The sequence below is a fragment of the Chrysoperla carnea genome, chromosome 1, assembly GCF_905475395.1.
Source record: "Chrysoperla carnea chromosome 1, inChrCarn1.1, whole genome shotgun sequence".
Lineage (NCBI taxonomy): Eukaryota > Metazoa > Arthropoda > Insecta > Neuroptera > Chrysopidae > Chrysoperla > Chrysoperla carnea.
Window position 1 is genome coordinate 51,596,829 of NC_058337.1, and position 72,089 is coordinate 51,668,917.

General features: G+C 28.6%; 7 protein-coding genes across 11 annotated transcripts in view; 4 read left to right on the top strand and 3 right to left on the bottom strand.

Annotated features, from left to right (window-relative positions):
* The first annotated feature begins 704 nt into the window (after positions 1 to 704).
* On the top strand, positions 705 to 4,902 carry LOC123305752 (carbonic anhydrase 1-like). Its single transcript, XM_044887567.1, has 6 exons — positions 705 to 975; positions 1,037 to 1,184; positions 1,255 to 1,363; positions 3,121 to 3,285; positions 3,376 to 3,504; positions 4,849 to 4,902. The coding sequence occupies exons 1-6, from the start codon at positions 705 to 707 to the stop codon at positions 4,900 to 4,902; spliced, it is 876 nt and encodes a 291-aa protein (XP_044743502.1).
* A 100-nt stretch (positions 4,903 to 5,002) lies between these two features.
* On the top strand, positions 5,003 to 10,343 carry LOC123305776 (methionine-R-sulfoxide reductase B1). Of its 2 annotated transcripts, none has more exons than XM_044887598.1 (4): positions 5,003 to 5,268; positions 5,417 to 5,527; positions 6,727 to 6,888; positions 10,115 to 10,343. In XM_044887598.1, exons 1-4 carry the CDS (start codon positions 5,112 to 5,114, stop codon positions 10,306 to 10,308), a joined length of 624 nt encoding a protein of 207 aa, XP_044743533.1. In that variant the 5' UTR covers positions 5,003 to 5,111; the 3' UTR covers positions 10,309 to 10,343. The 2 variants fall into 2 exon arrangements, with proteins under 2 accessions (XP_044743533.1, XP_044743534.1); XM_044887599.1 differs by having other exon boundaries at positions 5,009 to 5,268; positions 10,151 to 10,343.
* Positions 10,344 to 14,796: 4,453 nt separating this feature from the next.
* On the bottom strand, positions 14,797 to 23,222 carry LOC123305756 (serine/threonine-protein kinase Pak). The gene is made up of 6 exons (XM_044887571.1): positions 23,038 to 23,222; positions 22,595 to 22,951; positions 20,723 to 21,190; positions 18,523 to 19,288; positions 16,735 to 17,069; positions 14,797 to 14,926 (listed from the first exon to the last, which is right to left on the bottom strand). Exons 2-6 carry the CDS (start codon positions 22,895 to 22,897, stop codon positions 14,843 to 14,845), a joined length of 1,956 nt encoding a protein of 651 aa, XP_044743506.1. The 5' UTR covers positions 22,898 to 22,951; positions 23,038 to 23,222; the 3' UTR covers positions 14,797 to 14,842.
* A 6,184-nt stretch (positions 23,223 to 29,406) lies between these two features.
* On the top strand, positions 29,407 to 33,837 carry LOC123305770 (ras-related GTP-binding protein A). The gene is made up of 3 exons (XM_044887587.1): positions 29,407 to 29,623; positions 29,688 to 29,787; positions 31,118 to 33,837. The coding sequence occupies exons 1-3, from the start codon at positions 29,612 to 29,614 to the stop codon at positions 31,981 to 31,983; spliced, it is 978 nt and encodes a 325-aa protein (XP_044743522.1). The 5' UTR covers positions 29,407 to 29,611; the 3' UTR covers positions 31,984 to 33,837.
* Positions 33,838 to 34,246: 409 nt separating this feature from the next.
* On the top strand, positions 34,247 to 39,736 carry LOC123305773 (beta carbonic anhydrase 1). Of its 4 annotated transcripts, XM_044887595.1 has the most exons (6): positions 34,327 to 34,336; positions 34,418 to 34,491; positions 37,918 to 38,024; positions 38,100 to 38,184; positions 38,247 to 38,434; positions 39,335 to 39,736. In XM_044887595.1, exons 4-6 carry the CDS (start codon positions 38,124 to 38,126, stop codon positions 39,734 to 39,736), a joined length of 651 nt encoding a protein of 216 aa, XP_044743530.1. In that variant the 5' UTR covers positions 34,327 to 34,336; positions 34,418 to 34,491; positions 37,918 to 38,024; positions 38,100 to 38,123. The 4 variants fall into 4 exon arrangements, with proteins under 4 accessions (XP_044743526.1, XP_044743527.1, XP_044743530.1 ...); XM_044887592.1 differs by lacking the exon at positions 37,918 to 38,024 and having other exon boundaries at positions 34,307 to 34,336; XM_044887593.1 differs by lacking the exon at positions 34,327 to 34,336 and having other exon boundaries at positions 34,384 to 34,491.
* A 7,093-nt stretch (positions 39,737 to 46,829) lies between these two features.
* LOC123305753 (YTH domain-containing family protein 3-like) lies at positions 46,830 to 59,813 on the bottom strand. Its single transcript, XM_044887568.1, has 8 exons — positions 59,568 to 59,813; positions 59,368 to 59,392; positions 56,294 to 56,695; positions 53,670 to 54,254; positions 51,878 to 52,554; positions 49,738 to 50,434; positions 48,770 to 49,284; positions 46,830 to 46,952 (listed from the first exon to the last, which is right to left on the bottom strand). Exons 1-8 carry the CDS (start codon positions 59,589 to 59,591, stop codon positions 46,866 to 46,868), a joined length of 3,012 nt encoding a protein of 1,003 aa, XP_044743503.1. The 5' UTR covers positions 59,592 to 59,813; the 3' UTR covers positions 46,830 to 46,865.
* A 3,869-nt stretch (positions 59,814 to 63,682) lies between these two features.
* LOC123305768 (protein kinase C-binding protein 1) overlaps positions 63,683 to 72,089 on the bottom strand; it is a 12,973-nt gene continuing 4,566 nt past the window's right edge. The window contains exons 5-13 of the mRNA XM_044887589.1: positions 71,934 to 72,089; positions 71,226 to 71,714; positions 69,505 to 70,294; positions 67,910 to 68,391; positions 66,679 to 67,867; positions 66,102 to 66,213; positions 64,928 to 65,177; positions 64,506 to 64,592; positions 63,683 to 64,056 (exon numbers count right to left, since the gene is read on the bottom strand). The exon at positions 71,934 to 72,089 is cut by the window's right edge and continues 26 nt beyond it. Of these exons, the coding sequence (XP_044743524.1) occupies positions 63,694 to 64,056; positions 64,506 to 64,592; positions 64,928 to 65,177; positions 66,102 to 66,213; positions 66,679 to 67,867; positions 67,910 to 68,391; positions 69,505 to 70,294; positions 71,226 to 71,714; positions 71,934 to 72,089 (3,918 nt within the window). The 3' untranslated portion in view covers positions 63,683 to 63,693. The remainder of the gene's footprint in view (positions 64,057 to 64,505; positions 64,593 to 64,927; positions 65,178 to 66,101; positions 66,214 to 66,678; positions 67,868 to 67,909; positions 68,392 to 69,504; positions 70,295 to 71,225; positions 71,715 to 71,933) is intronic.

Below are 72,089 nucleotides of genomic sequence, written 5' to 3' on the forward strand. Positions count from 1 at the left end.
ACTCCAAGAAACTAAAGATGGCATTTTAATGGCAGTTGAAGGGGGTATAATATCTGTATCCATGGTATAAACAAACAACTATAGAACATATAATCTGTTTTATACATAGAGGTAATATAACATAGAGGCGTAAAAGCATAGGAAACGCAATAAGTGAATTGTTAACCGCTACAAAAGATACCGAAAAAGATGACCTTCTTCCTTCTTTTTCTCGGAGTTTTTGTTCTTCCAAACAAGAAAATTTTCGAAATATTAATATATCTAACCTATATCACAGAATCCAAAATAAATTAACACATCATTGACAACACATGTTTGTGTATATCTGAACTAGAGACGAAGACATACGCTTACTTTTTTTAGGTCTCTCTCTATAACGATCAACCATTTGGATGGCCATTTTACGGTTCCATGTCATTACTTCTATGGTTTTATATCATTCACAACTCTAGTTTCTAAGTAAATTAGTAGAAAATCTGTCTTATATTATTTAATTTTTTTATTGTTTACACCTTCCTCTCCATTTCACATTTAAATCAGTAAAGGTCAGCTCAATATTTTAGAGTGGCGAATAGAAAATTCCATTTCCATAGATACTAACGGTTATTAAATTATAGAATAATAATTTTTTTAGTTGTATCTCTATTTACAGAAAATAGGATGCAAGACTGGGTTAGATTTGATAAATGATAAATTAAATAAAAATGCCAAACCCGAACGCTACTGATGACGACGATGAAGACATAGATGAAACAATAGATGAAGAAGAGGAAGAAGTTGATTTGAGTATATTACCAGATGATTTAAATGAACGACCTGACTGGTTATTGTATATGGGTAGAAATCAAAACACATATTTATCACCAATCGATATCAGTATTGGACGTACAGAAACATTATTATTGAATCCATTAAAATGGGTTAATTATGATACAGAACCAAGGAAAATAAAATTATCTAACACAGGTTATACAGGTAATCAACCCACAATTAAATTCATTAATAAAAAGTGATACGAATTAGTAACTGATTTTAGTTATATTATGCGCTAATTGGCATGTAAATGTTAAACGCCCGCATTTGCGTTCAGGACCATTTAGTGACACTTACATATTTTCACAATTACATTTTCATTGGGGGCAGAATGCTATGGAAGGTAGTGAACATTCAATAGATGGTATGAAGTATGTACCTATTAATATAAAAATTAAATTCAGTTTTTTTTTTTTTTTTTAATTAATATTAATTAATTAGATATCCTATTGAAATGCATGCCATACATTATAATGAAAAGTATGGTTCACAAGAAGAAGCTTCTTTACATTCATTAGATGGCTTATGTATCGTAGTTTATTTCTTTCAGGTATTATTTTTGAATTAGTTTGAAAGTTAATACAGCTGTTAATGAACTTGCGCATAACAATGCGGTTAATATGATTGCGCAATCCCTGAAATTTAAAAAAATTTAAAATTTATGAAAAAATATACTTAAATATTCCGATTTCGAGTCATAAAAGCAAATTTTTCTTTTAAAATATTAAAATTAAAAATCGTAATTTTTAAACTGTATATCATGTGACCTAAAACGCGGGCAAGCCTTGCTGTGATGTCATATCGGTATGAGCCATAAACCATCAATTAGTTCAGTGTAGACAGCTGGGTATAATATATCCATAGATAATAAGTATTTATATTTATTATAATCAGATGTCTATGAATATATCTGTCAAACTTATTTGTGTTATTTCGTGTAATGATACCGCTATTACGTCATCAAATTGGATGGCCGCGTTTTTGACAGTTTAAAATTTAATTTTAGTTTTTGGCAAGAAAGCGTGTGTATTTTTCCGAAATAAACTTTTGGTGGCTTTTTATTAGCAAAATCAACATTTTGAAGTACTTTTTCAAAAATAGTAGAATACCCTATTACTAATTGTGCCAGGCAGTTCATTGCATGCTTTTATTCTCTCTTCATGCTTTTATTTATATATCGTTTTTTTTTTTTTTTTTTTAATGGTGAAAGCAAATATTAGACAAAATTATCATGATCTGCTGAAATTACACCATAATTTATTTCTTACAAATATTTCAAAAAAGTGAAACAACCGATGACGTAGTTGAAAAATAATTTTTAAATCCGTCTGCCATGTCGCACCCAAATGCTTTTATGTTAATTGTGCCTTACTTGGTGTATATGTTGTAGCCAATTTGCTTCATTAGCCGTTCAAATAACAGTCTAGCCTTTTAATTAGCCGCTCGATTAGTATCTTTTAGATTTAGCACCTTTTTACTAGAAAAGCGCTGTTTTAGCTAGCCATCTGAATAATATCAGCTATTCAATCAAATAGCTAATCAAATCGATAACGTTCAATTATTTGCCTAACGTTTGTCTACTTATACTCAATGTAGAACATACACTCAATGTAGAAGAAAATAAATTTATCATTCACCTGGCTGGATCATACACTACTCACATAAGTTAAAAATTAAATAAGAATAATATGTACTACTAGATTGATACCCGCCGCTTCACTGGGCCTAAAAGTACAAACCAACACTTTACAGCCTCCACCTCTCTTGATCTCACTTATAACCCTTCCATAACACTTGAAGAGATTGTTTTACGCAGCTAAAAGATATGCACAATTTTCAATTTTTTAAATTATAAAATAGTCATAATTCATTGAGTATATCAGAAAAGGTGGCCATGGTTTGACATTTACTATTTTAAATTGTTACAAAAATTTTTAATTTATGGTTCAAAATCATGATCATAGATCTACTCCATCTTTGATCTTCAGTTTGAACCATAAATTACAGATTTCTGTAAAAATTAAAAATAGTAAATTTCAGATTAAATTTAATTAATTTTTTTTATTTATATATCTTTATAAATTATAGCTCAAGTGTTATTCCGACGTATGAGCTATATTGCTGTACAGTTTTATTAAAAAGCATTCGCTAGTTTTAGCCTGAAAGCGTAACAAATAAACAAACACACAGACATCCTTACTTTCACATTTATAATATATAGGGATAACATAGTGCATAATATTTTAGCTGCAGGCTGAATTTAATAAAAAATTACAATCATTATTGGAATTTTTTAAAGAAATCAAGCAAGCAAATACACATGTAATCATTAAAAATTACTCATTATTGAATTTGATTGAACCATTTGAAAATGATTATTTATTGTATTGGGGCTCACTTGTTGCTAATCGCAAAACTTATCCATTGATGTGGATTATTTGTAGACAACCAAAGCCAGTAACAATGGAACAGGTAAAAAAGTAACAACCAACGATATTGTAATAGTAACAAACATAAATTCATTGTTTTTAGATAAATAATTGACATTTTTTTTTTATATAGATACACTACTTTCGTGAAATATTAGATGCAAATGGTGAGAAATTGTTACAAAATTTTCATACAATTCAATTAGTTAATGAAAATGGAGATGAAATTATTGATGATCGACGAATATTTCATATCAATCCAGCACCAAATTTAATATCAACTTTATTACCAATTAGAATATTTAATGAAAATAAATAAATCAATCAATTATACTTTTTATATTTGTATCTTGTTAAAAAGTGTAAAATATATCGATTGTTTATTTTGTTGTGTTACTCTTGGCTACTCTACTAAATTACTAAATGTAGATTGATTCTGATTTTTTTTTTTTTTATTTTGTAAAGTTTACAGTTTACAAATTTATACGGGACAGTGTATAACTAGTCCGACTCGTATCACATAAATTTATTCAGTTAATATAATTTGGCCCCCACAAAATTTTTTTCGGGTTAATTATAAATCTTATTTAGTATATTGTTCGTCGTTTGTTCTTCATTGTTTAAGCATTAAAATTATTTTTTCGATCGTTGTTTATTTATTATTTATTAAACAATTATTTGTCATTAAATTAGCCCCCCATAATATTGATTTCCACTTTTTCTTCTTTAATCAATGTATTTTAAGGAATTATTGATTGTTCGTTTATTTTAGCAATTGTTGGATTATAAATATTTCACATGCATCAATTTTTTAATTAATTCAATTCCTTCTCAAAATTCGGTTCTGTATGATTTGATAGAGCAATATTGACCATTTATGTTATAAAAAAAATTAATGCTCAAATGTTTTTAATCTGTTATAAAATCTTAAATTTTTATATACTTTTTAAATTATTAAAAAAAGATATTTTAATAATTTTGGACGTGTAAAGACTCTTTGCGTAATTTGTAATTATCTCAGAAGAATATTAATTTTACAAACAAAACAAAGATATAAATTTTCAAATCTAAATCTACATAATGATATCAATAAACCCGCGCTTATCATTTAAACATTGGAGATGACATATAGACAACGCGAGCATGCGCAATAAAAGAGGAAAAGCGTCTGCAATTGATACAATGAAAAAAATTAATTAATGTGAAATATTTATAATCCAACAATTGCTAATAATAAACGAACAATCAATAATTCCTTAAAATACATTAATTAAGGAAGTAAAAAGTGGAAATCAATAGTATGGGGGGGGGGCTAACTCAATGACAAATAATTGTTTAATAAATAATAAATAAATAACGATCGAACAAATAATTTTAATGATCAAACAATGAAGAACAAACGACGAACAATGGATTAAAAAGATTTATAATTAATTAACCCGAAAAAATTTTTTGTGGGGAGCCAAGTTACGTTATCTGCAATTTTTATACCTAAGGAATTATAATAACAGTCTAACATATATATAAGTCTGTGATTTAATAACATGAATAAAATGAATCAATTGATGAATAAAATGAAATGATTGATGATGAATTCTTTTAATAGATGTCAGAAATAAGTAGTACAGATGACACAACATATTATTATCGTTCAACATAATTAGAATAAAAATAATAACAATAATAATTCAATGTCATTTGAATTATTAATAAATAAATATTGAATTAAATGTATTGAGATAATATTGAATCTAATTATAGAAATAAAATTAAAGTTTATTACGTATTTAAGAGTTTATAAATAGAAGTTAAAGTTATATCTATAACTAATGCGGTGAATGTGTGTTATAGGTAGTAGTTATTGCTGGAATGTATAATATAAGAATATTAAATAGATTACATCGTCTTCTTGTTGTACCACCAATATTTACAAAAATAACAGTACCTAATAATAATATTAATATCATAAAAAAAGTTAACAATATTAATTATTTATCATTTTCATCAACACGGTTATTGTGTTCAAGTAAGTACAGAAAAGTCAATTTTTAATTTATTTTATTTTATTATTATAATGCATGGCTAATTTAATTTAAATAAATAGTACAAATAGTTACATTTAAAACCTAAATGTTTAAAATTATCATTAGTTATACTTTTGATTTGATTGCTAGATCAAAATAAAATGGGCTCCCAAAAGTATAGTAAAGAAGAATTAAAAAAACGTTTAACACCATTACAATATCATGTTACACAAGAAGCTGGAACTGAACGACCATATTCAGGTATATCATATGTAATATTAATAAGTCTATATTTTCAGAGAAAATATAACTAAATATTATAGGCATGATTAAGGTTTCCGTGACGCCCCGCGATTTGATATCATTTTTCAAAAAATATAAATGGAACATAAAAATTTTTCGAAATTTTGCTTTGCTTTCGAGGTATCATTTATTTTACAATTTTTCGTCATAAATTTAGTTTATTATCATAGAAATTTGAGGTGTTTATTAATTACCGACATCCGCCACAACTGTGTCTACTTATTGGTGATAATTGGCTGCACCCTTAAAATTCTTCGATTTAATTTAAAACTATCTTAATCCATATTGATATATTTCGAATATCTCCAAAATAAGCACTTCATATATGAGCACATGAAAATTATTTGTGACTTTTTCGATTTTTCCAAAGGAGTGCCTTAAAAAAAGCGGATTCTTTTGATGATTCGATTAATAGTTTTTGAGAAATCATCCAAAATTCCATATGAAGAGTGATTTCTCGGATCGTTTTCAGGCAATTTATTAGATAATTTTTGTCTATAATAGGCAAATGACTTGAATTTTCATGACTATTGAGCCCTAAACACTCTAGAAAAAATTCTTGTTTATTTGGCTAGAAATGTACTTTGCAGGATACTTCAGAAACTCTCTTTAAAATATTGAACTTCATTTAGGAGTTTTGGGTAATACCATGGAAAATGTTCGATCAATCATCAATTGAAATCTATTTTTGTATTTTTTTGTGTCAAAATTATTCTATTAGTACAGGAGACGGTATAAGATCGACCTTCATCCATCTGATAATAAGATGAGGGATATTTTTTATGAAATTTTATTGATTGACAAACGTACACCTTTGATAGCGTGTCTACCGAAAAGTGTTCATGGCTATTTTCAATTAAATTAATTTTAATCAATTTTTTTCATAACGGTTTTTTCAAAGCTGACTACACTGAAGAAAATGACAAAAATCCAGCAAATTTTTCTATTTAATTAAAAAATCGAGTTCATTTGAAGTTTAGAGATTTCGGAGGTATCGACATAAATCCCACATGTAGAAAAATTTCTTCCGAGGGGAATCAAAGATTTTAAAAGCCATTTTTGACCACCCGGATCTAATCCTATCAAATCAGGGCGCCACAAAAACCGTAATCTACCCATTTAATTTATTTAATAATTAAATCATTATTTTTAATTAGGATGCTATGATAAAACATTTGATAAAGGTACTTATGTTTGTATTGTTTGTGAACAACCATTGTTCAATTCTGATACAAAATTTGATTCTGGGTGTGGATGGCCTGCTTTCAACCAAGTGTTGGATGCAGGAAAAGTAAAACTACTGAAAGATACAAGTCTAGGTAAGTGTTCTCAATAATATAGGTACTGAATTAAATACGTAATTAAAATTAGTTTTGAGATAAATTCAAAGCTAATCATTTACAGGGCCGTCTTACCCGGGGTGCAGGGACACATACCATCCGTAATTTTCTAATTTTGAAAATTACCTATTAAATGTTTATTATGCCTATTAAAATATAGGCACTCTACGTCTACGAAAAATACATGTTAATTACGAGGCTGTAGATGAGCCTATATATTAGATGTATAAACCTTTAACGTATATTTTTATATTTTATTACTTGGAACGGCAATCTTGCAGTTAAATGGAAGATTCGATTTGTTAACAGAATATAATGTTTTCAAGTTTGCAAAACATTGAAAGTTGGAGGAAATTAGAGAAAAACAAAAAAAGCAAAGTGTCTCAACCTAGGACAAAAGTTAACACTTGAAAATATATTGAAAATTGATAGGGAAGATCTATTTAATGAGTTGGAATTGCTGTTTTCATTTTTTGCATAAAGATACAATTCCACTCGATCTTTTGATTTATATTTATTCCAATTATTTAAATTTCTTACCTTGGTGGAAAAAATATTTGAAGAAAGAATAAATTTTAGTAAGTCTTTGAAACTCCGAAAAAATCTGAATTTCTCAACGTTTTGAACTGTCTAATTCAGAGTTATCCATACTTAAGTCTGAATTAAACAGACTAAATTGAGAAATTCAGAGTTATTCAGAGTTCCTAAAATTTTTTCAGAGTTTCTAAGACTTGTTAAGACTTATTCTTTCCTCAAATATTTTTTCCACCAGAGTACCTAACTTTATTTTAAATTAAGTATTAAATGGAGCATAAAAATTAAATTTTGTTTTTTTATTGACATAAAGAGATGTACGGATTTTTGCTCCCTGGCGCCCATTATGGTTAAGACGGCTCTGAGCATTTAGTTTAATAAATACATATAATAAATTATAATACCTATAAAATACTTATCCTTTACTTATCATATCATCATTGTTTGCTTCACTACAATACTTGTGTACAAATAACAATAGCTTTAAATCTATATAAATATTTATTTACTAATTTAAAAGTAAAATAACTACATTTTAATATGCTGCTTATCAACACTAATTAATGTTTACTTAATTTATATTAGTGTTGTTTATGTAATGGATGCTATACTAGATGTCAATCAATACCTACCTATCTATTGCTATTAATTGAATGCTAATGCTATTTAACTCTCAGAGGTCATTCTAGGTTACACTCAGTCATAGATAGTCAAGTAACCTTCAACATCTTAATATTTTGAGGGATTCCAATATAGGGGGAGAAAAATGTAATAAGCTCTTGAATTGCTCTTAAAGGTAGTCCTCATCAACAGTGGTCGGAGTTTAAATTTTTTGATTTGAAAATTTGCTCTTTTTGTAAATTTGCATAAATTAAACAAGGATTACAATTTTTTGGTTCTATTTCGAACAAAAAAGATAAGTGTTGAGAAACAAAGTAGTAGAAACCCCTTTTGTAAATTTAACAAATGTGGAACGCTAATGTGTATGGAAAACATAACGAAATTTGTAAGAATTAGGTTAGATGTTAGATAGTTTTTTGTTTCCTTAACCATATAATCCGTTATGATACCTAAAAAGGGCTGATCTTGGAGATGTTATACTTGCTTGTTATACTACAAGCAAGGGTACTTTAACGACAATACTTTTGGGAGTTCGGCTCTGAAATTAGATTTTATGCACATTTGCCAATAAATCATTTAGAGGATATCAAGTCCCTAACTTTATCGACTCCTTTAAGGGCAAGTAAAATTTAGAGATTTAATTTCCACTTGACTGTCATCCTATTTTAACACACTGCGCTATTATTTAACCAAATTAGGAGAAGTGTATGTACTCGTAATAATTCGTAAAACCATAAGAATAAGGTCAAGCTAGTGATTAGTCGATACTGTTCTCCCCATAGCGATTAATTGGCAGTAAGTGCAATGCATATTTCAGAAAATAAGTTGGCTTATTCTTCTTGAATTTAAACTTGTTTGAAGTTTATTTTGAAACTCGTTTATTGACTATTTTTGTAAGGTAAGTCCGATTTCCTTTCAAATACAGCTGGACAAACCTTATCTATTTTTAAAAAATTATTTTTTCGTAAACTGTAAAGATTCTCGCAATATCAACGATTTTCAGCTCAAAGTCTAATTTATACTAAATTCTTTAAAAAAATTAGCATACAATTTTACTTAATACTATCTAAATTAATAATATTAATAAATCTAAAGCTAAACAGTTCAAATATTGATATCCAACTCAACTTATGCAACGTATTTAAACAATATTAACGTATTTTACACTACACTACAGCTTTAACAAACTTTTTTTTTTAATTAATAATTTCGTCAGACGATTATATATAAAATAGACTCTAGACGAGTTTGAAAATAAAAACTTGAAAAATATGTGTTTGTGAGCTATCATATACTCACAGCTCTACAGAAATAGCTAGAGATTATTACCGCTATATAATTGAAAGCTTCAACTAGATCAACTTAATACTTGTACTTTAACTAAAACAATGACCACTTAAAGATGTTGCTCGAGTTACACTTACCTGTGTGTGAAAGTTCGAATAAACTGTAATAGTTTGACCGCTAAGAGTTAATAGATAATATCAATCAAATTAAAATACTAATTCGATTGATATTATTTAAAAATTGTGTTGTGGTGTGGGTTTACTTTGTAACTACTACAAAAGCTTATGGTTATTTCCTGGAAGCTAATGTGGTTATTTTCTTTTCCATTTGAAATCAATAACTGTCTATCCTTGATCGTATCATAATGAATCCTTCAACTTACCTTTACATACATCTTACATCTTATACATGCTCTTATATCACATCAAATCATTATCTACAACATCGCCACTGATTCGATTTTTTTTTATCATTTGAATTAAATTTGGTTGTTTTGTTTATTTATTTTTGAATGTCGTCTGTTCTGTTGTCACATTAAATTCTTTTTATTTAACTAAATCATTTAAATCAAATTTAAATGATTTTTTATTTATTTTTTCATCTTGTTTTTCATTATTTGTTAAAAACAAATCATTTTGATCATTATATCACACCCATTATACATTTATATATCATCACATCAATTGAAATGCGATTAAAAACCTTGTTTACCTATCCGTTATCCAAATACCTGTTACCCAAAAACAAAAACCATAACAAATAGTTGGATCGAACCTCTTACTACTGGTTAAACATCCAGAACGAATCCGAACGGAAGTACGCTGTTCAGAATGCAATGCACATCTGGGTCATGTATTTGATGATGGACCGTTACCAACAAGGAAACGTTTTTGTATCAATTCAGCATCCATCAACTTTATTCCAATCAACAATGAATCAAAAACATCAAGTAGTTAATATAATTTAATAAATAAATAATTAATTGATTCATATTATATTTTAATTAACTAAATATATTAATACTATATATTATTTATATGTAAATATATTAATTAATATTATTAAACAAATCAATAAATATACTTATTTATGTTACTAATTAATTTTAATAAATCATTTTGTTAATTAAATTATTTATTTATTTATTGTTTTTTTTATTATAATGCTTCTATTGAGATAACAAGTCATGACTACAGGATTTACAAATGTATGGAGAAGTAGCTTAAAGCAAATAAAAATGGTTGTTCATTAAACAAGTATTTTAAGTCGATTAATTTTGAATATGCTCGGAACGTTCATCTCATTTTCAAGAGAAAAACAGTCAATATTTTGATTATTTTAAGATATTTTGTGTAGGTAGAGTTGCCAACTTTCGAAATTTGATCGGAAGTCTTCCGAAATCGTGTCGTCTCACCGAAATACCGATGTCAACATTCTCCTGAGTTCAGTAAAAAAGAAATTTTTTGATTATTTGTTTCATATTAATCTAAATTCGACAATTTAGGGCAGTTTTTATTTTAAATTACTTTAAGAATATTTATTTAATATGGAAAAACTGAGTACACAAAACATAAAAAATATCGAACAGTATTATAACTCGGTGGTATAATTAGATTAATATCACTATCTCACGACTTCCCGGAACTTGTAGATGGCAATCTCATGTATAGGAAAATAAAAGCAGCTTTGAAAATCATTCATTTGTGTTTTTGCAAATATATGTTTTGTCCTGTTATTACTAACGTAAACGAAATTTGAATTTTTTCGATTTATTTCTAATTTTGTATTTTAGAATATTACACGTATATAATGTAATACCACTTGATAAAATGTAAACATTTAGCTTCTTCAATTTAGCTTAACAAATTCCAATCTAAATAATTAATAATCAAGAAATTTTGAAAGTTAATTATTACAATTAACGAAGATGTATCTTATAAATGGTATAACAAATCGAAAAACTGTTAAGGGTATTTTTACCTTGGATAAAAATTTGTGGGTCATATTTTATCACAGTACCCGCTTAAGTTATTTAAGTGACCCACTGTGTTAACAAGGTTACCGACCTTTTAATTAAACAATAGTCATTAAAAGTAGATAATTGTCAAAATCTAGGACACTTTAATTTAGTGTTATGACATAGGTATGTAAAGATTATATTGCACTATAGGTAAGTACTTTACATTCTTGATTAGGTAAGTATGGAATATAGTAACACATTTTGAATATCAATTAATTGATTATATTTTTTCGATTATCAATTATTTGATTATTATATGACATAACAATTATAATAGTTATCAGATATTTTTCTATTCTAAACAGAACGATTAATTTTAAAGTAAGAGGTTTAGCATATTAATACTTAAATAAGGGGTATTTTAAATAAAGATAAAAAAATGATATCTTTTTACGATTTTGTTGCTTTTCGGTGGAATTCCATCCATAACACTAGATACTAAGTAGTGTCGAAATTTAAAAAAAACTTATTTTCACTCGAGTGTTAAACTTTCTAGCTGACAATAAACTACTAAACATCCTAAACAACAACTGGCTAGTTTCTCTGGACATGAAACCGAATACCGTCAGCCGATTCTCATATCTTGATAAAATTCAAGAAAGCCTTTGATTACTTAAACCTTGACGATTTCTAAGTTAATTTTCGTATTATTATTATTTTATGTATAATCTATTTAAAGAAGAGGTATCCATAAGGCCTTATTTTCGCTCCATAGAGCGCTTGCAAGAAGCACTTCTTTATTTATTTTTTGCGTTCTGATGTTATTACACAATATATATTTAAAAATTACATTCCTTCTATCCTGCGCTCCTAAATACAAATAAAAAGATTTTCACGATTAAAAAATTGATCATTATATAATGCATAAAATAAATTTACTCATGTGCCACCACGGCACGGCATAAACATGTCTGAACATGTCAGCTAGCTATTTTGAAAGCTTATAGAATATTTATTTCATCTCGACACTATTAAATTTCATATAAACATAAAAGAATTCATATAGGAGATGAGACGAAAATAAGTTCTTATTGATGCCAGCCCTTCTCTTTTATCGTACAGCCTTAATAACCAACATCTTCTTAAAAAAAAACTTTCAGTTCAAGTTGTACCCATTACTGATTTAGTGGAAACACGGTAGGATTAGCCTCATTTTACTCACCTACGTAATATGCAATTAAAATATTTTATGCTTGATTTGTTTGATTTAAATGTATTCTACCATTGTAAACATAATTTGATGATGTAATTATTAATTGTTAATAAATAAATATAAATTTAACAATACAAAAGGTAATAAAATAGTAGTCCATATTTTATGTATTGAAATTTAATAATTTTTATTATTATTATTTTATTAATTATAATTAATTAATTAAATTGATGCTTTATTTACTAGTGCAAAAATAACTACGAACTACCTACATACTAAATGTATCATCACTTGAACATAAACATGAACATGTTAGGTATTCTTTTATATTATTTATTAAATATTATTTTAACATAAATCGATTTAACATAACATTTATTTATTTTTATATTAAATGTTATGTAATGGAATTTATATCTGTGTTTATTTAACATAAATAATTTTTAAATATTATATTATTAGGAATTTATTTATGTATGAACAAATTAATTGATATTGTTTTTATTTAATTATAATATAATAAATATTAAATATAATTATTTATTTATTAGGCACATTCTATTTTATTGATTTGTTCATATATTTAACATTGATTTTAAATCGTATCAATACAATACAATATACATATATCATACAACATTATTATTTTTAAACGCAATGTGTTTGTTATTTGAATATGTATTAAACTTTTATTGTTAATTTACATCCTTAAACATGTATGGCCACAGGATAGTGGCCATACAGCTATTAAATTTGAACAATTGCCATACTCCAGCTACAGCTATTAAATTGGAATAAGTTTAAATGAAATATTAAAAATTTTAAGGCGGCATGATATTTTTAGAGAGAAAATGGCCATTTTAAAAGTAAGCCAAAGCTTCAATCTCAATTACCGATTAACTATAAATAAATAAACGAATTAATATTGCACAAAATAGTAAGACATATTGCACATAGATACGTAGATAATTTCCCTCACTGCTAGATTTAATGTAGGAATCTAGGAAACATGCACTCACACAACGCCTCATATCTTCCGCTGCCTCTGTTTGTAAGAATAGGAAATAAAACAATTAATTAACTACAATCACATTACAATAATTACATACAAGATACGACAAATAGCACAGGACTGAAACCAAAAAACTTGCATGGCATTTCTTTTCTGTTTCTTAAATTCTTACTGAAATTGGAAAAAATATTTTTATAAAATCTACCACACCGGGATTCTTTGCGAAACTAATATAATTAAGCAAAAAATGAAAACTCGCAAAGAATGCAAGGCGAATACGGTGGGTTTGTGGATGTTAGGAGCTCAGTTGGGATGATGACTGATATCGAATTTTCCACATTACCCATAAAAATGTATAAATAGACTAGATATTAAAAAATGTAAGAGTAGACTTGAAAATTGATTAAAAACGAAAAAGTTATAACCATTCAAATATTGTTGCCTGTCTTGTTCTTGCAAAACTAGAGTTTTATATGTAATCATTATGGCAATACTAAACAATTACGTCACTTTTAAAATATCTTTTTTTTGTTTAATTAGGAGTTTTAAACGTTCATATTTTGCGTATTTCTAAAGATTTTCAAAAAGCAACTTCACTTGTCTGTCTGTGCAGTGAGAATTCTCCACCTGAAGTGATAAAAAAATTTTGTCATCATTCCAACTGACCATATCATAAAAGGCTTATTATATTATACTCAATGAAAAAAATCTTTGCAGACCTGTATTATAGCAATATAATATATAATAATGTTGTAAATATAATATTTAAAAAAATAATTATTAATTATGAATATTTAAAATATTAATTAATTAACGACATTGTATTGTATTATATTTATAGGCACACTAAAATATAATATAAAAAGTTGAAAGGTTTTATAAAATATTCATTAAATATTAAATAAAAATTAATTTATCAATGTATATTAATTAAATTTACCTACCTTCTCATCATAGTATTAATTATGTAAATAAAATAGAATAATAATAATAAATTGATTGATTTATTTTATTTTTATAATAGTTTTCACACAATGTAAAATAAAAATAAAAAAACATTATTTAATAATAATAATAATTAATTAAAATATACAAAAATTAAAATAATCAATAATATTTTGTTTTATTTGAATATTATTATAATCATAAGCAATTCAATTCAATTAAAATAAAAATAAAATTAATATAATTAATTATTGTTTGTTTGTTTTGTTATAGATGTTTGATGTATTATAGATTAATAAAAATATGTTGTTTTATTATAATATAAATAAAATATAATTATGTATATATATAAATATAAATGCTAGTGACTTTTGGCTGCTTCTTTGGCAGCCATTATTAATGGTGTTAAACTTGCTAATGGTCGTGCTAATTTTAAAAATGGATGCTGTAAAATAAAATAAAAAATATGTATTTATTTAATGTAATATAAAACAAATGAATATAGTTGAAAAAAAAGAATTATATCTTCATTCAATCGAGATTCAGTGGCATCTTAATAGTAGGTTTTGGGATGCGCCATACTCCCGCACGGTTTACTTGGAATTAATTCTCTCTTTGTACAATATTTTTGATGCATGACTTGCTTATGCTATTTATTATGTACGTTAGATTAGATGAGGTTATATTGGCTACCCATGAGAGACACACTTATGCCATAGGAGGGCCCATTGTGATACCATATAAATGTGTTTTATCTTAAATTATTTTGAGAGGTTGAGTGCCCCTCCTTTATTACTCTAGGCATACCGCGTACGGAATTGGTTACGCTTAAACCAACTGAGCAATTAGGCTTACGCGGAAAATAATTCAGTGTAAAAAATTACAATATCTTACGTGCAAGAATTGGGCATGTTGCTAGTTAGCGAGAAATAGAAACATCGCGTAAAGATTGGACAGTTTAAAATGTCAAGTATTTCGACAAAATGAGAGTATCCACAGACTTCTGGGAGATACTCCAATGGAGAAGCCGCTATTTTAAATTGTCAGAGCTGAAGTCAATCTTTTGAATATTGATTTTACGTGAAAAACGTGAATTAACGTGATTATTATCATGAATTTTTAAAATTAAGATTTTGTTAAAAAGTTGAATTTTTCGAAAATTAGACTATTGAAACATAAAAACGAATTTTATGACGAAACCATCTAACGAGAGACGAAACAAGTGAAAACAAACAATTGACTGAGTTAATTGTTGAAATACCATGCATAGTCAGTGTTGATTTCTTTCATCACATAACACATACAAACATGTGACACATACATAACTGATAATCAAGTATAGTACATATTATAAAATTTTCGCCTAATTGGCGCCCTCACGGGTAAACAGTGATGTTTACGAAAAAATGTTTCAAACAAAGGTTGTTTAATTTTTGATAAGGAACATTTTTACATTTAAACTTTTGTTCTATCTCTAACGGTTTACAAGATGGGTCCTACGAACCCAAGACCCAATTGATCTATGATGCTCATTTACGAACTTGACCTCACTTTTTACGTCCTGAGTACGCTATAAAAATTTCATCTTGATATCTCTTTTCGTTTTCGAGTTATCGTGATGGCAGACAGACGGACAGACAACCGGAAATGGACTAATTAGGTGATTTTATGAACACCTATGACAAAATTTTTTTCCTAGCTTCATTATTTTTAAGCGTTACAAACTTGGGACTAAACTTAATATACTATGTATATTTCATATATACATGGTATAAAAATTAAGTTGTAATCTGTAAAATTATCTACAATTACTTTATGTAAATCGTTTCTACTTTTTTTACTTGCATGTTTTTTGTAGAACCTGCTACAGTTAGTCAAAAATAGAATGTTTGGGTCCAAAATTATGGACTCATCAAGCCTTCGAGCCCGTCAAAGAAACTGTGGATTTCTCTGTTGTCTCTGGCTTCGACATAATATTTATTTGCTTACATGATCTTTTATCGGGAGAAGTCTCTGTCTTCAGGTTTCAAGATATATTCAAAGAGGATACAGAGGTCCTATAGATATAGGTGCCAGGGACACGATTTTGGTACCTAAAATTCAAGATGACGATTACTCATTGCCAAACTCAAGGAAAAGAGCATGGAGAAGTATTTCGGTAGCATATCGTTAAAATTTCATTGAAATCCATATTAACGCAAAAATTCGCTGTTACTATGTGATTTAAATAGGTTATAAAAACATAAAACTTACTTTTAATAAATCTCTAGCAGATGAACGTTTATCAACATCCACAGCTAAACATTGATCTAAAAAGTCTTGAAATGCTGGTGATAATTTATCTTTATCTTTAATATCTGGTTTGCCATTTGTTGCAATTAAATATAAAGCACGTAATGGATTCTCATTTAAATATGGGGGTTCACCTTCAATCATTTCAATTGCCATTATTCCTAATGACCATACATCCACTTTAGGTCCATACTGTTTACGAGTTACAACTTCTGGTGCCATCCAATAAGGAGTACCAACCATTGTAGTTCTTTTTGATTGTTCAGGGCTTATTTGTGCACAAAAACCAAAGTCAGCTACAAATAAATAATGTATGTTATTCAGTGTTAATCATGGATGTGTATGGTGGCATAAAATGAATGTTATGGTTTGAATTTTTTAATAATTTCTTTATATAGGCGATAACACCTGCACTTGCGCACAATACGTCTCTGTACAAGCCAAGGTTAAATTCACTTTTAGAGCCGCAGTACATTCATTTTTTTTCTCCGTAGACGTAGACGGGGAACAATAGTTACAGAATCACTCCTAGGGTCATTGAGTGTTGTCTGTAGGCATTTTGTGACTACTTATTCTTCTCAACATATTTTATTTTCCAAGACTGACTACCATATCAATGATCCACAGAAAAGTATAGGTCTAATACCGTAATGTATAGTCGGTAAATATTTTTGAATGTAAGTTTCATAGTTTTCCAATTATCTTTCTGTTTAAGTAGAACAGTTGCTTTCTGGGCTCCTTTAAATAATTAGGTCCTAAGATAACAACATCTTACTTTTTTGGATAAATCTATTTGGATTCGCTCCATTTAGGAAGGTTGAATGAGGGGAATTTAGTACAATGTCCCATAGAAAAAGTGTGAATGTCCCACTTGTGTCTTATCCTAATCTACATATCAGTGTATCTGTGAGCTATTTGGAAGTTTATTCAGTGCTTCAAATCCGACAAATGGAAAAAACAAAAAAACTTACAAAATGATGAATCCGAAAAAGATATCACCTAACTTGCTTGCAGTACCTCTGTGACACTAAGTAAATTTTACACGATTTCTTGTTTTCGAAAATTTGAATCAAGGCGCCTCACGGTTTTAAAATTTGAGGGTCCAATACACACATTAATACGACGATATATATATATCCTCAAAAGAATACAAACAGTTGATCGTTAATTTTCAAAATCTCTATATATTATAAATGTGAAAGTAAGATTGTTTATTTGTTTGTTACGCTTTCACGCAACGACTACTGAATGGATTTGAATGAAACTTTACAATAATACAGCTCATACATCAGAATAACACATGAGCTATATTTTATAATATTAAAAAATATATATATTTAAAAAAAAACTCAAATTTGTCTTCGATACTGCGCCATCTATGAACATCATTTTAAAGTTTAATTAAAAATTTCTGTTAAAATGATGCACGAGATACAATTTATGGCCATTTGTTCTAATATACTTAATGAATTAAGACTCTTTTACATTAATCTGTACATATATTTTACCTGCGTAAAACAATACCTGTCTCTATTTCCAGTGTTATGGAAGGGGGATAAGCGAGAACAAGGAATGTCTTCGCTATAACGCTTTTACGCGTTGTTCTTTACTTTTAAGCCCAGCGATACGAGTGGGTATCATGCTAGTAAAATATAAAATTAAAATAATTTTTTTTTTATTCAAACCATAACGTTCGTTTTGCGCCAGCTTGCAAATATGTTTGTGTAATATTATTTCAAAGTTACTCACTCAATTTCACTGATCCATCTAATCCTAATAATATATTATCTGATTTAATATCACGATGTATCACTTGATTTGAATGTAAGAATTCTAACGCTTGCAATACTTCACGACATACAGCTGATATTTGTCCTTCATCCATACACGTTTCAGTGACAACATCTGTTAATGAACCCCCCGGTAAATATTCCATAACTACCCATAATTCTTCTGATACTAAATACGAATCTAAATAATTAACAACATTACAATGTTTATTCTCTCTCATCACTAATATTTCATTAATTATTAATTCTTTTTTAGGTTGTTGTGATAAATTCATTTGTTTTATTGCTACTTCCATGCCCGTAGATGTTTCTATTGCCGTATAAACTGTACCACTAGCACCTTGTCCAATTTTCTCCATTTTCGTATATTTACGATTTGGATCACCCACACTAACAATTGTACGTAATTTCTCTAATATCTCTTCATCAGACATTTTCTTCTTACGCTGTTTATCAGATGTATTACGTGATTGTTGTTGTTGTGGCTGTTGATCACTAGTTGCTTGTTGTTGTTGATTTTTATTACGATCTAACACTGTTTGTTGTTGAGGTTGTGATATTGTTGTAACACCACCAGTTGAACATGTTGTTATTAATGGTATTGTTGTTGTTGATGCTGATGTTATTAATTGTTGTTGTTGGTGATGATGATGATAATTCTGTTGTTGTTGTATAATACTGTTTGTGGTTGATGTTACATTGTTATCATCAATTGGTTTTGTATACTAAACAATAAAAAATATAATAATTATTATATTATACTTTAGATATTTTTCATGCTTTACTTAGTGAGCGAGTGTGTTAAAGGATTGTGAGAACAAAATTTGTTCCAATCATTAGTTTAACGAACGCAGCTCGGTCGAATATTAAAATTGAGTAAAATCTAAAAAGTTCGAAACTATTTCAAGCTACTTGCCTTAACAAAAGTATTTCTTTCATTCCCGGTAATTGTGTATCGATAGATTAGGCTTTAAGATAAAATTCTTTTTAATTCGAATGTCCGGGCAATTCCTGGTCAACATCCTTTGCTTTATAATTTTAAGAGTTATGATAATGTGTATAGGTGAATAATAGTTTCATTTATAGACATTTGGTTGTTTAAAACGACTTACCTCTGTTCTAGAGGATTAAAGAGATAAAATGGCCGAATTTGACATTTATTATCCATTACCCAACTGCCGACTGTACATATTTTAAACCAGGTGTATCATTGTTGTTATATGCGAAGGAGGACACCTCTTAGAGGCCGAAAATTTATTTAAACGACTTCTACTGCAATTTATTCTTTATAAAATAAAAGAAGTATCTTTGTTGGAAACATTTTTTCGTAAATCTTATTATTTCAGCAAAAATCGAACACAAAAATTTATCGGTAATTGTTTTCCAGTCAATTTCTACATAATCTACTTTGTTATTGAATTCTCTATCTATTACTATAATCAAATTGTGAATGCAACACACAGTTTCATATGTGCATAGACAGGTTTTTATTTTCGATATCCGCCGAATTTATTTTGTTTAAAACAATTCCAATAGAAGTTGTTTATTATTTTATAAATAACAACTTTATAATTTAAACATTTCCTCTATCTCTTTAGAGAATCAATATCAAATTCAGTGTTTCTTAAAAATCATTTAAAATGTTTCCAACAGAAGTTGTTTTTTATTTTATAAAGGACAACTTTATAATTTAAAAATTTCCTATATATCTGTAGAGATTTAAGATCAAATTCATGGTTTCTGAAAAAACATTTCAGCTGGATTGTATAAAATGGGCATGATATCTCATGTTTTTGGATTCAATCTACGGTTTTTTTTAAAGAAAATAATTCAACGTGAATGGTAATAAAGATTACTAAAAGGTAAAAACGTTACAATTAAAGAGTATATGAACAAAAAAAAAGAACTTTCATGATAAAAAAAGATTCTAAGAACGGTAATAAGACGGTTTGTTGAGTTTGAAGTACAGTGCAGAGATGCTGCAGAGTCCTATAAGTTAATACTTATTACTATTTTGTTTTTGTATCGAATATCCAAGTCTTTTACAGACTGAAACAGTCAGCATATAGCGCCAACAATGTTAAACTTCAAGATCTTAGCGATGTTGAATTAAAAACATGGGAAGATCAAAATATAATATAGTATGTAATTATACTTACAATAGATTTAGTACGTTCGGGTCTAGATGCTATCGGTGGGGGTGCAGGTTCATCATCGTCTTGTTCATACTGCAGATGATGATGTTGTTGTTGTTGTTGTAATAATGTTGTTGCTGATGAGGATGATGTTATACCACCAATACCAACCAAGTTATTTGTTGTAGTTGTTGTAGTAGTAATAGTAGGTGATACAGCTGGAGCTGGTGTTGGTGTTGTTGTTGTTAGTATTAAACATTCAGCTTCTGTTGGTGTTGTACTTGATGGTGAAGAGCTTGATACACGTGAAATAGATGAACCAGAATGTGTTGTGTGTGGAACCGTTTTAGTCATATATTTAGATGTGATTGGTTCTTTGCTACTTGCATCGTACCAATTTAAAACATCTAAGACAGCTTGTGGATTTGATTTTTGTTCTTGTTTGCTGATATTTGATTGCATTAATAAACGTGCCCATGCTTCTGGCATCCCCTATAATTAATAGAAAACGAATTAAAATCTTTTATTCAATTTTCTATTATCGAAACAAATCAATATTTATTTCTAATTATTAAATTTATTCGTTGATTTTGCTGCAAGTAATATCAGCTTAATCATAAGTCGCCTTGCACCCAGAGATAATAGTTACTATCTATATATTCACTATTAACTAATTCTCTACTGCCCTTGTGTGCATAGGTATGACCTCTTTTTATCATCAAGTAGGCCACATGCAACCAGCAAACTCAAGCAGTTTTGAGTTTATTGGAGGACTATGAGCCAACAAAGGGGTTGGTCATGTATGCCACTCGTAGTTATCACTGGGCGTGTTTGAAAAGGTACTGGTTGCCAATAAAATTTAGAATTTAACAAAAATTCTTATACATACAAATTCTGACTAATTATTGACACAAAATCAACAAAATAGAACATTTTTAAAAGAAAAGGCTTTTTAAAAAGAAATGGTGTTTTTCTCCTTACGTAATGAGTTACTGAGTAAAAATGTTCAAATTATTAGTTTTAGTGGCCGCAGAGCTTTCCAAATAAAGACCCCAAAAAAGAATAGAAAATAAATAATTTTGTTTAATAACGGTGCATTAAATAAATAAAAATCTTATCAGCCATTTGACGATAATCAGCTATAGTAGTTCTAGGCACTAATGACCATCCCCAATATTCAATTATAGATCCGGGACTGTTTGTAATAATTAATATGTTTATAGGTTTGCCTCCTCTGAATTTTACCAATCAAATATTATTAAATCTAACGGATTTAAAAAAATTTTGAAATATAGACATTTTATAAAAAAAATTTATATTAGCATTATATTACGTTTTACTGTTTAAATACAGTGCGACTGCGTTCTTGTATTAGCAAACTTTTGTACTGAGACTAAAAACATGTAATAATATAAAAATTCACGCGTTTGCATGTAAAATATCTCAGTACAAAAGGTAATTAAATTATTAAATCTTACTATAATAATTTAGAATTAAGAAATTATCCGTACAATACATGAATCGTTTGCAAGCCGCAAAAGTCCTAATTATTGGACAGTTCGAATTAAATCCGAAGAGGTGACAATCCAATTAATATACTATAATATGCATGCATTTTATATTAATAAACATAATAAAAATAGCAACTAAAAATAAAATATTAAATATAATAACAATAATAAATAATAAATATTAGTGATAGGTACATAAAGTACATAGTTAATGCATGCATATTACTTACTTTTAAAGGCAGCTTGAAACAAATTAATACATTTAAATTAATACAAAAATAATAAGAAGCAACTAAATATAACAACACATATTTATTATTTATTATTATTATTGTTTTAAAAAATATTAATAATAATTATTAATTAAAATGGTATTAATATTTACCGTAAATTCACCAGTAACAGCATCAAATCCAACATGTACAGTGTGTTCAAAGTTTGTTGGATATGATATATTTGGTTTATTATCTGAATTATGATGTATAGATGACATTTTACTACTTTTTATTTTAGATTTTAATGTTTTCTTTTTACTACGTTCAATATCATCTGGTTCTTTAGGTAATGGCCTATCAATTGTATCTGTAGAACCAACCAAACTACTTGTATTATTTGAACTATTTAAAATTGTACGATTTGATGTTAATCTAACTGGCGGTGCGGGTGGTTTCTCTTCATCTGATGACATTTTTAACTATTTTTATTATATTTAATACTTAAAATACTTGTATGTTGTATATATCTATAACATATAAAAATATAACATGAGTAAGTGTAGGTACTTTTTAGATGATTAATATATTATTTACTTTTATTCATAATACTTACCAAATAAAATAATCAATCAATGTATAATTAAAAACAATGAAAATTAAATCAAATAAATAAAATAATATTAAATATAATATATTTCATATAAAATCCATAACCAAATAGCCGACAATTGATACCATTACTACTGCTGCTGTTACTGTTACTGCCATAACACATAAGTACAGTACTAAGTATTATATGTATAGTGTATAATATAGTATAGTATTTATAATTATAACATGTATCATATATTATACATTATTATATATTTTTTAATTTATTATATTTATAATTATAATATGGCTACTATTTAATTGATTTATAATTAATAAATACTATTCTTGCACATATCATTATATGTATTTATTATATTTAATAATACTAGTTTAGTTTTACTTTACATTATAATGTAATATGAATAATGAATAACATATACTTTAACATACATGATATGATACCAACACTATATAATGACACATACATCCTGACGTACACCACCATCCAACATATTTGCTCTAAACTATCTGCATCAAATTTTTATGTTATTTTTCTTCTTTTATACTACTATTCATTTATTTACAGTATTTAATTAAATAAAAAATTATTGTCTTTATGTTAGTACTATAATAAATATAGTTTATAATATAAAACCTGTTCTATTGTTTTAATATTCACATATAACGTATACGGTTGGTACATTTATATGCAACATAAGTGTACTTATTTATATGAAATCAGAGATACCAACCAACAACGAACGTAACGCTTTATATTACTCATACATTTGATATTTTTATCATACATATCTGCATCTCACAATTAGCACAGACCTATACTAAATCTAGCAGGAAAATACTGTTATAAGAAAATGTATTTTCTAAGAAGGCTAATGTTACAATGCGAAAAAGAGGCATTTTTTTAGGTAATAATGAGCAGTTGTAAGCGTCAAATTACATATTCAAGGGTTATATTAATATTTCTTGAAGTATTTCATTAGCAGTCTATATTTAATATAATTTCTATGCAATATCTACAATTATTCGTCATCATTCATATTCAATTGTATTCAATATAAATTCATTCATTCATTGAACTCAAATGATATATTATTGTATACATATTCAAATAAATAAATATCGTTTAATTTTATTGTTATCAATTTATTAGTATTATTTATTTAATTATAAATAAATATATTTAGTTCACAGACTTAAAACTAAATAAAGACCGGCAGTAAATAAACCATGTAGGGGCAGTATTCAATAGTTATATAATTCTATAAATATATAATTCTTTACTGTTATTTATATTATAATCGTACAGAATCACAATGTTGCATTTTATTGAAATTTTGTCATCATTTGTATCAGTCCATATGCATATAATAATTAGAACTTATTTTGTTATGGTTCATAACTCATTTACGAAGCGGTAGAGTAAAATATCTTTTATAGTGCACATTTTACCAAGAAAGTCTATCTAAAATTACTGATATATTAGTATTTATTTTAATCGAGCGCTAGCTAGGTGGAGAAAATGTTTGTTACAAAACACCAATAAATAACAAGCTTATATAGTATATTACTGTTGGTCAATTATACTGGATATATTTTAGTACAAAATAATTTTAAATTTACTTTTGATGCTTTTACAAAAGTGAATGAAAAATTTTCTATCTCTGGCTAATTAATGAGCATATTAATGATCATTTTTTTACCTAAAAAATGGTATAATTTATTTAATAAAATTCTATAAATGAGCTAACATCCCAAATCCAAAAAAATTAATAATACACCCAAAGTACACCCAAAAAGTATATATGTACCGCTATGAATAAACTTATATTCAAAAGTATATTAACCATAGACATATAAAGATAGACCACGGCAGTGGGCGTAATATAACCAGTTGAATTAAAACCCACGTTAAATTCTGCAATAAATAAATAATTATGTTAATTTACATATAAAAATATTATTTATGCAATTTCGTCTCGTATTTTCACAATTTCTAATGCAACAAGTTTAATTAATTGTTAATTTTGAGTAACTTTAATTTTATTTTTTCTATACCATTTTCATGTAAACAAATTATTGCAAATTTTATAAGTTAGTTAACTGACCTCTTTACCTGCTATGCTCCCTGCCAAGAATTTGCACATTTTACAAAATTGGTAATATTGTTGTAGATAACTGTAAAACAGTAAAAGTATAGCGTAAAAATATTAGATTCCAAATTTTTAGTCTATTAAATTCTGAATATTTAAGGCATTCTTGTAATATGAAGAATGAAAATTAAGCGAGATATTAATGGCGAGCATATATGTAATATACTCCTATATGGGCAGTTGGTACGGGAAAGAATGTCCAAACATTACGGTGCCGACAATATTTGTTTTCTCTCTCGTTCGAAACATTTTATCTATACTGCGCATGCTTGAGAATTCTCTAAAATATGTATTACATGCGCAGAGCTGACAAATGCGATCGGAAGAGTGAGAGAACGATACACTATCTGTTTCACTTAGTCCGAACGCCTTCCACTTATAGGAACTGACCATATATGTTTACGTATTACATATATGATGGCGAGTAGTCTTGAGTTGTATTTTTTTCACTCAAATTTTTAATTTAAGCACAAAGAAAACAATAAAACATAGAGCAGTCGCTGAGATATCTTTGGTGCCCGATTGAGGTTCTCGACGCATTTCTTTCAATTCTTTCTGCTCAATCCAAAAATTCATGTTTTGAAAATATTTTTATTTACGTAAGATTTCGTTGAGAGGGGGGGGGGGTTAAAAAACTCACATGCACTTATCTTGGGGAGCGCAAAGGGTTAAACAGCTATTCTTACGCAATATTTTTGAGTCGAAATTATTATTAGAAATTCTATTTCCATTTCGGATGCCGAATAGTTTTGTTCATTCTATAATATATATATATTTCGATTTTCATCTTATTTAACAAAATTTTTATTGTTTATAAAATTTTAAAATATTTAATGTATGTTTATTTTCATTCATTTTAATTATAAATAAATTAAACTATAGGTACACTATTCTTCCCGCGTAAAAAATAAAATGATTATTTTATTTCCAAGTTGAATAATCATCAAACATTTTTTATTCGGGATAGAAACTTACGTAAGAAGAGGGGGGTGGGCTCGAAATATCGGTAATCGTTTTCACAGTTAAAACAAAAAAAAATCACTGCATGATTTGGTCTAAGTAATTAAAACGGTTATTAAAAACACTGAACCATTTTTTGAGAAAACGACTTTGATTTTTGGATTCAGAAGAAAATATAACGTCGAAATTTATACATAAGATTGTGTACGTGTTTCTCAATCTGCCATGATGACCTCTCTCAGCTGCCGTATTTCGATTTTGTGTTACTATTTTAAAAATTTGGGTGTGAAAAATAACCTGTTCTCCAGGTTATCCATTTTTCTATGAGTACTCTCACACCAGGACAACTCAAGACTTTAGAAAACTACACGTTTTCCAGTCAGATGGGTTGGGTTGTCAACCATCACATATCTATTGACAAGAATATGTGGGCCAAAGGCAAAATTGATGAGTATTATTTTTAGTTTTATACAAATTAATACGAAATACTGCTTGTGAGAGGTTTATAAATAGAAATAAATAGGGAAGCGGCAAACACCTGAAAAAGTGCGTAGAAATGACTCATCAATACCTAAAAATGTGAATGCGGCGAAACATGCTTGAACTTTTCGTAAACCTTGGAGCAAAAAAAGTCTATTGGTAAAAAAAAATCAAAAATATTCATTTTTCTCATCGGAAAATCTATGTATACATGTAGCGTTTTTTTCCGAGTTCAGAAACATTATTATACGCATGTAAATTCGCGCCAACTCGTATAAAGCGCGTTTAAAATTCCTTTGTGTTTTTTGGGTGAGTTTTCTGCAATATTAATGTAGAAAGCGGAAAATCGTGAAAATTCACCAGTTTTTTTAATTTAAGGTAAATATTACCAGTTTTACATCGTTTTATATGTTTTTTAGCAGGCTAATAACTTAAAAAAGAGAAAATTTGTTAAAATTTTTTAGACATAGGTGAAATTTTTTGAAAAAACGTGAAAATTTTCGGAATAATGTATCGTTTTTGAGTATTTTTCGGCCACTGAAGGATTTGATAAGTAAAAAACTGGCGAACTTTCCACGCTAATATTGTTGAAAACTGATCCAAACAACATACAGGAACAAATTTTGCGCGCGCTTTATACGAGCTGACGCAACTTTACATCCGTATAATAATGTATGCTAATTCGGGGAAACTGTATACATAGATTTTCTGTCCACACGTATACATAGATGTTCCGATGAGAATTTGATCAAAACTCGCCGAGATATAAAATTTAAAATTGGCCATTTTTTGATTTTAAAATGGATGTAGCATTTTTTCGAAAAAATAAAATAAAAAGTGTTTTATTTTACCCGTTTTACCCTTAACTTTTATATTTCGAATACAAAAAATATAACTGTTTATTAGCTAACAAATTAATTGTTATATAACAATTAATATACTCGCACAAATTCATTTTTTTACCAATGGACTCCTTCTGGTCCAAGGTTTACGAAAAGTACAAACATGTTTAGTCGCATTCACATTTTCAGTGATTGGTCAGTCATTTAAGTTTTTTAGACGTTGCCGCTTGCCTAAAACAAGAATTAGTTTCCAGCAAGCTGGAAATCGTTTTAATCTTCATTTGGTTCCAATCTCAGAAGGTGTGCATAACTTTTGGGAGCATCCAATAATTTTATATTAACATTATAATATCCTATTTTTCTAAAATCTTTTTATTTCCACAGAAAATATTTTAGAGTTGGTCCGGGTACTGTTTGGTTTCCATTTTTATGGAGTATAAAATTTGAAGATTCATTTGTATGACTCGAAAAAAACATCAGCTGAGGACATGAAAATTGCATTTCAAAACAAAAAATGTATGATGATCGAGTATAGTTTGAAATTTATACAATATACTCTATAATATATTTGATATTATTAACCACCGAACTAAAAAAATGGGTGTTATAACTTTGACCGCCTATGTGTGTCTGTCTGTGGCATCGTAGTGTCTAACGGATGTACTGATTTTGATTTGTTTTGTTTCATTTGACAGGTAATTTAATGGAGAGTATTTTTAACTATGTCTCAATTGGGAGCTTAGGGTTCCGTACCCGAAAAATTTAACGGAGTTTTTTAAATTTTGTAAATTTCACTTGTATATTACTGTATTTGATCCTTGATCCCTTGATCTCGGCGGTAGCGGCCTTCGTCCTTAGCTCCGCGTCACAGAATCCTCCTCCAAAAATTTACCCCGGTTAAAAATAATTTAAAAAAATTCCTACCCCTCAATTCCGATATCCCAAACTTACCCCGCCACATTGTTCCTCAAAAAAATGTCACACCTACCCCCCCCCCCCCATTTGCCACCACTTAATTTTTGAATAGATCAAAATGTATCTGTAAATGAATAAAAAATTAAATAAGTAATGTTTTATATTGACAATTATTTGTTAAGAGAATAAAGGTTCATTCACATTATTGATTCGGCCAGTCTTTGACTTACAAGAGTGAGGTAGATATATTTGTTTAAATTGGAAAAAGTTCTGTCATTTACAATTTGTCGACCAAAGCTTTGATGTAAATTCACTGTTGCATATTGAAAAAATGCTGATAAAAAGAATTATTCTTTGAGTGCAGTACTGGTGAGTCAGTGCCAGAGGTAGCAAAATTTTCTTTTTCTAAATCAATATTCAATACAAATAATTTTTGTATAAAATTTAATAATAAAATGCAATTTTTAAGACTTGTTTCTATTGTAAAAGTCGTATTATATGCACAAACACCTGCGTATTTGACCGACTATAGTTAATTTAAAATGGAGAATATAATAGGTCTCATTTCTGCAAAAGAACTATCCACTGAATTTCATACAGTTTACTTGCTAATCAAGTGTCGTTCATCGTTTATAGATCTGTGTGTGAATTTACCATGAAGAAGTTGCGAAGAGCGTGAATTTATCATTATTACATTCTCATTTCCGATGGTTGTGTTCGGTAAATATAATGGGGGTGGTAAATTTACAGAAAGACCGGTCAGGCTTTTTATTGAAGAGAAGACAATCATAGGCGATGACATACGAGAAAAATTATAATATTATCATACAAATTTTATGATTCAATCATAAATAATGCGTACTTTCATAGGCACGTAGTGGAGTATGACGCATTCGAAAACAGTAAAACACTGTTTATTCAAAAAAAAGCATAGTGTGAACTGAGTTTTTTGTATCTAATGTGTGGTATTCATGTACATGTGTGGAGTACTGATACTGATTTATTTGACAGTGACTTACTTCACTTGAAATAGAATAGAACAGAAGTATAAAAAAAATAAATATATAATTAATTACGTTTTATAGATAATGAATTTAATGGATATGTGAACCAACATATTTGTTTGAAAATTGATTAAATTTAATATATAATAAATAAATAAATGATATAAGAAGAAATATAGATATAACCACCATTGAATTAATTATATAAATAAACAGTCAAAATGAAGAAGAAGGTATGGTTAACAAATAATAAGTCGTAATTGGTAAAAATAAAACACATAAATAACAAATTTTTAGGTATTGTTGATGGGTAAAAGTGGATCTGGGAAGACAAGTATGCGTTCAATAATATTCGCAAATTATATAGCAAGGGATACAAGAAGATTAGGTGCAACAAGTAAGTTTTATATAAAAACAAAAGGTTTTATTTTTTGCAGATAGACAACAATAAGTTTGGCAAACATAGGGACTAAAGATTACACAGGTCTGCGACTAAAAAACTGCATAGGATTTTTTTACATTTTCTTATAGATTTTGACCTCCCAAAAACAGGAAAACAATTCAAAACATTCTATCACATAGGTTTTTATAGATATTAGTAACAACATAAACTAGTCTTAAAGTAGTATTATATAGTATTTTATAGTAATATTATATAAAAGTAGTCTTAAAGTATTATTATTGCACAATAAAAATAAATTAGCTTCGCTTCCAATGGGTTATTCTGTGCATATGGAAGAAAACTAACTATAACAATTTGGCCATTACCCTGGAAAGAATCAAATATCAGGACCATCAATGGATGGTTTGTGGGGACTTCAAAATACTCACGATGCTTTTGGGTCAGCAGGCAGGCTATACTAAATACCCATGCTTCTTATGCTTATGGGATAGTCGAGCTAGAAAACAGCACTGGACTAAAAATGATTGGCCACCCCGAGAAACTTTAAAACCTGGGGAGAAAAATGTTATCAATAGTACTTTGGTGCCGCCAGAAAAAGTTTTGTTGCTACCTCTCCATATCAAATTGGAGTTGATGAAACAATTTTTTTTTTTTTTTTTTTGAGACTGTTTTAAATATCTATGTACAAAATTCCCGAAGCTGTCAGAAGTAAATTGAAAGAGGGAGTTTTCACTGGCCCCGACATAAGAAGGCTTTTAACTGACACCCTCTTTGCGGAAAGTATGATTGAGAAGGAAAAAGAAGCTTGGGTATGGTTCAAGGATGTAGTGCGAAAGTTTTTGGGAAATACTAAGGATCCTGAATACAAAACCATTGTTCAACTAGCAGCATACGAAGCTCAAGGCTGCAAGATAAGCCTGAAGGTCCATTTTTTACACTCTTGGGAGCTTACAGGGAAGAGCAGGGGGAGCGGTTTTACCAGGATGTCCGCGATATCGAGAGACGGTACCAAGGAAGATGGGATGTCACTATGCTTGCAGGCTACTGTATAATTTTTAATAAACGAGTGCTTTTACCATGTTTTTGTGTTTGAATTTGCAAAAAAACCTTACGTGATAGAAAAAAATGGCCATCACTTCTGAAATCAGCGCATTCTAAAACATAAAATTTAGTAAAAATATCTCATGCAGCTGATTGAAATTTTTTTTTGCAGACATGTGTTATTCATTTTTTTAAGTTGATTTTTTGGAATTTTGTCCCGAAATAATTAAAAAAAAAAATGAAAATGTCCATTGTACTAATATATTGTTTGTTTGACTTTTAGTTGATGTTGAACATTCACATGTACGATTCCTTGGTAATTTAGTATTAAATTTGTGGGATTGTGGTGGTCAAGAAGCCTTTATGGAAAATTATTTTGCATCACAACGTGATAATATATTTCGAAATGTTGAAGTATTGATATATGTATTTGATGTTGAATCACGCGAAATCGAAAAAGATATGCATTACTACCAATCATGTTTAGAAGCCATTTTACAGAACTCACCATCAGCTCGTATCTTTTGTTTAATACATAAAATGGATTTAATATCAGAAGATCAACGTGATCTAATATTTAAGCAACGTGATGATGATTTAAAGCGTCTATCAAAACCACTCGAATGTAAAACGTTCCGTACATCGATATGGGATGAAACATTATATCGTGCTTGGTCTTCAATCGTTTATATGTTAATACCGAATGTTAAAACATTAGAACAAAGTTTACAACAATTTGCAAATATAGTTGATGCGGATGAAGTATTGTTATTTGAACGGGCTACATTCTTGGTAATATCACATTGTCAACGTAAACCACATCGTGATGGTCATCGTTTTGAGAAAGTCTCAAATATAATCAAACAATTTAAATTGTCCTGTTCAAAGCTAGCTGCACAATTTCAATCAATGGAAGTACGTAATACAATATTTGCATCATTTATAGATCTATTCACATCAAATACATATGTTATGGTATGTATGTCGGATTCAACGATACCTAGTGAAGCTACACTTATTAATATTCGTAATGCTAGAAAACATTTTGAAATATTAGAGAAGGTCTCATCAACAAGTACAAGTGGTTCTGGAAGTAGTACAACTAATAATAATAACACATCTTCGTCAGCTTTATTAAAACAATATTAAATTTGTACATAATATAATGAATAATGAACAAAGGGTGATTCTAAATATAACGCATATACAGTTTATTTAGTTGTTAATAATATGTAAAGTTTTGTATTGAATTTTTAAATAAATGTATTGCTTTAATATTTATAATCACTTCATATAATACAGATAATACGTATCGCATCACATTACTCGAATTATAATAAAGTTTTAAGAGATAATAAGTTAGATAAAATTATGTAGTCAACTGTACAGTGTTATCAAAGTTCAAAAGTGAATCTTTTGACACAGATACATACTATATCCATAAACATACAATAGTGAGTCACTTTTAAAGTTACCACTTCTCTAGATTTGATCGGAACCGGACTCCAGAAACTGTAAATATAATCCCGACCGATATGAACATGTATATACCTCCCGAGTAAATAGAAAATTTTTCATATTCAGATAATATCGACTGTTTAAATTATTTGAAGAATATTTATTTAAATTTGTAATTATGAACAAACTGGTTATACAAAACAACAAAAATATCGAGTATTTTCATTGTGTATTATAATTATAAATAATAGTTTCATTAACTCCAGACTTTCTGGTTTGTCTCCACTTTTGAATTTTGATTCTGCAGCTGTATTTAGTTTACACTACAACGAAGTGTTAAATTACTTATCAAATTACTAATCTATATAAATACAGATAATCCACATTACGTATTAGTAATAGTTATGGGCGGGTCATGTATTAATTGATAATCGTGCAAATGTATACTTTTAACTCAAAATAAACGCACAACTTAAACTAATGTGGTATTACTACAACATTACATTTAATTCACATATAATGTTATAGTTATAACACTTAGAATGGTATAACACGTGCATTTTTTATGACAGAAGTATATGTTGAGTTGAATGTTTGTGCTTGATCGTGTTATCTTTTTCTTGTAAAATAGAATGAACAGATTCTCATTCTTGATATGAGCAATGTTGCCGAAATTCCCAGTTTAGCCATCGAAATTTCTTTTCGTTTTAATTATTTCCCATTCCTTTTCAATTTTTACTTTTTGTTCTGCCTTAGGAAATGCATGTAAAATAACATTTACTCAATTAAATTCAGCTACACAGTAATATTTATTCAAACGCATTTTATTTGATATTCGAAAAACAAATTTTGGTTGCCAAAGCAAACCAAAAATAATAGATCCAAATCTAGTCAATCTAAATTATTTAATCATAGGTAATCACTATAATTATCAACCATAATTATGGCAAAATACTACATCTGTATAACATTCTATGTCTATAAAGTGAATTGTAAAATGGTCCCAATTAAAATCGGTAGATAGGGCCTTCATTAGCAGGATTGTCGAATAATTTTAAAAATCGGTTTATAATTTGATAATTAGAGAGATATATGCTAAGACGAATGTCAATAAATTGCAATTATAAGTGATAATGTTTATATGTGCGCTTAAAGTGTATAATTCAATCCATAACGAGGATAGTCTTTATTGTCTGTCGATATCCGAAATTGTTTTACAGATTTTAATAAGTTATGTTTAGTGTTGTTTATCGTTATTCTCTTATGCATTTGATATTGTTTTTCTTAGAAGCATTGGGAAAACACGTAGTAAGAAAGTCTAAAAAATTAAGAAAATGTCTCATTTTGATGCGTCACAAAATCTGCACTAGTTGATTATCCATTTTTATTAATTTTGTAAAAATTATGTTAAAAATAGTATAGACGTGTATACCAAATATATTTTAGAGAAGAAAGTATGGTACCTTTTTTACATTTGCTCTGTGCAGATTTTGTGACGCAAAGTATATTTTTCGCCAAGTTTCGAATCCAAATTTCTTGATACTTTAAAAAAAATCTAAATGACAAAATTTTTTATAAATTCTTACTTCTTATCACTTAATGGAGAGGAGGTGGCGATTTTATTTTGTTCTAAGATAAAGAAGAAGGAATGAAAGTGCTTACGTAATACTTGTACGCCCCCGTATTTATATAAATATAATTGTTGATAGTTGATGCGTACTGTATTATATATGTACATTCTATAATACCTATATATAAGCTAAAAATGTAATATAATTGTAATGATTGATAAAAAACATTTATTTGTTATGTTAAAGATAATAAAATATAAAATAAAAAAGTTTTTTCTATTTTAATACCTAAATCTTATACTTATACATTCACTAAACTCATGACATACATATACAAATACATAAACCATACCACATACAACGCATATTATCCATTCATGTACTTTTAACTTTGATGTACTTGATAATATTTATATAAAATAATTGTAGAGGACATGACTTATAATATTTAATATCAATATAACATAACATAGGTATAACGCACTATCATATGTTTTATTTAATTTAAATTTATTTATTTATTAATTCATTAACAATGGATCGAATATTAAAAGGTATTATGAAGTATCGTCATTTAGATTTAAAAACAATGGTACAACAATTTGAACAAGTTAGAGATAATCCTATTGTAAGTACTCAATTATTATTAAACTAATTTATTTAATACAACATGTTTAATATCAATGTTCAATGCAACAAGTGATGTATTATGATGACACATCTAAAAACACAACATAATCAATTCATTCATTCAGTGTTACAGCGTTTTAAATGATGATTCATTATACAATAATATTATTAAAATCCATTATATTGCATGATTCATCGCTAAGAACTCAGCTTAATACAACTGAATTCATTTGTATACAATTATAGTACAATATAAATAAAATTAAATGAATCAACTTTAAATAAAATTGCATTGTTTGCTTTCTGAAAGATCATGATACTGTGATTACATAATCAACAAACTAATTGTTATATTTAATTATTATTATTTATTATAAAAACATATACATGCTATATAAAGAATTATTTAATTTTGAATAAATGTGTATTTAAGTTGAATTCATTTTATTGTATTATAGTGTACTTTTCGATATATCACGTATATTTATCCATATTTATTATATTCAACCTTACAAATATTCATGGCACCTATTAATTATTATTATTATTTCACAAATAATAAACTAACATTTATACAGGGTGCTACCATACATAGTACTGCTTAAAATAATACTATTTAAAGTTAAAATTTTAGAATAGTTTTTTCTTACTTAACTCTAACTCCAAACGCTATCTTGCTAAAATTTTTTACATTGCTTCCGACCAAAAGGCCCACATAAAAGTCAGATAGTGATAAAAAAATCGTATCTAAGAACACTCTCCATTTAATTACCTTTTTCCTTCGAGCCTTCTCCAAACTGAATCGATTTTGAGGATCATTGCCTATTTTATAGTTGTTCCGTATATGGAACCCTAAACTCGCACTTGAAACATAGCCAAGAACACTCCCCATTAAATTATCTTTCAAACGAAACTAAAAAATCAAAATCGATTCATTCGTTTAGGCACTACAATGCCACAGACAGACAAAGACACACATTGCAGTCAAACTTATAACACGTGCAATCGTCCATTTTCTGAAACTGAAAAAAATTGGCAATCAGTTTTTTTTACTAAAATTTAAAAATATTACCTTGATGGTGCATTAATTAACTCGAGATTTGTTGTGAGAAAGGTTTTTTACAAATGTACCCTTCTGTTTCATATGCTATAAAAATTATTGAACAACTGATACATATTTTACGTTCTAACTTTAACTTCAAAGTCACAAAATTATTTTTAGAATTTACAAACATAATACTTATGAACAAGAAACTTAATTATTGAAAACACGTAGATGTATATTTTCATGTTTTAAATGAAATGTCGAATTGTAAGATTTACAGAAATTTTCTTTTATACTAAATTTTATTTGAAAACAGTCTATAAACATAAAAATTTTTTTTGGCCGTGTTTTAAAGGCTTACCTAATGGATTTTCATAAATAATATTAAATATTCTTTTCAATTGGTGTGGGATGAGAGTGTTAACTATTATAATATCTACAGAGAAAATATTGTTAAAATTTCATGGTTAACACTCTGTACTTTGTCTTATTAGGTACATTATATTTTCCGCTCACTCAAACACATAGGCGTTAGTACCTACAGGAGAGCGTACACACCCTTCCAATTTTTTTACAAAACAAATAAATAATGGGGAAAATAGTACAAAAATTATCCCTGTTGTCTCAGTGCTCTCTCAATAATTTCATTCTAGCGACGCCTTTTTTATCCTAGGGATTTTCTTGAAACATAGCTATGAACACTCTCCATTAAATTACCTTTCAAACAAACAAAAATCAAGTTCAGTTCATCCATTTAAGAGCTACGATTTCACCGACAGACAGATAGACACGCACATATAGCTGTCAAACTTATACCACCCCTCTTTTTGAGTCGGAGGTTAAATATTACTAATTTATTAATCACTTACCATGTATGAAATCATTGCATGCGAACGATCCATTACCATGAACCATCCATAATGTAGGTCCCACTGCAAACAATGATCCCCATACTCGTACGTATGTTTAAAGCTATTGCTTAGAAAGAACGTGACACGCCAGTGGTATAGGTAAAACACTTACCACAATTTCTACTATAGTGAATATAATGGATAACTTTTCAGGTTACAGGAAAATGCTTAAGAGAATGAGAATCAATACACCACACTTTCCATGTGTGATTAACTATTGTTAATGGGCTTATCCAACAGAAAATAGGCGATTATAGCTCCTTAGCGGCGTGCTCTCTTTAAGGCCCACCTACACATTTCAGTGCATGGGCCATCATCTTTTCTATAGAAATGCCTGATTACTTATTAAGATGTTAGACCATTACTTTGTCGGAGTGTCAGAATATAAGTATTAATCTTTTAGAACATTAGTTCCGATTTTTTTTTCACGGCACTGAACTGAAGTTGTCGTCCTTTATACAAATATTTTTTGGCTAATAAATTCGTGACTCAAAGATACCATAGTTAGCTCTGTAATGACGGTTGAGGAGGGTATAAATTTCTATCTCCATTGTATAAATAAACAAAAAATCATAGAACATATAATCTATTTTTATCATTCACAATTCTAGTTCGTAAGTCAGTTAGTAAAAATTATTTTTTTTGTCATTTCATTATATGTTCCAAGATAATGTTTAAACCCTCCTCAACTGCCATTACAGCGCTATCTATGATATCTTGGAGTCGCGAATACAACATTTTCCGCGAATACAACGAAAAAAAGAGCGACCACATAAAAATAAGGCGCTGCTAACAGCCGATTGTCTGCAATACAAGACCATTGTTATTCACAATTAAAGTGTGTTACATGTAGTTTTCTAAGTCAAACTAATCGTATAAGTCTAAAAAAAACTATCTCCTAACTATTTAACCATATTAATGTCTTAAATTTGGCTTTTTCTTTCATTAATTAATTCTCACACAATTAATCTATAACAAAATTCTAGAAAATAAATCATATTCCACGGATAAATGTCTCTGTAAGTAAAAGCATGCATAAATTCATTTGGTAACACTACAAAGCGTTTTAAGGATATCTGTATTCAATTTGGATATGTGATTCCATTTAATCATTGACCTCTGACTCTCTCGCAATGGTGTATGCCACATAGCAAAATTTATTTGCATCATTTTTCACAATCCGCCAAAAGAAGTACTTCAAAAATTGTTTTCTAACAATTAAATTAATTTTTCACTTTTTTCATATTCATTTACTTGTGATATCATTTAACTTACTGGTTACTGGTAAGATTGTACACAAAATGTGCAGACATGCAAAGAGTGACCCAAAATTAAAACGAGAATTTTTCTCAGAGCCCTTCATTTTAAAAAACCCTAAACTGCCACTGGTCACACTATTTTTACTTTTTTTATTGTCAACACTTTTTACCACGCAAATGGGCAAGCATCACTCTTACGTTAATTTTAGGACATGCGTTCAATGAAAACGCCACTATCTGTATAAGTATTAGTTATTTGTTGAAAAAAATACATTTTTTAATGCATGTGGTGCCACCAAATATCTCTGATATATAGGTAATTTATCGTTTTTATTGAATGCAAGATATATAATCTTTTCTTTTAGTTTAAAGTTATATTATTTTGTTGTAGCCAAAAGCTGTATTTTTTACATGCATGGACAGTAGGATGATACCCACACGATTTACAGAAACAAATGTAGGTGATATGTTTGTAGGTAAGTAATAATAATAAAAAATTAAAACATGTTATTAATTAATTAATTAATTTTGTATAAAGTTAGAAATGCTGGCAACTTAATACCACATTCACAACATTTTATGGATGAATTAACAACAAATGAACCAGCTGCTTTAGAACTAGGATGTATTATAAATGATATCAGGCATATCATTGTATGTGGACATAGTGATTGCAAAGCTATGAATTTATTATATAAACTTCGTGATCAAGAATTTGCATCACTAGTAAGTTTTAATCAATATAAAGAGATGTTCAAAATGACCATCCACTAATAAAAAAGATGTAGGAAAAATATTCTAAACAGAAGTCATTGGACTAATCAGAAGAAGTTGGGTCTAATATATAACCACCTAATATTTTATAATATATATATAACCACCAAGGAGATATTAAAGGAGATATTTTTCCAAGCCAGTCTTTTATTCAAATGTAACCATAAACATTACGATTGCTTCCGATTATGACAATCTGAGTCCCTTGTAATTAATCTCACATCATTTAGCTAAATCGATGACATATTATTTTTTAAGTAAAAGTTATATGCACTGAACTCTTATCCTTCATTCGTTCAAACATATTTAAATTTCGTTGTATGTCTCTTGTAGATTAATTAATATAATTTTTGAATCTTGATCGCTTGACATTTGTCATTTGAATGTGTGTCTCTAAGCTGCACATCATTTCATTTCAATTGTTTATGATAATCGACAAAAATTGCATAATATGGACCAACTGGTTATTATTTCTTTAAAAGTTGATATTTCTTCAACTATTAGAATATTGTTTTTATTATTTACAAAATTAAGCTCTTTTATGAACATTATTCTTATGCAATTATTAACTAATTACATAATATCTCGTAAGTGGTATACTCAATCGAAATATATTTATCACATTCTTAGTGTACTCTCATCACATGTAATGTTATAGTAATAACACTCAAAAGGTTTTTAACTGGTGGGTTTTTAATGGTAGAGATTATACATCGAATCAAAAACTTTCTAAGTACTTTTCTTAGAATAATGTAGAGAAATTTTTTTATATCATTATTCAGGAGTCATTTTAGGACAGCCTATATATAGAATATATTCACTTAATTATATTTGGATTATCTTCTTTTACAGACTAATCGAAGAATATCACCATTAAAAGCATGGCTATGCACACATGCACAAAGTAGCTTAGATAAATTTATGCAATTAAAATTATCGGATTACAAGATGCCATTAATATTTCAAGCTGAGACACCAATGCGTAAATTTGTTGCATATATTGATCCAGATGATAAGTTTAGTATTGAAGATAAATTATCACAAATCAATACATTACAACAGTTACAAAATATAAGTTCATATGGATTCTTAAAGAAACGTTTAGAACAATATGATTTACATATACATGCATTGTGGTTTGATATTTATACGGGTGAAATCTATTATTTTAGTAGACGTGCGAAACAATTTGTACAAATTAATGAACATAATTATAATGTATTATTACAAGAAATACAAACATATTATTCATAAAAATAGTTATTTTTTATTTATATACCTTTATACGTCCAATCTTTATATCAATCTAAGAAATTATATAACATACCCTAATATTGTTAATATTAGGTAATATTAAATAATAGGAAATTATGATGGGGCATGAAATTCTTAGAATGCATGTATGCATTAAGCTACAACAATCCCAGAGTAAAAAAATTGTATAATGCTGTTTTTGGGGGCCTTGAAACAAATAATTAAGAGTTCTGACCATAGCAACTTTTGAAAACGTTGCCAATTTCTACCAAAATGGTTTTCTTCAAATAATTTAACAAAAATCAATCAATTCATTTCATATTCGTTGATAAAAGTGATAGTTTGTTTTCAAAATGGCTACACTAAAAGCACTTTTAGTTAACATCAAGTTTTCGACCTCGAGAAACGATCGGATCATGCCGAAAAATAAGAAAAACCTCGAAAATAGCATGGTGACTAAATAAAATATTAAAAAATTAGTGAAAAATTCACAAGCATGTTCATTGGTAAAGCTTAAGTAAATAAATTTTTCCAGGCCATTTTTTACTTATGTTATGTATTTAAAAATATTTTTTTTTGTTAGATATACCAAAATTTTTAGTAATAATTCCGTTAGAATGTGAACAGAATGTAGTAATTTTTAGCAATTTTTTTTGCATGAAGTATGCAATGACTATTTTAACACTTTCTTAATTTTTTATAAATATTATTATCAAAAACTCCAGAGCTTCCAAGGCCTGGGGATTAAATGTAGACGACCAACCATAACAGCTATTATCTAGATTTCATACCATTGGACGAGAATTTCTGTATTATGTATCTATACAAGATGAGCTAGTATCTAAGTTTGATTGTCTGTACTAAACGATACTTAACTGCTTTTATAGCAAACATTGTTTCTATTAACTACAGCTCCAATTCAAAAATGAAATGTTAATATTTTATTTTTATTATAAATAAAATTAGAGGACATAAAATGATTCGGTTATTACGAAGTAGACGATCCTAAGTAGGTAAAATCTAAACACAAATGAATAAATGAATTTTATATTATTTATTTATTTAATAAACCATTTATTAGAAATAATAAAAACTGTCACATATTAACAAATCAAAATGTTTTATTCTTCCTTTTATGGATAGATAATTATTATTATTATTGTTATTTAATTTTAACTTTTATTGTTGTTGTTGTAGAGAACTAACTGATCATCAATAATTAATTAATTTTAATAATTAATTAAATTGATTCGATTATATAATAAATAATGAATTTTAAATACATTCCTATAGTTTGTAATTTAATTATTATCATTTATTTAATTAAATTCAAACTATAAAAAAGCCCTGATTAACACACAGTATTTATTTATTTTATGTATAGTAGTTCTATTTTTATTGATTCTTTTTTATGTAGGCACACAATTAATAATTTTATTGAAATTTAAATAAATATCATTTTATTTTATTCATAGCATATTAATATAAATTAATTTAATTAATTCATATTAATATGTTAAGAATATTTATAGATACAATAATCTATTAAGTCAATCAATAATGTACAACCACTTATTTATTTATAATAAAATTGTTTTATTATTTACAAATAAAATTATTATATTCACAACACAGGCTTTTGCCTAATTATCATCTCCCTTCTTGCAAAAAAACTCTTGTTATAGATTTAGAGTCTGAAAAGAGCACGAATGTAAAAAAAAATCTTTCCAATTTCTTAACTGTGTAATAATAATACAAATGGTTTCAGAAAATTTACTTTGCCTGAAATGAGATAATTCAAACTTCGAATTCGCAGGCCTGTGTAATAAAACTATTTTATAAGTTTATAAAAATCAAAATGTAACTTTTAATGTATAGTTTCTTTGGATTTGTTAGAGTGAGTGAGATATTCATCTTGTACAGTAAGAGCTACAATAATCATGCCGCTGAGAGGGAATTTGTCGCAATAAATTATATTAGAAATATTTTTTGATATTGCAATCTCTATGATTATTATATTTTCCAGGAAGAGGGTGAATGTTTAATTTATGATCTTTAGACAAGCTTTATCTTTTCATATCACACATTTACATATATGTTATCTTTAAATTTTCTTAAATCTTTACAACGGCATACCTACTGCTTGATGTCTTCATCTTTTTTCACTTTAATAATAACTAACAACCATTTCTAATATCATCATCACTTTTATAAATACCGTTTATTTTTAACATTATTTTTGTTAATAACAATGAAACTCCTAACCTCTTTCCAGTCCTCCCAACCTTTTCTGAGTCCACTACTCTGGACAAGTGAGCTGTAATTTCAAAAATATTTTTTAAGCTTACATAGCAGAATAACGATATTTAATTCTATCAATTAAAGAAGATACCCTTACTAATTTTGTTTAAGTTTATTCTTTTCCAAGATATTGAATAAATAAAATACGTTCTTATACGAAATCCTTCATTATTACATCTATAAAATAGTCCTTTCTAAATCCTTCATTATTACATCTTAAAAAAAGTAGAATATAGGCATCAAAACAAATTTTTTTGTCTATTGAACGAACACAGAATGGTAAAAATATTTTTATAAATCTTTTATTTCTCGTTAGAAAATTAAAGGTAACAGGGTTCAGCGAAGTTTTTCGATAGATCGGTTACTGAAAATTTAATCACTACGGAGAAAGCTGTGAACATTGCAAAAATTGTGATTTTGCAACCTTATTGCAAAATCATTATTATATATCTTTTCACGATTTTCTCTATAACGGTTAAATTTACGTGCATTCACAGTTCTCTTAGAGCGATAAATATTCATGAATACGTACAAGTTTCGCTATATCCACAATTGCAACTTTTTTAACGAAATTGAATCTACCATCGCCAACATGCAATCATTGAATTTTGAAATTTGAAGAAAAAAATTCCTCCCTAAGTAAAATGCGAAGTTTTTTTAAATCTACATTCGTCAAACAGACTTACATCAGTACCCTAATAAAATTCAAGTAGTACAATAATTCAAGAATACCGAGAGAGAATAACGACTTATGGTATACTTGTACTACATTTTTTTGTTAATTTCAATGAATGTTCTGTTACACTTTGAATACCTAAATAATTAAAATAAACAAGTGGTTGTTATTGTAAAACTGTAATAATAAATACAAACAAATAATAATAATGTAACAAACAATTCATTTCTTTTATTTTTTTATTAATTTTAAATCAAGTCCATGTATGTCATCACTGTTACAGTCACTGTCACTGTTATATGTTGTTAGATCAGTTTTTTATTAAAAATTTTATTTATGTTGTTTAAATTTAATAATTCTTTTTATTTAAAAACACTACAAAAAACGCTTCGTTCACAAACAAACAATTAAACACCACTGCTGTGTGCTATGCTGTCTGTTCTGTTTATATTTGATTTAATTTTAGAGTTAAAAGTTCTTCTTGATAATTAATAAATAGAATCCAATTTGTTTGATTTGATGACCTTTTACCTTTTTTAAAATAAAATCGTTCACTTTTTGTTTTAAATAATTCAAATCTCTAGTAGTAGTTAAAAGTTTTTTAACATTTGTATACCTTGTTACACACTGTACTACACACTGTATTTTGTTGACTGTTCCTGTTCACACAAACAACTATCTTTTAAAACTTCACATAAAACGTTTTTACTTATTTTTTTTTTATTAAATTTGTTGCTGTTCAAAATGAAAGTAAAAAAAAAAAAAAACAAAAACAAGTTTTGTTATTTAAACTTGTACTTAGTAACTAAATAATAATTATTCACTGTTTTTGTTGATGTTGTATTGTTTGTTATTCATTATTTGAATGTGTTCTGTTGTTTTTGTTCAGTTGTGTGTTGTTCCATACGATACAAATTCAATTTGATTCCATTTTAATTTGATAATAATAAACATGTTATCTGTTGTTCTAACCAGAGCAGCAAGTAATTAATTAATAATATAATTAACAAAATATAATTTTTATTAATAATTTTAAAATGATTTGATTTGATTGTTAAGTTCAATCAATAAACGGTGAAAATCAATAACATCTCATAATACTGAAGAACGGTTCTGATTTTCATTGAATTATTTTTTAGGTGTTTTTGTATATTATTTAAAATGTAAAACATTATAATTGGGGGTTTAAATGTTTAGTACTTTTTTATCCTTAAAAAAATTTAATTATATACTTTCAATATGTAAGATAAAAACAATTATTGGTAATCAATTTGAAGAAAGTTAATTGTTGAGCAGGAGAGCTTCATCTCTAAGGCCCTATTTTCCACTCATTAAATGTTTTTTACTGAAATGAAATTGAAATTTTTATCTTCACATGTTTATAAATTTTTTGCCTGGGCTGAAACTTTTAATTTCAATATTATAATAAAATATTTCATCAAAATCGGAAATGTTCTTGAGTAATAAGACATGAAACCCTTTATTGATTAAACTATTGATCTTGTTTGTATATTGAATTCAATTTAAAATCAATATGAGAGTTAAGTGACAACTTTAAACTTAAAACTTGATAATAAGTAAATTTTTTGTTTTGTTTTTTTTAATAAGTATGTGTAATTAAAATTAAAATTGTATTGTATTTTGATTGATTCATTTTAATTTTGATCATTAAAAGAAAGAAAAACAATATTAATAAATCAAAAAATATTGATTTTATAAAAATAATTAATATTAATTATTATATATCGCACTCCGGTTGCAATACCGTCGGAAGAAATAATCTTTATTTCATCAGTATCTGATTTCTTTAAGCCATCAAAACTCTAGATTATACCAGCCTTAACTTCTTCGCTTCTGATTTATTTGTATACAAGCATTTTTTAAATTTTCGATATTATTACCATATTTTTCTTACAAATTGCTAAAATTATATTATATCTGTTTACTTCTCCTGTAAATCGGATTATGTGAACAAGTATAAACAATTAAAACAGAGTCTCATTAATTCGGCACTGTTAAAAATTAGGAGGTGTCGAATTATTGGAATGTTTTGGATTCTATAGAAGAATTAATAATAAATAAATTGAAGCATTTCTTAATGTAATTTAAAAAGGGAATATGTATGTATTTATGTTGACGCAGAGTAGCGGACTATTAAAAGTACTTAAGTCTCGGAATAGTGAAACTACTGTACATTTTTATAATATTGAAAACAGTTAAAAAATACATTATTAAATAAAAAATTTTTACAGCTGCGACTAAACGTAGTAAAAAGTTTTGGTCTAGTATACCTCACACCAAGATTGAGGAGGTTAAGCCGAATTGTTTTTGAATATTATTATTTCAGTATTTTCTTAAAATTTTCAGAAGTTTTCAATTAAACTTATAAGATTTTTTTTTAAATTTATTAGGTATTACTGACGGAGTGCGATATTTTCTAGTAGTTCAACTTAAAACAAATAACAAGATATTCATTCAATTCTATGAAATAATATAATTTACACATCCATACCACTTCTACATTGTATTCAAAATACTTTTATATCTGATCAACATTAAACCTGTACAAAGTCCATCATTTAAGATGCAGTAAATTGAACGTCAGTTAAACAATGACGCCATTTTTATTTTCTTCAAAAAATATGTCATTTAAATAGTTGTAAATAGGTATTTATCCGTATCCTCTATTATTAAAATGGAGAAAATAGGAAAAGCATGCTTCGTGCATTCTGTGATATTGTAAATGCTACAACTGTCCAAAGTGGAGCATGATCAAATATTTTGTATGTAAACTTGAGTTTTTTGTTTATTTGGTGATAAGCCTACAAAATTGACAGGCTAAAATCTGTGTGCCAATCACAAAACATCATTGCTTTGAGACATAGTGTGAAAGATAATCAAAAGCTCTTATTATCTCGTTGATCACAAGAATTAGGCATTTTAGCATCAATATCAATGAAATATGTCATCGAAAATATCGGTCTTTATACTGATGTATGTTTGATCATTAAATCAGTCATGGTGAATACTTTACAGATATTATGTATCAAACATAAACAACTTACGTTTCTAGTATATTTATTTACCGTTTACTTTCTTGCGTCTTAACTGTTGGGCCCCTATATATTGTAATGTGTTCAATTTTCTTAAAATGTCTCGTGAAAACAAGTTTTAATATTTCTTTTTTTATCTGAAGCTCTAACACTCATTATTGTTAAAAATTTTATGTTTCCATATAATCGATATCTTCAAAAGTGATATATTTCTGATGCATTATTTCGAGTAAAAGAAACTTCATTATTCTTGATTCACCGAATTTACCCATTCCTGTTTTTTGAAAATATTTTTAACCAAACGCGTTTACTAACAAGGTCAGAATCACCATAGAATTAAAAAAACATTTCTGATAAATTTTTCAAAATATTATGGAAAATATGTTTGAAAGATGTTAGAAGGAGAAAAATGAGCACCACGTTGCAAAACTGTGATAGGAAAATTTGCGAAATATCATTTTTAATTAAATTTAAAAGTACATTAAACCTCGTAATCTTCGTATTGTGCCATCTTGTGTATATATGCAAAATTATATTCTGTGTATTTATTTACACCAAATCGTTTACAACGCGCTAACAATGAATTTTAGAGCGTCAAATAATAAAAGTAACTTGATGATATCTAAGTATTTCAAATACATATGCATAAGTACGTAGCATGTATGTATGTGTATGATTGATAATAAAAACAAATAATTATCTCACACCACCATTCTTTTTTTTTTTAAATACATAATTAAATTGAAATATTGTAATATTAAATAATATTGATCAAAATCAAAATAATTAATAATGAAATGTTGTAAATTGTAAATAAAATGAATGAAAATTAATAATAATACATAATAATAAATGAAATATAATAATCAAGTATAGTATTATAGTATTATATAATTATATTATTATTATGTTAATTAATATTTTTTTATATTTATTACAATATTTATTTATACTCAACTAATTTATTTATTAACATTAATTATAATTATTAATTTATATTATTTATAATAATTATATAATTATAATCAATGCTTTTTTAAATAGTATGTATATATTTTTATTAACATATTTATTTATTGTTGTTATTGTTAATTATTTTTTAATTTATATTTCGACCACTAGTACCACGTACTCCTCTACCACCGCCACTTCGTGAATCACCACCACCACCACGTTGTTGTTGATCCTATACAAATAACGTAGAAGAGTTAGGGTTCAGTAAAATTATGAAGGGTTCGGGACTGCTCTAAGCAGCATTCGGCAGATAGCCGAAAAAAGTATTTATCTAACTTGCATTGGATATCAAAAGTAAGCAACAAATTTTCTGTATTAAAATTATCGATTTCGATAGAAGGTTCAAGATAGACACATAGAGTAACTTTTTTAATTTGTAAAGTAATCATTCATGAAACATATTTTTTTCCCTTCTGGACAGAAAATGTCGATTTTTGTACCGCTGTGCTAAACAAAAGTTGTCGCTTTCCGCAACGTTTCGAGTCGAGCAAAAAAATAGTTTAAGCACCGCGGGAGGAAGTAAAGAATCTTTCAGATCTTATGTTTGACTTCGCTACGGGCGACAAAGAATATGAGATCTGAGACATTCTTTACTTTCGCTTACTAGATGTGTAATATACTAGAAATTAAACTTGGTATTCTAGCATTGCAAGTGCTTACAAATGCTTTTATTAAGAAATTTTAATAAAAAAAAAAGTATATTTTTATGTTAAACTCCATGATTTTAAAAATGTGACACGACCGAGCAATTCGCCATGGATACTGATTCTAGCGCTGTCTAGTGGTAGAAAATATAAACTGTCTATGATAAGTCAAATTTATGCATGGCTATGATTGAATTGTTTATTTATATTTTAATAATGAGTGAAAAAAAAAAAAAATTATTTAAACTTTTGACACGTTCGTACTCTTTTTTCTGTTGAAATTTGACTTGTCATCGACAGCTTCTATTTTCTACCACCAGACAGCGCTAGAATCAGTTCCCATGGCAAATAGTATTATTCAACTCAAATTTCGAACATGCGAATAATTAGCATTTCTTTTTGAAACCATTAAAAAATATATACATAAATAAATGTGAGAATATTGGACTGAACGTGATAAATATCGATTAAAGAATTCTTGCTAATAGGAAATGTGTTTAGGAACCAAAAATCTAAGAGACCTGCAAGTAAAAATGCATCAGAAGAAGAAGAAGTAATGTTATAGAAAATTTTTATTCCCTCACTTATAGTAGTAGTTATCCCCTCACTGTTTAAAGTGCGGTATTGATACAATACACATTCTGAGTCACTTCTTTAGAAGTGACATTGTAAGATTTTTTAAAGAGGTTGAAAAAGAAAAGCTGACACAAGCGAGACAATGTTCTCAAGACGACAGCTAAGTGGGCAGTGATCGCAATATTTTTTATTGAATTATCTGACCACTACTAATATTTGCATCCTGTAGGATACATCATCCTGTTGTGATACCTCAAGGGTACATCATTTCCTCGAGTTTGGCTGATACAAGTGTGATAGTATTTTCTAAGAGAGAGCTGGGCAATGAAAGAAGAAATAGATAATCGTTTCTTCCTCATCTATATTGTGAAAGTTCTGAGTAACCGTAAAGCAATGTTAGGCATAAGCGCCCAGCATTCTTGCCTGACAGGACCCAGTAACAGTCTCAACTATATTCCTTATGTAGGCCCTTGGAAAGGACAATGTCTCTGATTATTTGCTAACCATTTCTGTCTTGCAACACATTAAGCTCCTCTTCGCATTTAATTTGTACCTCCTTTCTTAAGATAGTTTCATAAAGAAGAGCAGTTGCAATTGGCAAATGATAATGGTCATCATTTTCAACTTGTTAATGGTTAATGGTCATCATTTTCAACTTTATACACAGTGCATTTCTTTGACAATCACAATAATAATCTTACAACCGAGCTTTCGTAATAGAGACTTAGAAAGAATAAGGTAGGTACTAAGAAACATAATTAAAACTAACCTTGCTGTGATGATGATTATTATCATGATGATTACGTTGGTTGCCACCACCACCACCACCACCAGATCTATTATGATGGTGCTGTGAATGATGATGATGATCTTGATGATTTCTATTTCTACCTCCATCGCGATGATGATTATTATTATCACGTCCACCACCACCATGTTGATGTTGATTATTATTATGTTGATGTTGATTACTATTATAATTAATATGTTGTTGTTGCGATGTTGTATTTGTTGTATTGGTTGTTGTTGGTGATAATGATAACGTTGTTGTAACTGTTGTTGATGATACTGTTGCTGATGTTGTAGACGATGATGATGTTGTTGTATTATTATCTGTTGATGGTGACGACGAATGTTGTTGTTGTTGCATATTTGTTGTATTATTTGTAATTGTTGTTTTTCGATTATAATCCTCTTCTTCTTGTCGCTTTTCATAATGTATAAAATCATCAAAGATCGATGTAGAATGCTTATATGAATGTATTATTCGTAATACTTGTATACCTATAATAAAAATGTCAATAGTAAAAACAATCTATGAAAATGGTGATAATTTAGGCTAACGTCACAGATTGTGTGAAAATGGAAATATTAGATCACTATTTAACACTATATAATACTAGCGAAATGTATGTTAAAGCTAGTGTGACTCCAACCTCATATGTGAAAAATTATTGTTACCCAGCTCTATCACTTAATGAGAGAAATTAATTTTTCAAAGACCTTTCTTTAATTGTCTAGCACATTTAAAGTGTTTTAGAATATATAAAATAAAATAATTTATTGTATGACTACTACATTAAATTAATTAATTTAATTTAATCTCTTGAGAATGAACGAAAGTTCGAAAAATTTTGAGATAAAATAAAAAAAACTTGTAGTCATACCTATAAAATTATTTGTTATTATTTTAATTATTTATTGTAATATAGCATAATTATTAATAATAATGATTACCCCGGGCATATGGTACTTCTTGTGTATCACGTGAATTCGTAACTGGTTTCATTTCATTATTCTCTAATTTAATGTGTCGTAATTGCATATTTGGTACATCCTTAACATATATCCATCGAACTCTAAATTGTCCCCGCCATTTATCTTGTGACCACACACTTGAATTTGAATGATAATCAACAGGTGATATCATTTGTGCCATACCACAAAAATGTCCTGAACCATTTACTGAAAAGAATAAATACACACATGCTGTGGATGTACCACCTTGTAATTCACGTTCACGTTCACGTTCACGATACGCTTGATCTAAACGTTTATTACCGTGTTCGGTTGAACACCATATCTCATATTTAATACTACGATGTATATCATCCTCCGAATATGATTTGATAACAAAGAAGCGTGCACCAGGTGCTGTTAAATCAAATTTACTTGGATTATAATTGTTTTTAACACGTAATTCATCTAATACAGGATGACTCTGTTGTTGTTGTTGCTGTTGTACCATTGATGACAGAACCATGTTGTTTGTAGTATCTAATGCCGTATTTGGTTGTTGCATCATTAATTGTTGTTGTTGCTGTTGCAGTAATAGATGTTGTTGTTGTTGCTGTTGTTGTTGTTGATGATGATGCACAACGGCTGCTTGTTGTTGTATGTAATGTTGTTGTTGATGTTGTATTTGATTTACAACCTTTATAAATAAAAAATTAATTAGTCGCAGTATAGACATAAAATCGAGATCATCGTAGGCGTGAAAGGTTTTCAAAAAGTCGCTTATAATTGGAAATTTATTTTAATATTTAATCTTAGAAACATAAAAACAAATATTATTAAAATTCATTCACAACCAGAAACAAATTTTACAAAGAGTGGGTGCCATCTTAAAACCAGAAACAAATTTTACAAAGAGTGGGTGCCATCTTAAACTTGTATGGAGTATGGCATCAATTATTTCGTTAAAATATTTTCAAGAACATTTCTCTAGTTTCATTTGCTTAACATCACTGTTTAACAAGAAACATATCTGTCTTCAAAAAGGATATATTTTTTGTAGCTATATTTGCCAGCAATAGGGAGAGTTGGTCTAGCTAGCGCAGCTCATATAGAGCTCTCTAGGTATATTTACTCTACAGTCTAGCTAAAGATCGTGTAACAAAATAATAGTTACAATGTATCTTGCGGACAAACAGATATATTTGGTGGCATTAAAACACACATTAAATAGTGTGTATTTTTCAACCACCAAATTTATTTTATATATAGATTGTGTTGCAGTTTTATTGTCCGCAAGATGCATAGAAAGAAGAAGGTCCAACTGGAATAATCCAACTTTACTTAGTACAATGACCAGACAAATTGCTTTAGGTGAAATATTTAAGTGTGAATTAATCCACATTCTAACCTATCTATCCGGTACTTTTTTTTGTGATTAAATTTAATTTATAATTTTTTATAAATGCAACAAAACAAAGGATCTATAAAATATAGATATAAATAAAATACCACAATACACAAAAATTTACCTATTGACACTGCATATAGATTATTATTCTATATATTGTGCACATACATGTTTAGATGGGTAGGTTCACTCTAAGAGAGCTCTAGAGAACTCGTTCTAGATCTAACTACAGTCAAACCTGAGTAAGAGAGAACTGGGGGTAAGCGAGAAGACTGGAAGTGAGAATATATCTTGGGTCCCGGGCTTTTGCTAGCAAAAACCTCTATAAGTGGAAAACAAAAACCTGTATAAATAAGTGACTGTTGTTTTTCTTACTCTGACCTCTTTAACTAAGAGGCTCTCTTGCCTGCATCTCTATAAGCAACAATTCAACATTTGCTATGTATGTCAATAAATTATGCTTTACTATGTTTATTACTGAATATTTTTAATATTATTAATAGACCTCTCTAAGTGAAACAGACCTCTCCTGTACCTCTATAAACTAGAAAAGAATTAGTGAGAAACCTCTAAAATCAAAAAAAAATTCCACTTTCCTTTCGATACTCTCTCTCTCTCTCTCTCTTAACCAGGTTTGACTGTATATTAAAATTCCTACAAACCCACTATCCACATCGTGTTTTTTTATTGGTGCATTTCGTTTGACATAAATTTAAAAATGTTTTTGAATACCTGGTGTTGTTGCTGTGGCTGAACTAAATGGTGTGAATTTCTACCAACCAATTGCTGTTGATTACCACTTGACCATGGTATAGTTTGTGTTGGTTGCTGTTGTACATTTGTTGACGCTTGTTGTGATAATATTACTTGTTGCTGTTGTTGTGGTCGAACATTTACTGACATTACTTGTTGTTGCTGCTGCTGTTGCTGTAACTTATTAGATGCCGATGATGATGTAGACGATGACGTTGTTGTTGTTGGTAATTGTTGTTGCTGTTGTTGTATATTATTAACAATTGATATTGTTTGTTTATTATTTAAATTATTATTATTAATATTGTTCTGTTGTTGATGTGTTGTTGTAGAACTTGTTGTTGTATCCCATGTACCAATATCCATGTTATGTTTTCCTGGAATAATTGGCCCTGGTGGCATACCAGGTCCTTTCTTTTTAAAACCACCTCCTATACCACCTCCAAGACCACTGCCGGAACCATGTAATGAGAGTTGTGGCTTGGCTGGTTGACTTGCAATACTTGCCCATGTCATTTTTTTTGGTTGATGTTGTTGTAATATTGTTGAAGAGGGATTATCATTAATAACTGTTGCTGATGAAGAGGATGTGCTTGTTGCTGTTGTTGATCCTTTGTTATTTATTATCATAACATCCTTACCATCACCTTTACCACCTAATACAGAAGAAGTATAAATTATGTATCGATAAAAAATATAGAATTATTGAAATAATTATAAATTTATGAATGATTATTATTTGTTGTAGATTTTAATGAATATTCAATTGATCAGTTTAAATAGTAGCTCTTTAGCGTCTCTTTAAAGGTCGTAATGTAAATTTTGCAAAAAACTAACGCGACAATATTTTTTTCGTCAAACGAACAAAATATTTACAGGCAAATAACTTTGGTTTCATTCTTGGTCTTTTCGTTGCCCTCAATTTAAAGATAAAGAAATTCGCTCGATGATGCAATACTCTATGTCTCGAAGTATTGTCATAGCAATCGTAAATTCAAGAGTATACTGGAGTAATGCATCTTTATCTACAAATATTGTGTAATTTTAACCGAACAAAAAGTGTACATTTCGTAACTTTAGCATGTTAATAAAAAAAAGACCTCATAGCCCACACAATGTTGCAATCGAAAAAAATGATAGTATGCATCCTCCGTCTGATTGAAAAATCAGAGAATTGAGGAAAGGAGAAATCAGAGAATCACACCAATACAACATTGTATTTAATAACCAAAGATTATTTCAATTTCAAGACTCATCCAACGACATCGATTTTTATCAAAATAATTCAAACCGTATTACAAATTTATAGTGGTAGGCTCTGAAGCATATTTTTGTGTGTTTAATTTAAAAGTATTAGTTTTTCCAAAAGCTACGTTTGTGAAATCGCGACTTAGATAAAAGATAGATTAGGCACCAATAGTCTTATGGATTTATATCTCCTTTTTGATTAAATTTTTCACTAAAATGATTACTATTAAAATTTTCATTCACTTTGTTCTAACATGTTGTTTTTATTCTAGCTACCGTTAAAAAATGGACGAAGTGCGTATCGTATACACATAAATATAGTGTTCCGTTATTTGACGGGAAAATTTTTTTTATTATTGATAACCCAATCATTTGGTTATCGTTGATATCTCTATGAAAATTAAATAAAAAGTTTCATACTACTTGTTTTCCTCTACTATGTGAATATTTCACGAGATGTAAGCTCTCAAAGAATTTCGTTAACCTTCTCCTAAAACAAAACTAAACATGCAACTTATCTCACCTAATTGTGAACCAACCAAACTATGCTGTTGTTGTTGTTGGTGTTGCTGATGATGCTGATGTTGGGCATGTTGATGTTGCTGTTGCTGATGCGGATGATGGTGATGGTGCTGTTGTTGTATAATTGTGGTTGCTGTATTATTTATTGGTATATTATTCATATCAACAATATTTAAATTTTGCATATTATGTTCAACTGATTTAAGATCATGGTGGTGCTGTGGTTGATGATGATGATGATGTGCTTGATGCTGTTGTTGTTGTTGCAACTGTTGAGGTGTTGTTGTTATTGTATACATATCAGGCGTTGTTGTTGCACCACCAACACCTGCACCTGCACCACCACCACCAGTTACACTTGCTGTTCTATAATAATCATCATAATGATGTTGTTTACGTTGTTGCTGTTGTTGTTGTGCACCACCAGCTGCGGTAGCAGCAGCACCGCCACCAGCAGCTGTTGCAGCACCACCACTCCACGTAGAATAATCACCACCATTACCAGGAAAATAATTAAATGTAGATGGTGGAGTTGGTTGACCAAATGCATTCGTTGAGAATGTTGTTGATGGTGGGCCAAACATACCTATAGCCATGTAAACCATTTTAGTTTATTATTAATGAATTGAATATTATTTTGAAAATTCAAATTCATTATTATTTTGTGTACGATTATTAAGACTATAATAATAAATTTACCATACAAGCTTGAAGTCGATTGACCATCTCTAACTCGAGATAAATTCAATTAAAATTCGGATAATTAACATGGAGAGCATAGGACATGTTATGTTTTTAACAAGTTTTTTAATTCTAGAAAAAGAGAACTAGATTTAAGATATATTCAAAAAACTAACTGAACATTCGTGTATTAGTTCTGAGTAAAAAAAAAAATTATTGGCCGCTTCATTCTTGAGAAGAATCTGAATTATTCAGAGTTATTTTAATTTTTTTGTATAACAGAAACAATTATATTTAGAATATAAGTAGTGTAATAGAGATGTCTATTATATACAGAATCGCAAATATCTATTATTATTATTTATCATACAGAATACATACAGTACAAGTTAAAACTAATACTATATTTGAATATGTATACGTGCATACAGGTATACTACTGCTGTATGATCGAGTATACAACATTTTTACAATATTGTACGGAGATAACAGCCTTAATTATGCATTCTTAGAGAAATGATCATGAACAAGGAATTATCTTTACACCAGGAAAGATCCGATTATAATAATAAATCAAAAGGGTATCTCAAATGCTATTAGAAACGATTTGAAAAAATTAAAATGTTTTTCCTAGCATAACAGTGGAATAATTTTACAATAAAAAACCTTTTTTGATTAAATTAAAAAAAAAATAATTATTAAGAAAAAAATTTTTTAACTTTGAACTTCCGATGAAACAAAGGTTTAAGATTGCTTTAAATATTAGATATGTAAATTACATCAAAATTCATAATTTAAAATTACATTACGTATTATAAAAATATCCTTCGAAAAATATCGTAAAATAAACGATAGAATACATAAATAAGTATATAAAGTAGACCCACTTTTGATATTTTAAGTAGTACTACTCTACTGTCTAAATGCTAAAGAATCGCATATCTAAATCCTCATTTCATGAACCTTTATAATCTTCTATTATTCTTATACTGCATCAATCACCTTGATCTTCCTAAGACTTTAAGCAATTTGGATTCGAAGACACTTTACACACTTTTACTCAAAATTCAATAGATAAGGTGTTTTTCGCAATAATACAATAATAAAGAGAACTGTTTCATTAAATTAAATACTGTTAAATTAATAAACCATTAATTCCATATAGGAGTTGGTGGTAAACGGAGAACGGGACGGTCGAAGAAACGGTGGTTAGAGTCCACCATAGAAGATCTCCGGCAGATAGGAGTACAGAACTGGAAGAAGGATGCTTTGAACAGGAAAAAGTGGAAGCAAATAGTCAAAAAGACAGAAGCCATGAGCCCTTGAGGCTTGAAGTGCTAATATATATAATTCCATCAATTTTATAAATTATAAATTTTTAATTAATAGCATATTTTTGATCAGATTTTTTTATCTTTAATGTGCTTCTACTACTTAACAGCACTTTTTTGTTCATTTTAAGAATTAAAAATGCATCTCCGTGACAAGTATTAATTGCTCTATTTAATTGCTCATTGAAGTTTAACTATTGAGCTTCGGATATAAAACTATATTTTAGACTTATTAAACTATTTTTAACACATGTTTGAAACTAAAGCTAAGTTTACACAGTAGGAGCGGACTCGCAAGTTGTGGTAGCCGTAGACAGTAGCTTAAGAAAAACTATTATCGTGAATATGAATTTACTTTTATTGTAAGACAAACTCTGACGTGCGAGCTTGTCCTAAATTTGTTGTTTTTTCTATCCACTCGCCTTTTATGATCATATATAGTCTTACACTTAAACACTTACTCGCCGTATCGCTTAGCTTTATTAGCAAAACGGGCAGGCGCACTCAAGTTTTTGATTCTCATACCGGATTCAAACTTAAATTCTTTGCTTATTTTTTCTGGGTTATGAAGTCTATATAGATCAAAATATTGTAGATAAATGTATATACTAACCATCCATTGAATATGAATCGTGTGTTGTATAACCACCTAAAAAAGTCATAGGATCTGTACCATTAGACCAAGTACCATCACCAACACCAAACGCTTGATATGGAAATGTTCCACCACTTCCATAGTAGCCAGCAGCAGCAGCACTACTCATGTTGTATGGATCTGTGGTACTAGATATTGGTACATATGGTGCAGCTGTTGGTGCAGTGTGTTGTGTGTGAGGTGCTTGATGTGGTGCATTCACACCACCATGATGATGAGGTCCATGACCATGTTGTTGTTGTTGTTGTGATCGCCATGATTCAAAGTCTTCATTGACAGCAGCACCCACAGTTGTACCAGTTGTTGTAGCCACAACTACATTACTAACATCATCTAACTGCTCCTTCGGTCCATTACTTACTAAAAATTAAAACAGATATTTGTCTTGTATACAAACAAACAAATACACCAACATTAACATAATCGTGGTAGAACGCAGGATATCGAAAGGATTAAGAGTGTGTTTGTCTTACTTTCTCGCTTCTGCTTTGGAGCGAAGTATTTCAGTATAGAGTTAAAATGGAGAGAAATTTGCGAATGAGAAGTACAGAGCTAAAATCAGATCTTTATTTCATCTCTTTTGATACATGTAACCATTACGTATGTCGTTTAAGCAAGTAATTCTTTCCGATAATATGGTAGAAATGATTAAAGCGTGTTTCCCTTATTCTAGTCAAACAGGATATACTTTCTCGGACAGAAGTGAGAAAAAGGTGTAAACTGACCTGTCATTGTTCTACGCTCTATAAATAATATAAGTGTTTTTGAAAAATGATATAATTAAATCTTAAAATAAAACATAATATAATCTTTGTAAGTCTATCTCTTAAATTGGTCACACATTATCAGAAACTTTTATAAAAAAAAATGTACAATACTTAGATACATTTTCATTAGAAGTTTTTTGAGAGACCATTGATGTACGTACAATTTATTGTATATTTCTTTAAAGAATTTTTGGTAATTATGCAGAAGTGGGACACCACCTTTTTTGACTTTAAAATAATCAATAATTAGGTTAAGTTATATTGGCTGCCAACGAAGGAGACACATAGGCTATACAGCCCATTATGATACCATATATGTGTTTTACCACCTCCGCTGATAATTTCATTTATCAGCTCCTCAATTATTTCCAGAGGCTGAATAAACCTCTTTCATGCACACACCAGCCCATTACAACTATTAATTAAATTGTTGTTGTGACGGCAGGAATCGAACCCGCTACCCTGGCATACCGCGAACAGAATTGATAACACCTAAAGCAACTGAGCTACCAATCGATAATTAGGCTTTATCAATTTTTTTTAGTAACACAACTCCTCAGCGGATTGACAAAATAACACATTTCGGCTTATAAAAATTCTGAATTTTCTTGAAAAATTGCTTGCTAAATTTTATAATCATTTCTAAAAATTCATGAAGACGAAAAACTAGTTTTCAAAAATTGTTCAATTTTTTAATATTCTGCTACATGGTACAGATTGGTGAAAAACCAGTTTCGACCCAGAAAACAATCATTAGTTTATGCAAAAACCTAGTGGTTGTAATATATAGACATTCTACGGGTTGGCCTTGCCTCTAATGATATCAATTTAAAGCGGATTTGTAGGCTTTTTGGTTTGCTCGAAAAAAACTAATTTAAAAAAATTGAACACTCTTGATTGGCTATTTTATAGCCAAAAATAGATTAACACCACTTTTGCATAATTACCCAAATTTGGATAATATGCCTTATTCAAAATCAAAATATTAAATCTTGTAATATACTTCGAATAACTGGCAAATATGCAGATAAATAAATTCATAAAATTCGCGTATTGATCTTGGAAATAATTTCCACAACTTGCAAACATGATTGCAATAAATAACGTTCCATTTAATCTTTCAAATACTTACTAAATTTAAAAAAAAAAAAAAAAACTGTTACATAACATGCTCTCTGTGTCACAAAAAACGCACGGATTAACATATCATATATATGTAAATCCTTGCGTTTTTTTTCTGGCAGAGTATACCACTAATGAAATATTTATCTTTGTGTCACCAAAAATGCACTGATTACATATAGTACTATATTCAATTCGTGCATTTTTTCCGGCACAGAGTGTACATTCTTTAAAAAGAAACTATAGTTCTATTATTTCGATACAAATGAGTTTCACGAAAGCTAGAGTTCGTTCAAACCAAAGTGGCACCGAGCAAGTATAGTGTATATGTATGTGCACTCGTATCTACACTCTCGTTTAGTGCGATTTTAATTTGAACGAACTCTTAAACGGTAAATCTTGTTATGGTAAAAAAAAATAGACTTATAGGCATAGCATGATTTTCTTGCAGAAATAGGTTCATGTGATGTCAAAAGTAATAGGCGTGCAAAGAGGGTTCAAAAACCCCTAACATATCATTATCAAACATGTGATTTTGAGATCATTTTCCAAACTCTTACATGCCTCTTCTATGTAACTTTTGGTTTTCTATTATTTCTGCTTGTAAAGAATGCTACTTTCCCAAAAATATCTAGAATACAATGAGTTCAATACTGAACGATTTCTATAATAAAAGCATGTGTTATTCGTGATTTATTTTGTTCGATGGCTCTAGAACCAGAACTAAAACAATTGCTTTAATCGTAGAAATAGTTTTAAGCACAAGATTCATTATATAATGATTGGTGAATTTTTGGCCGGCAGAATGTTCAATAATCAATCTAAGCAATCTCCAAATTTATCCCATACAACGAAAGTATTATTACTTTCGTTTATTTTTTCTTTAAGAAAAAGGGTATTATCGATATAAGGGATACTAATTGTCTAGAGATCGTTCAGTTTGTTTATTAAATGCTCTATCGCCGATGTTTGATTAGTCATTTATTGTTAAATGCAGTCTAAGTCCATATGTTAATGTTTATTAAACATATATATCTGCACAAGTAAATAATATACGACACCCATAATGTAATATGAATTAGGTCTAATCTAATCATTTGCAAATGTTTATTTGTTTATTAATTCTTATTCTACTGTACATACCTTGATTACCCTGTCCTTTCATCCGCTGTATATTATCAATCCAAATTCATTAGAAAATATTTTTATGTAGGCATCAGTAGTGAGTGGTGTAATATATCGAATACAAAACAATAGAATACATGAAATGGAATAAATAATGAAGTATTAAATATTGTAATATATATTATATTATATAAAATGGTTTTATGTTTTCATTGTACCTGATCAGACACGCCTGCTGACATTTACCAATCTTTAGTTAAAGAATCCCTTCAATTAGACACAACACTGTTCTTTGAATCACTTTAGAACACTTCACTTCACTTTAGTATCAAAATCCACTTAGTTTATCGACAAATACAAATCAGTATTATTATATATATCTATATATATTTATGTGTGTTATGTTCGGTTTAGGTACCTAGTATTTCACTTACGTTTTTAACAACACTCTATTTAGTTTATTATTATAATTAATATACAAATATTTATTATAAAATATTCAATTTATTGATTATATACTTTACTCTTCCAATTATTTATATTATTTATGTCTTTTTTCTATTCACTTATCATCTAATAATGGCGTCCATTTATATCATCCTACCGTTAATATGGATATCATCATTCTGTTTATTGCGCATTCCTATGCGCATATTCAAATACGTGACAATTTATTTATTTTTTTAATTTATATTATTTATATATTTAATTCATATTTAATTTAATAATTTTATTGTATTTTATTTATATTTACGTTTGTTTTGACTATTTATAATAAATAAAATATTCATATGTATATTAAATTTAAATGCAAAATTATATGTTTTTTTTTTTAAATAGTGTAATGATGGTTATACTGATTATATTTAAAATTGACCGGTACATTTACTTCCATATGTTTTTCATAAATGAAGAATAAAATTTGGTTTGACAAAGAAGCTTAATAAGTTTAAATTGTAATTATGGAAGGTCCTATTAAGTCTTTCTAAGATTATAATTAAACATAAATTTAATGTTATAATATGTAAATTTATCTAATTTATGAATCGGAATTTTATTAAAAAAAAAAAAACAAAAAAAAAAACAAAACAAACAAACAAACAAAAAAAAACATTAAATTCTAGATAAAAAGAAAGATCATGAATTAATGAGCAAAATTTAGTTTTTTCAATTACAGTGGATTCGCGGTAATCCGAACAAACGTTTTGCAAAGTGTGTCGAATTATCGAATTTTTTGGACTATAGAGTAAGTACTGCCACAAAGCATCTGTGGTGCGGAAGTTTTTGGAAAAAATACCCTGTAATTCATGTATCACTATCACTACATAGTATAAAATAAAGTCGCTTTTTCTGTTCCTATGTCCCTATGTACGCTTAAATCTTTGAAACTACGCAACGGATTTTGATGCTAGAGTGATTCAAGAGGAATGTTTTTATGTATAATACATCCATATTATAGTAGAGTAAAGGGTTGAAAAAGTTGTGCATCGATTAAGGTGAAATATTGACACGATATACAACCAGCTTCAAAGATCTATTGTTTTTATCTACTTTTAACCTTCGGAGGGTAGAAAGGTGTAGCGAGAAAGTGGGAAGGAATTATCGAATATTTACAAATATACCTAAGTGGGGTATCAAATAAAAGAGCAAAGCGGGTAGTTCACAGCTAGTTTATAATAAATCTGATTTCATTCATTGACATTCTCATTGTATTTCTACATCTACAAGTTATAGCCACTAAGGTGAAAAGATAAGGATACAGTCAGTAGTTCTGAGAAAGTAGTATAAGCAAAGTATACTTTCGTTTAAACTATAGTCCTTTTTAATCACTATCTATAATAAAATAAAAACAAGTGAAAATAAACAATTGACAGAGTTAATTGTTGAAATACCCTATGTAGACAGTGGAATACCAGACCTTGCATTCTTTTATATATTAGATAAGTTTAAAAATTGGGACGTTCTATTTGAGCCCCTTCAGATTTTCAGATACGTTTGGTATGAAATTAGAATCAATAAAGTATTTGAAGCTACCAACAAATTTTCAACTTTCTATCTTGTATAGTTTTGGAGAAAATGGAACCTTATATTCTAGCCTAATTTGCGCCCTCGCAGGTAAACAAAGATGATTATGAAAAAATGTTTCAAATAAAAGCTGTTTATTTTTTCTTAGGGAATATTTTTTACATTTAAACTTTTATTTTATCTCTTACGGTTTAAAAGATGGATTATACGGACCTAAGATCGAATTGACCTATGTTATTCAAATACGAGCTTTTTACGTCCTGAGCACGCTAAGAAAAATTTCAGCTCGATATCTTTTTCCGTTTTTGAGTTATCGTGTTGACATACGGGCGGACAAATGGAAATGGACTAATTAGGTGATTTTATTAACACACATAGAAAAATTTTGTTCGTATCATCAATATTTCAAAGTTTGTAACGCTTATTAATATTAATGCTGCAAAGAAAATTTATTGTATATTGTATCGTTATAATAAAAGTTTTTAAGTATACTACTAAATTATTCTTTGGGTATTTGGAAAAAATAAATTACTAATGCTAATTTTCAAAATTTACGATTATTGATTATTTTCAATTTCTTCAGGCAATCCCTACTGTAGGGTAACTGTGGTAACGAGAACATATATTCATCCTTTTTATATATATGTTCGATTGTTTTCAAAATCAGCGATTTACATTTTTTTATTTATTCCAGATATTTCTAGCATCTCTTTTCTTTCGATGCAACATACTATATAAAGCAGAGCAGGCAACGCTTTTGGTCAGTACAATATATAAGTTCATTTTAATCAAGTTAACAATCCAAAAAATAGTGCAAGCTCTTGTGAATCAATTATTGTAGTGAAATTTTTTAAACGTCAATAAAACAAATAGTTTTGTGATATAAATTGTTCACTACAAATTGGTGACCCCGACTATTACAAGCGCAACAATTAAAGCTGCAACAATCCGAATCGAATAACGACAACAATGCCCGGCGACGAAAACAATCAGGCTGAGTTAAATAATGCATAATCAAATTTACCACAACATAACGAAACAGAACCGAACGTCCTGGCCAAAACTTCCGTCAAAATTCCAATGTTTTGGCACAAAAACCTCAAAATCTGGTTCAGGCAAGTAGAGGCAACTTTTTTCACGGCCGGCGTTACAACCGACTTGACTAAGTTCAACTACATCGTCGCCGCCATCGACGGATCGGTTTTCGAACGCATACAGGATTTTTTCGACAGCGAACCACTGACAAACAAGTACGAAACCTTCAAGCAAAGATTGATCAATGAGTTTCCGAATTCAGACAACAAACGGGTGAGAACGCTTCTTACTGAACTGGAGCTGGGTGATCAAAAACCCACAGTACTCCTACGACGAATGCGTGCCCTAGCAGGTGCCAACACCAGCGACGAATTCTTCAAACCAATGTTCCTCGGTAGACTTCCAAGTTCAGCTAAACAAATTCTATCCATCAGCTCAGACAGCCTAAATAAGATCGCCGAAATGGCGGACAAACTACTCGACGCTGCACCAGTCAACCATTCGCTAGCGCCCGTTACTAACAGTCCAACTACAAGCAGCTCAGAGGTCACAGGCGATTTACGACAGCAAATACACGAATTGACAGCTGAGATTCGACGGTTAAAATTCAATCGAAGTCGTTCAAGCAATAACTATCAGTCACGATACCGATCACCATCGCCCGACATATGCTACTACCACAGGCGCTTCAGAAGCAAAGCCCGAAAATGCCAATCACCATGTCGCTTTACGGGTCAAGTACAGCAATCGGAAAACGAGAAAGCCAGTCACTAGAGGCGGCCAGTGACCCAGGCCTCAAACCTCAGCGTCGCCTATTTATTTTCGACCGATCAACCGCTTACAATTTCCTGATTGACACAGAAATTGTTCACTACACTACAAATTATACAATTACAAAATTAATAATATAATTTTCTTAGTTATTTATTTTGTCTAAGTACCCAAGGTATTATTTAAAGTATATTTTATCATGGATGAGAACAATAATAACTTTTTTAAGTTTTGTTGATATTTTTATTATATAAAAATTTTAAAACATATTGATAATTTCAATTATCATAAGTATAATTATAAACGTAATTAATTAATTATTAACATAATTATTATCATCTAAATAATAAAAATAAATCTAATACACAGATAGTCATCAAAATGTACATGTACATACATACAATACATACATAATTAATTAAAAATATTATTTAATTCAATTTAAATTTAATTATTAATAATTAATAAATCATAATATTCTTATTTACATAAAATAACCATATCTTCTTCTTTTTAATCAATAATCATATTTTCAACATCTTTATCATTAGGTGTCGTAGATGTTGTTGATGGTGTTGCTGCTTGTGTTGATGTTGTTGTATTTATCACTTGTTGTTGTTGTTGAGCTAATGCATTTGTTGACACTAAATAACCCTTAATTTTAGATGTAAATTGTGATGTTGGTATTAATTTACCACCTAATGCAATTGGTCCATGGTTTACTAATTCAATACCACCAGAACTATTTTGTACAAATGTTAATGTGGGTACTGAGTTACTGTTGTTACCATTACCTACTACTACACCACTATTATTACCATTACCACTTACACTTGACGGAGATGGTGACGAGGATGTTGGTGTAGGACCATTCGACTGAAATTGGCATAAATATCAATTAATTAAATTTAAAATTTCTTTTCGGAACTGACATCTAGAAAAGAATACATCAATATAAGATGTATATGCTTTTCCTCGGAGCTACCGTTGATCACGTATTCGAGCGTAGGTCGCATTCAAAAATGATTTAAAAAAATCTTGATTGTGTTATTTTAAAGAGCTGCCAAGTGATGAACAGATTGAAATGAATGAATGAACAAGTGAAATTATATAGATTATCTCAATTAGAATTTTAACAAAGATCTCTTAGTAGTTAACTCTTGTTCATTACTGATAAGAAATAGAAACATACTTTAAATTGGAATGTTGTTCTCCATAATAAAGCCAACAAGTTTTGTTCGAAACTTTTTTTTTCGAAAATCGAATATATTTTCAATTATTATTAATTACTATCATTAATGATGTTACTAAATTTATGATATTACCTTTGATGATGTTACTAAATTTAATTTATTTGTGTTCGCCTTATTTACTACATTTTTATTTGTCAATTGATGTTGTTTATTCTTTATCTGTAAATTAATCAGTTAACCATTAATTATATATATTATTATATCATTAATGGAGTCACCTAGTGTTAAATATCCATCGAACTAATTCATAGCCATTAAGGATTTTTTTTCATTACGAAGTTTTAGATGGACGATATAATATTGACTCAATGAAAAAAATAACTATATTTTATTTTGAAGTTTTTGTATATCAGGTAATTTACAAATTACAACGGCCACTTTTTTTTTTCTAAACCCCCGAATTAAAGAGTATAACGTATTATTACTTTTTATAGAGCATTAGAATTAGTTCGAATTAAAAACATCAGGCAACTGTACTAAAATCATCTACTTACATTATTTGTTGCATTATAACTATTATTTTTAACTGTTTTAATAATAGTTTCACTGTTGTTATCTATTGTTGATGTTGTATTTGTATTTGTTGTTAATGTTGTCGTTGTTGTATTATTATTAATTATTTTTTCAACATTTTGTTGGCATTTAGTTTGATGTGTAGGCCAATGATTTCGTTGGCATACATAGCTACAATACGATGTACTCCAGCAACAACGATATTGTGATTCTTTTAAACACATAGCACACCTAATTAAATTAAATTGAATTAATATTATAATTTTAATTTAAAAAAATATATTTTATATTATATGCATGATTGAACGGATTTAATTTTAAATCAATTTGACAAATTTTGATGAAACTTTTTCTTTTAAATATTCGTTATCAATACAGAAGTGCCATAGATTTTGTTTTATTCAATCTTATTAATTACATTTTTCTAAGCTCTCTACAGAGAAAAATGATTTTATCCGATACACAAATTTATCTGATATTTCCTTTTTTTAATTACAATTAAACATAATTTTCTCTGGGATTTGAAAATATACTTTGAAATTTTTTTTAAAATTTCTTATACGTTAGGACTTGCTGGTATTTCCATGAAAACTTCCTATCGTGTCTTATATCCTAATAATTCACGGTTTTCTGATTTTTCGGCTTGTCCCAATTTCAATCATATCCCTGATAAATTTCGGTTTTTCCATTTTTCCCGACTTTCAGTATCCTGTTCAACTATTTTACTTGCCACTGAGACCCATTGTCCTATCACTTTCAACAATTGTTTCAACAAAATTTAATTAATTAATCAACTCAAAAACTATATTTAAAAAATGTTTCATCGAAATTCGTTAAATTAATTTCATGTGAAATTCGTTCAAACATACATTCGTACAAACATTCAGTGTGGTCTTAGGTGGAAGAAGCATATCTATCTCTGTAAATTGGTCGGATAATCGGGGCGACTGTTCCAAAGTAATTACTTTTTGTTTAGTTCGCGAGCAATAAGTGGGATTTTTAACAAATTTTTTATTGCCCGTGATTGTTCAACTAAACAAAAAGTAATTACTTTGGAACAGTTATAAAACATATATATGATCTTTCCAAAATTCCCATTGAGCAACATTGGATATTGCCTGTTATTTCAACTACTAAATAAATAATTATAATTACCATTGTTTCGATTTAGCCTCATCAACAGCTCGAATTCTATCTTGTTCACATGCCTGTCGTGTTTCATGTACAATTCTTTGTTTTTCTGATAAATGTGTTTGTTTTAAAGCAGCTATAAACAAATAAATTAAATTAATAAACAGGTAAAACTACTTAACAAAAACAATATTCTAAACACTTTGCGTATGAACAAAAAATGTTGTGTCTATCTCTTACGGTTTAAATTATAGATTTTTGTTGATCCCCTAGATCCATGGCTCATCGTACTATTTTGTCCATTTGCGAGTTCGAAGTCATGTTTTAAATATAAGTTTTTAAAATTTCAATACGCTATAAAAAATTTCATAAACTCTTTTCGATTTTGATCGGGATGAAGGACAGACAGGTAGTCAAAAGAACGGCAGAAATTGATAAAATCATTTAATCAATACCTAAACCAAAATTTTGTTTTATCGTCAAAATTTCGAACCGTTACCAAGCTTGAGACTAAATTTAATATATCCTTATATATTGTATTACATATGTGCACTTTGCAGGGTATTATAATATATAAATCAATATTAATTACTTTACTTACCAATTTCATATTTTAATGATGTGATCTCTTCATAATGTTTATGTTTCTGTTGTTCCAATTCCATTTGTAATTGTTTAATTTTCGCCTCTAAACAGCCAATACTTGATAAATCCGATAATGTCTCAATAATTATTGATCTAAAATAATCACTCATTTGTTGTGATGATTTATTTAATAACTGTGCAACAGGTCCAGCTGATGATGGTATTGCCGCTGCACTTGATGTAGTATCATTTAAAATTGTATTTAATGGACCTATTAATTTAATTGTATTACTATTACCACTTGATGTACTAGTACCGGGTCTAGGTCGTAATGGTGGTAAACCATCATTGGTATTCCGTTGTACTTCATCATTCAAAACCGTTGTACTTGTTGTTGTTGCATGCTGTATTGGTATTATTTGTTGTATGGGTGTTGTTTTTGTTTGACCACCACTACCAGTACTTACAAGTGCTATGCCACCCCCATTAGAATGGGTTTGTTGAAGACTTGTAAAAATGTTTTGTGGTACTATAAACTTTGTTGTATTAAATGTTGTATTCTGTTGTTGTTGAGGCTGTTGTAAAATTGTAACGCTAGGTGTAGTCGTTGTTGCTGTTGAAGACGTTAAGGATGATAATGAGAGCGTACTATTACATGAGGATGATGGAATGTACACCATTTTATCTTTATCAGATGTTGATGTTTTATTTGTTGCCGTTGTCATCATCATCATCATTTTGTTATTGTTGTTATTATTGGTTGTATTAATTCGTTTGGTAGTTGCTGTTGTATTTAATGTTATATGTTGTACATGATTTTTATTTGGAAACGATTTACGTGCTTTCTGTTTTACATTCATATTGGTTGATGTTATTGGCATTGTCACTGTTCCAGTTGTTGCTGGTTGTATTGTTGTTGAAGAGGAAGGTGACGATATATTAATTGTTGGACGTTTTTTATTTATTTCCGCAACACTTATTACTTTTAGTTCCGCAGTCCTTTTAGGAATTTGTGGTATTGTTGACTGTACATCTTGTTGTGTTTTTACTAAATTACCACAACCTTTAACAACATTTTCAATTGTTTTTATAATATTATCATCATTATTTGTTAATTTAGTTGTTGTATTATTTGATTGTTGTAATTGTATTAAAGGTTTTGTTTTAATTTTACTATTCTCATCAACTAATACATAATTATTAAACTTTTTTAATTTATTAAATTTATTACTAATATTATCATTTACCACTGGCGCTATAGGTGTTACATTTTTATTTTTTTTTATTTTTGATACTGTCACATTTGGTGATAAATTTAATGTTGGTAATAATTGTTGTTGTTTATCATTATTTACTATTGTTGATGTTGTATCATCATCATCATCTGTATCATCTAATACTTCCTCTTTAATATCTATATTTGGATCTAATTGCTCATCAATTTGTTGCTTATTATTAATAATAGTATTTGGTGGTATTACTTGCTTATTATTATTTTGTTGTGGTTTTTCAGGTTCTTGATGTTTATCCTCTACGTTTGGTATTTTATTATTTATCACTTTATCTTTATCATCTGTTATTTTATTTAATATATTTGTTGTTGTAATTGTTGTTGATGATAATGTTGCAGTTGTTGTTAATGTTGCAGATGGTGTTAATGTTGCAGTTTTTGTTAATGTTGCACTTGTTGTATCGATGTTTTTATTATTGTCATTTTTGTTTTCATTACCTAAAAATAATCATATCTATATATTATTACATTAAGAACTTAATTGTTTTAATCTTTATTTAAAAAAAAAACTAAGCAACTATCACATATAAATTTGGTATTAGTTGACAATAGATTTATTTAATAAAATCTTTTTGAATGGACTGGAAGATAGTATTATTGATTGGAAGAAGGTAGACACTACCTTCTCCCCTTTAATTATAATACTTTTGATTTTAGATTTAAATGAACATTTGAATAACAAGTGAAAACAAACAATTGATTGAGTTAATTGTTGAAATATCATGTATAGACAGTGTTGATTACGTAATCGTTTGTTTTTTACGTCATGTAAGTATAGAAAATCGTGTATATATAACACGAGTATGGTGCAACACACATTACTGATATTCCCATAAATTACATACTGTATAATGATTTAAACTAATATGAGCCCTCACGGATAAAAGGAGATGTTTACGAAAAAATATTTCAAACAAAAGTTGTTTATTTTTTTATATGGAATATTTTTTATATTTAAAATTTTGTTCTATTTCTAACGGTTTACAAGATGGGTCATACGGATCAAAAATCCAATTGACCCATGTTGCTCATTTACGAACTCGGCCTTACTTTTTACGCCCTAAGCACGCTATAAAAATTTCAGATTGATATCTCTTTTCGTTTTTGACTTATCGTGCTTACCGACAGACATGTGGGGGGGGGGAACAGTTTTTTGTGCTTTTTATAAAAAACTAGAAACTATATATTTTAAAATGATCTGTGGGTGGTCCAAACTTATATTCTAATGGTTTATTTCCAACGGATGCATTTTTTTTTTAAATGTTACGCTTTCGTCATTATGAGAGGGAAATGCATTCTCGATACCATAATTTTTTTAAATAGACAGTTCCATGATCAAAAGTTCAACTTCATTTTTTTAAATAAAAACTGATTTTTTAGCTCATTCGTAAAAATACGAAAATTTTGTTTGAAACATTGAAATGAAAAAATTTTGACACGAAACTTTTTAAAAAAAATTCACACTTAATAAAAAAGGACTGGCACAATTAAAAAGAATTTTACAGGACCACTAAGAATTTTTTCCAGGAATAATATTATTATTATTATTACCTAAAATGATTTTTTTAACATCAACCAACGTAACTTTTGTTCCATCTGTAGTTGGTTTTGGTGGTATACTCAATTTATTAGTATCCTTAACTTTTTCAACACTTTTATCTTTTATAATATTATCAGCGTCATCTTCATCATCTTCAATTTCATCATCATCAGTATCATCTGTGTCATCTGGTTCATAATCTGAATCTTTTTCTTGCTCAGGTAATTGTTCATCAATATTTAATGATTGTGAATCATCATCATCGTCGTTATCATTATCAGCTTCATCATCATTAACACTGTGATTGGTATCATCATCTTTATTTTTTGATAAGTGTTTTTTTAATTCACTTGTTTTATTTTTATTTACATATTGTTGTTGTTTATTATTGATTATTGTTTTATTAACTAATAATTCTTCCTGTTGTTTATCATCTTTATCAGTATTATCGATATTATTTTGTACTGTTGTTGATGTCAATAATTGTATTTCCGTGTTTGTATTAATTAGTTCAATTGGATTCACTTGTATTATGGGTTTTGTTATTTTAATTGGAGATGTTATTTTGTCTATTGGCGGTGTTGTTGTTTTATTAATGGTTGTTGCCGAAGCTGGTACAGCTACACCAGTTAATTTAATTTCAGTCATTTCATTGAATGATTCAATTTTATTAATTTTTAAATGATCGACACTTGATGTATCACTTTTATAACTTTTTGTTGAGCTGACATCGCTATCTCGCCTTTTAATACTGCTTCTTCTACGTTTTCTCGCACTACTGGATGCTATTGTATTTGTTACCTATGAATTGATAGGAGAAAATACAATCAAAAATATTTACAAATGATTATAATTTCAATTACTTGGGCTTAAACCTTAGCTCATCACCCGGATGAAAAAGGAATGAACGTATAAGGTTTTTAGGCAATATTTGGTCAAACATAACTCAAAAATGGTTTTAGGGCACACAAATACTAGAATAAAGAACGTAACGAATTACAGATCTCAAAAATTATAAAGATGATTTTTTTAGATTAATGCCTTATCTATTGTTTTCAATAAAATGTTTGTATATCAGATTGTTAGAAATAGTGTAAGTTTCGTTCTATTGACCCTTACTCTTAAGTTACTCTTTCTTCAATGCATTATTGAAGAATAATGCATTGAAGAAAGAGTAACTTTAGGATTTAAAACAATATTAAACGTGGGACAAAACAGCTCCGAACGGGGAAGCTGGCTAAAACCTGATTGAGTGCCTAACGGCCATTGTAGGCTCGAAAGATGTATTATTTTCCCCAATCCATGGAGTTGAAAACCAAAGTGACATACCCATGCTGCGATTGAGAGAATGATACGTATTTTTATATTTTAACAAAGTGATTTCGCAAGTCAAAATGAAATATTCAGTCTTTCACTCGATTGGCAAGGGGAGTTTCTGGTGAAATAAAAAAGTGTAATTCTGTCCAGTCATTCGTAAAGAAAACGGAAAGATTTGACTGTAACCAAAGGTCTAGAAGAAATTATTCAGGCATGAAAGATGTTGGGTTTTGTTGGTGGTCAAAGGACAAGAGGAACCTAACATGAAAAAGGTTAGGCCCGGGATTCATCAAAGACAGTAAAAAACTACTAATAATATTAATGTCGAAGTAAGATTAAAGGCCGTTAATTTTAATTCTTCCCCGCAAACTTTCCGATATCAACTTTCATACTTTGTAATTAATAAATCAGTTACCTGTGAAAATGATGTATTTGGTTTATCAAATGTAGCAGCCGCTCCTGTACTACTGGTACGTGAGGATGCATTACTACTACGTACTGGCGTCCGTTCAATTTTACTACGTGCGTAAGTCTTTGCCGTAGATGAATTATCACTATCTTGATCTTGTTCTTTATCATCGTCACCATCATCATCATTATTATCGCTATTGTTGTCATTATCATTATCTTCATCATCAACTTCATCGTCTTCAGTACCATAACCAACACTGCTATTAGCGTTATTATGATTTTTATTTTTATTATAATTATTATTAAAAATTTTTTTGTTAAGTTTTATTTGTGGTTGTCTATTAATATTAATTAATGGTAATGACTGTTGATAATTCGGTAGTAACATTTTTAATTGTTGTAATTCATTATTTGGTTCAAATGGTGTACGAACAGTAGCTGGTACAAATGTACCAAAACGTTTTTTTAATTTATCAATATGTAATTCCACTTCCTATAAAATCATAATCAATGAATTGAATAATATTCTGAAAGATATGTCAAAAAAGTAACTACAAAAAGTGTTTGGAAGATTAGAAAATCTCTGATACGTAAGTATGTTTTGTCAAATGTATGAGGTCTAATGAAGATGGCTACTTGACAATTAATTAAGAGTAATTTTTTCTCTTAAATATTACGGACGTAGTAGCTTCTTAAATATTAATATACTTACTTTTAAAGATTCAACAATGTTATTCTTTTGATGTTTATTTAATGTATTTGGATCTTTAATTGAATATAAGTAAACATCTTTTACCGGTACCCATGCTTTGTCGTGTTGTCCAAAGAAACGTACATCAACCATTCCAGTTGTATCATTTGTATTAAC

Bases quoted from the DNA above. Each gene is read 5' to 3' on its own strand.
- LOC123305752 (XM_044887567.1), top strand. From the start codon at position 705: ATGCCAAACCCGAACGCTACTGATGACGACGATGAAGACATAGATGAA. The intron at 976-1,036 runs GTAATCAACCCA...AACTGATTTTAG, and splicing joins ATCTAACACAGGTTATACAG to TTATATTATGCGCTAATTGG. The intron at 1,185-1,254 runs GTATGTACCTAT...TTAATTAATTAG, and splicing joins CATTCAATAGATGGTATGAA to ATATCCTATTGAAATGCATG.
- LOC123305776 (XM_044887598.1), top strand. From the start codon at position 5,112: ATGTATAATATAAGAATATTAAATAGATTACATCGTCTTCTTGTTGTA. The intron at 5,269-5,416 runs GTAAGTACAGAA...TTTGATTGCTAG, and splicing joins AACACGGTTATTGTGTTCAA to ATCAAAATAAAATGGGCTCC. The intron at 5,528-6,726 runs GTATATCATATG...ATTTTTAATTAG, and splicing joins AACTGAACGACCATATTCAG to GATGCTATGATAAAACATTT.
- LOC123305756 (XM_044887571.1), bottom strand. From the start codon at position 22,897: ATGTCATCAGATGAAGAGAAACCACCCGCACCGCCAGTTAGATTAACA. The intron at 21,191-22,594 runs GTAAATATTAAT...TATTAATTATAG, and splicing joins CTGTTACTGGTGAATTTACG to GGGATGCCAGAAGCATGGGC. The intron at 17,070-18,522 runs GTGAGTAACTTT...ATTTATTTGTAG, and splicing joins AGATGGATCAGTGAAATTGA to CTGACTTTGGTTTTTGTGCA.
- LOC123305770 (XM_044887587.1), top strand. The intron at 29,788-31,117 runs GTAAGTTTTATA...TTTGACTTTTAG, and splicing joins AAGAAGATTAGGTGCAACAA to TTGATGTTGAACATTCACAT.
- LOC123305773 (XM_044887591.1), top strand. From the start codon at position 34,399: ATGGATCGAATATTAAAAGGTATTATGAAGTATCGTCATTTAGATTTA. The intron at 38,185-38,246 runs GTAAGTAATAAT...TTTTGTATAAAG, and splicing joins TGTAGGTGATATGTTTGTAG to TTAGAAATGCTGGCAACTTA. The intron at 38,435-39,334 runs GTAAGTTTTAAT...CTTCTTTTACAG, and splicing joins ATCAAGAATTTGCATCACTA to ACTAATCGAAGAATATCACC.
- LOC123305753 (XM_044887568.1), bottom strand. From the start codon at position 59,591: ATGTCAGCAGGCGTGTCTGATCAG. The intron at 54,255-56,293 runs GTTAGTATATAC...ACATGGCTATAG, and splicing joins CGATTCATATTCAATGGATG to GTATGTTTGGCCCACCATCA. The intron at 50,435-51,877 runs GTATTCAAAAAC...TTATTTATAAAG, and splicing joins AGCCACAGCAACAACACCAG to GTTGTAAATCAAATACAACA.